The sequence below is a fragment of the Sceloporus occidentalis genome, unplaced genomic scaffold (assembly GCF_023333645.1).
Source record: "Sceloporus occidentalis isolate IW3139 unplaced genomic scaffold, rSceOcc1.0.p SCAF_72, whole genome shotgun sequence".
Classification (NCBI taxonomy): Eukaryota; Metazoa; Chordata; class Lepidosauria; order Squamata; family Phrynosomatidae; genus Sceloporus; species Sceloporus occidentalis.
Window position 1 is genome coordinate 3,481,537 of NW_028317052.1, and position 72,089 is coordinate 3,553,625.

The 72,089-nt window shown below is 41.5% G+C and overlaps 3 protein-coding genes across 5 annotated transcripts in view; all 3 read left to right on the forward strand.

The window, feature by feature from the left end:
* The first annotated feature begins 6,165 nt into the window (after positions 1–6,165).
* Positions 6,166–30,639, forward strand: LOC149286098 (PHD finger protein 12-like). 2 transcript variants are annotated; one of them, XM_089494461.1, is made up of 15 exons: positions 6,166–6,219; positions 7,188–7,369; positions 15,872–15,944; positions 19,598–19,985; positions 20,620–20,740; positions 20,895–21,027; positions 21,480–21,644; positions 21,787–21,945; positions 22,340–23,090; positions 25,329–25,451; positions 25,817–25,960; positions 27,611–27,712; positions 29,201–29,283; positions 29,646–29,784; positions 30,299–30,639. In XM_089494461.1, the coding sequence occupies exons 1-15, from the start codon at positions 6,166–6,168 to the stop codon at positions 30,637–30,639; spliced, it is 2,958 nt and encodes a 985-aa protein (XP_089350587.1). The 2 variants fall into 2 exon arrangements, with proteins under 2 accessions (XP_089350587.1, XP_089350588.1); XM_089494462.1 differs by lacking the exon at positions 27,611–27,712.
* Positions 30,640–42,864: 12,225 nt separating this feature from the next.
* Positions 42,865–50,655, forward strand: LOC149286099 (dehydrogenase/reductase SDR family member 13-like). Its single transcript, XM_089494453.1, has 5 exons — positions 42,865–42,991; positions 45,810–45,928; positions 46,795–46,918; positions 48,065–48,376; positions 50,393–50,655. Exons 1-5 carry the CDS (start codon positions 42,865–42,867, stop codon positions 50,653–50,655), a joined length of 945 nt encoding a protein of 314 aa, XP_089350579.1.
* Positions 50,656–59,712: 9,057 nt separating this feature from the next.
* The window catches only part of LOC149286100 (flotillin-2-like), a 21,882-nt gene continuing 9,505 nt past the window's right edge, over positions 59,713–72,089 (forward strand). Inside the window, exons 1-3 of one of the 2 annotated variants that reach the window (XM_089494479.1) lie at positions 59,713–59,761; positions 65,599–65,680; positions 70,596–70,686. In XM_089494479.1, coding sequence (XP_089350605.1) covers positions 59,713–59,761; positions 65,599–65,680; positions 70,596–70,686 — 222 coding nt within the window. The remainder of the gene's footprint in view (positions 59,762–65,598; positions 65,681–70,595; positions 70,687–72,089) is intronic. The other variant, XM_089494478.1, reaches the window with a different exon arrangement.

Genomic DNA, 72,089 nt, shown 5'->3' on the forward strand with positions numbered 1-72,089 from the left:
CACTACTTAAATGTTTCATAAAATAGATGCATCGATGCTTGGGGCTGAGTTACTGGTAAATCCAGAAGAATGTGCAGTTTCCCATAGAAATAAACCAGATTCTAAAACATCCAAAGAGATGTAAATCTGATTGCCACTAACGTATTTACTTAAGAGAAACCTACGAAAGAAATACACGCTGCTAACACCAGTATAGCAGGTTTTACCATACTTCAAAATTGCACGTGGCTTCTAACAAGTATCAAAGCAAATGCACAGGACTTGGTTTTCCCAGCGGAGTACTATATCAAATTTATGAATGCTTTAGCATTCAGTTTATGGGAAAACCTGCAGCGTCCAAGCACTTCTCATCCAGCTTCTGACTAAAAGTTTATTGCTACAATGCAGTGTTTTCACTCGATGCCTCCGTCCAAAGGGGGAACAGTAACCCTAAACAAAAATCATCATCATCATCATCATCTATTTAGACCAAACCATCAGTCTACAGTACCATTAGTGAGGGACGTTGTTTAGTGAAGACAATCTTACTACGTGTATAAATCTAATGTATAAAAATGATGTGTAATAGGTTTTTACTTATAAAAGGAGGAATATTTGTATATATGTATGAAAATTAGGAATGTGGACATTAATTCTTCATTACTGTCTTGCAATTTGTATGGTTTGATTTATCCTTGTAGTAAGTGTCATGACAAAAGTACATACATACATACATGCATACTTAAAATCACATGGAACCATAGAAAATTCTACGCAACTCAAATATACGCCGACAGAGAGCTAATCTGTGTTTTTTAACTCACTTTGGAAAAATGTGTGATTTCCCATTCTATATTTTGTTGGCATAATGTAATGTTATTACTGCCCCTAGATCGCGTACGCCAGGCAATTGACAGAAGCACAGTGACATGGAGGAAGAGTATATTTCCTTACAAACATCAAATCTTACAAAGCAGACAACAAAGTGTTGTACAAATTGATTTTGTGATGGGTGGCCAATTAAATTATTTTTGTTGATTATGTTTCCCTTGTGAACTTTTATAAGTGTTAACGAGTAAAGATTGTTTGAATGCTTTAACGTTTACATGATTTTGAAACAAATGATCACTAGGCCTTGTATTTCCTAAACTGTATGAATTCGCAGGCATATGGTGCACCAAGACATTTAGAAACATTGAAAGATTAAAAATAAAGCCCCTTGACAAGCGGCCTATCTGTAAAGAATGGGTGCTGGAACATAAGAGACATGCCTGTTCTTGACTCTAAGAAAAAGAACAGTTTGGATGCTCACTGGACCACTCCACTGGTTGCCATGGTAATAACACCACTTTTCAAACTTTTTATAAATAACCTAAATGCATTCTTACAGGTGACTGATTTTGCTAAATATGAACGGCAGAAAAATATCACGATCTCTACAGTGAAGAGCATATAAATGAGGTGGACAAATACATGTTCTGACTGTAATGCTTTAGGGCTGCATAAAGCCAACTAGGCTTTTATTTAACCTAACTTAATCTGAATGCCAGTAACAATAAAAATAACAGCACTTCCAGATCTGTGTACACAATTAGCTATGGGTAGTCCCATAGCCAGTTTAGCAGGATGAAACTTGTGGCATGATGGCTTAGCAGCTAATGGACAGCCCCACTACATCACAGAGAGGATTTTATACCAATTGCTATAAACAGCATTAGGAATGTACATTGTACATGACTGGCGTTCTGAGCCAAATTTGCCAGCTATATAAGGCATCTGTAGCTGGCACTATATGGAATAGGGGTACTGTGCTGTCTGCAACAACAGAGGGAATGGATCTGGAAGTAATTATTTCTGGGAACTTTAAGGGGTTTATTCACTTAAGAGAGAGTTGGAAGGAGAGTTATCAAGACTTCATTACACATTATATAGGTCCAGTAAACTTGTTTGGTTATATCTTCCTGAAAAAAAAAAACCTGCCAGTGTTGATACTTCAAAATTCATAGTGATGTAGGTGGGGAAACTGCAACTTTCCTGCAAAACCTGCTGCCAAGTCAGGATTGGGAGGGCTGGCACTTTCTTATCCAGGGGGCATATAAACCACAGTGGCCCCCTCGGTACCTTGCCGCCAAACCTCCCCCACCATAACCAGCATACACACATTTACATGTACACTCTAATGCACTTACACATATACACTCACACACTCCGGAGAGAGAGGATATTACAGAACAGCCTGCTAGCGGAAGTGGTACAGGTTAATAGAGTGAGGGAATCAAAAGCCTGACCTTGGGAGGGGCACTCATACTAAGACACACCCTGATATAGACATCCAGACACTCACACCAACACAGCTACACAGCTACACACTCAGCTCTAACAGGCACAGACACTCACTACTAACACACACACACCCGCACAAATACACCCAGATACTCAAACCAACGCAACCATACATACCCAAACAAAGACACATGTTCACACACTAACATACCCAGACACACATACATACTAACAAAGCCAAAGATATATGTTCACACAATAGAATACCCACACACAAACATAACCAAAGACACATGTTCACTAACATACCCAGAACAGAACACATGTTCATACACTAAAATACCCACATACACACACTAACATACCCAGACAAAGACACATGTTCACTAACATACCCATAAGACATGTGTTAACATGCTAAAATACCCACACACACACCCAGAAACACTTCCACTAACATACCCAAAGACACATTTACATAATAACATACACTAACATGCCCAGAAACAGTAACATACCCAGGTGTCATGACTTACCTCTTTATTCCTACTTCCGGAGCATGCCTCCGTCTATGTTGGGGGGGGCAATTGCCCACCCGATCTGCTGATGGAGGGAATTTGAAGAAGCTAAACAAGACTAACTTTGAACATAAGACGAGGCCAAGGACCAAATAATGTCTGAGGATTTTCAGCAATACAAACGTGGGCTGACAATAAAAATTGCTATTAATGTCTGTCTTCATATTATCATATGGTATATAGACAAAAGTCGGGGCGCATAGATATGTGGGAAAAAATAGAACAAATATAGTGTAATAAGTTCGAACAAAAAACAAAAATTAAGATATTTGTTGCACTCACAAGTGTACTTGAAAGTGATAGCTCGTCAAAAAGTCCAGACTCTTTTCTGTCTTGGAACTTCTGTGTAGAAAATAGGAAACGAAATAGTGCAATAAAAATTGGTATTGTTTAATAAATATAGATAAAAAACGTACAAACAGATGGGCATAACATATGGGTTATGCGTAAAAGCAGTGTCCTTCACAAAGGTAAAAGGGTAATCAGCAAGTCCTTGTAAAGTCCAAATTCGATAATTATAAAGTTTCTCAACGCGTTTCGCCGATTTTTGTTTCGGCTTCCTCAGGAGAAATTCAAGAATCAAGAATTTCTCCTGAGGAAGCCGAAACAAAAATCGGCGAAACGCGTTGAGAAACTTTATAATTATCGAAGACAGAAAAGAGTCTGGACTTTTTGACGATCTATCACTTTCAAGTACACTTGTGAGTGCAACAAATATCTTAATTTTTGTTTGAACTTATTACACTATATTTGTTCTATTTTTTCCCACATATCTATGCGCCCCGACTTTTGTCTATATACCGTTTGTTGTAACACTTATGAGGAGTGTTTGATCTACGGGAGCAGCAAGATCTGTAGGGTATTGTATATTATTTTTTATATATTTTTAAGACTCACCCACTCGTGAAGGTGTTCCTTTTCCGTTTTATATGTTCATATTATCATATCCCAGTTTTTTTATTTATTAAGGGCTAGGTGTCTAAAGCCATTTAAAATGGTCAAACTCAAAATGTTGGTGAACCATCTGCTCACACTAGATTATTATTATTTATTGTTTTAAATAGCGCCATCATATTCCATAGCGCTGTAGAATGGGAAGACAGGACATAACAAGTAGCATATAGCATAACAATTTGACTTACAGAAACAACAGGTGAGGAGGGTTATAACTGCAACTTTTTACCAGTTTATAAACACTTTGGTTTATATTTACAAATCTGAATAAAAGGCATCTGAAGTCCTGAAAGCTTGTGTTATTGTACATCTTTTTTTCTATGCTGACCCATCATGTTTGATTAAAGACCATCTTCTTATGGTACAGTAGGGCTATATTACCATGTAATTGTTTCAATTATGCAATAGCCACAATTAACCACTGGGTGTCTCTGTAAAGCCCAGTGTGCTTTACTTGAAACTGTAGCTTTTACTACAACATTTGTTTTTGTTACATAGAATCCAAACAGAACATTTGGCAACAATAGCTGTGTATTGTTTCATAGCCATTTGTGAGGGAAGAATCACTGTTCCACTATGAAAAAAAAACAATTGCTTTTTATGAATTATACATGCCAACGTCGCCATTCTTGAAGATTTAATGCCCACAAAAAAGGATTTCTGCAACTTAACACAGGTCATAGAGTGATGCCAGAGAGGCATAACTATAAACACTTCATATTAAAGTAACTATCCCATCTGGCAGAATTGAGTAAACTCAAGGATTACTCCACATTAACATAACAAAGTTGCTTGTCACAGTCCCAGTGTGATGAACGTCAACACAGCAAAACATCATCATTTATAAGACAACGTTTCTATTCTTTTAGTGATGAGATTTAATTTGAGCTGATAAAAAAAAAAGCCTTCTGGCTTTTTGCAGGACCACAAACAGAGCGATCACACTTCTAAGAAATAGATTTTTCATTAATTATACAGCACCAACATATACTGCAGCGCTGTACAATGGTAAGCAGGACATAACAATATAAACAAAATGTAAGGAGGGCACCGTTCAGATCAACTTACAATTTAGATTGCACCTATATAACATTTTTTTTCTACATGTTCAAAGGTACAAAGGTAAACCACAAAGCAAATACAATTTCTCCACAGAAAAACAAATGGTTTAGGCGGAAGTACCAACGCAGGCTTCCGGAGAGGAGAGCCTGAGGCCTTGCACAGAGGAAAAAAAAAATTTCAATCAGCTTTATTGACTAGTCCCCGAGCACGCCACATATCATACGCGCCATAGGTTAAAATTGAAAACAAAAGACTGTAAAACGAAATGCATGATAATGCACCATTTCAAAATATCATAACAATTGACAGTAACACAAAGTAAAAACGCACATTAATAAGACAAAACAGAGTCAGAAAATACTAGGCACACTTTAAAAGCGTGTATAATGATAAGAGGAGAGTGTGTAATGACGTATTGTATACGTACACAAGAGATTGATAAACGGCTCGACCCCCCCCCAAAAAAAGTATTGATGTCTTCTTTGCCACATCCACTATGTCGTCGATATTTTGACAGGTTAAGAATACGCACGCGCAGATATTCTAAAACTCACTTCACTGCATACCCCTAGTAAGAAGATAGGCAGCGCATAGCTTGTGACGTAATCAGCCATTCCAAACTCCCTCCTCCCGTGTAGCGGCTCGATGTCCCTCCTCATCAATGTGCGCATGCGCACAGGGCTGTCTCCCGCGCAGTCACTTTGCGCCAAGTGCGCGGCCGCCGCTGGGGGAGGGGAGACTCACGTAAGCAGCCGCGGAAGGAGCTGGACCTCAACAGCAACCCCCACAATTAGACACCGACATTCCCTCCCACCCCCACGGCCTGTCCTCATTCACGCAAGCAACGGGCCCGACATGGCCGGAGCCTTAATGCTATCCGCCGTCCGAAGCAATCATAGAAGAAGGAACCGGCGGCAGGTTGGCTAGGCCCGTAATAGGCCTCGCCACATACTCGGAGCAGGGAACGTTTCGTCCTTTTATCCCTGCCGAACGTGGATTTCTTCTGTTTGAGTGCGGGAGACCCCGAGGCCGCCAGACAGTGCATCACTAGGACACCATTTCCCTCCTTTCCCCTTCTCTTAGTCTCCGTTACTCGGCCTCCTCTGCTGTTGCCGCTGTCCCTGGACTCCCACGTCCTCTCAGTGGGGGTAAATCCCCAGGAAGGTGAAGTCAACCTCCATTCCCTCGGATTCACTCCCAGGGTCCAGCTGCCCTCCTAGGATCTTTTATTTGTTTTTCTATAACACGTTAAATACCGCGGGCGGGGTGGTTCCTCTGCTCCTGTCTGGATTGTCTGTGGGGCACCATCATGGAGACCAAGACGATCGTGTACGATCTGGACACCTCTGGGGGTTTAATGGAGGTAAGGAGGGGTTTCCGGAATAATACGGGCTCTTTGGAAGATCACTATCGTTGTAATGTGAACTTTAAATGGGTGACAGGCATTGTGTACACAGATCTCTGCCGTTCAGTCTGTGTGAACGGTGCGTTCCTCCCCATGTGAATCACAAAGACCAAGTTTTGTTTTAACCGTTTCTGCGCCAGATGAATGTGTGCAGTGTCATACATACGCCTCCGGAACACTAATGAAAAGCATTCCTCTGCACGTACCCAGCGGGTAACATTTGCTAGTGGTATACAGTATAGAGAATGTGCGGATATATATGTATGTTTTGGTGTGTCTGCATAGTCAGTGTATGGCAAGGTTGTGCAGTCCTCGCCTCCAGGAGATACAATAAAGGTGGGAGGAGGCCACAGCTTTACAGCTCTGGCTTCAATATCGTTTCCTTCCAGCGTCAGTTTATCCTCCACCAAACCTTAAAATACATATTGAGAGTCTTCTGCGTGGAAACCAAGCTTATGCAGGATGGTGTCTTTAAATGTGCTCAGGGTGATTGGGGGGGGGGGGGTCTAGAGATCAGAGTTGTTGCTTAAGTCGTGAATGTAAATGATGCATCTGTCCGATCCTATAATGGATTAATGCTGGGTCGCTTTTGTATTGCTAATGTACACGCATTCCTTCAGTCGGTATTAAGTGTTGGTTACCATCTTATCCCTTTATGCAGACATGGCAAGGATGGGGCTGAACACAGGGTCGGCGCTGACATGCGCAGTAAGACCGTACAGTAACTTGGAGGGGGCGCTTTAGCTCGGTGCATTTCTTTGCATGTCACCCCTGTCTTGTGTCAGTGCTAGTAAGGGAGAAGGGTGCGAGGGCACCGTGTATACAATCTGCCATGCCGTCCATGTCAGGAGGGTATAGAAAGGGATCCGGGGGCAGTGCTTTTCATTATCCTAAATGCTCTCCCCATCCTCCCTTGCCTCATCCAGCAAATCCAAGCCCTGTTGGCACCCCCAAAAAGTGAGGAAGGCGAAAAGAAAAGCAGAAAGCCGGAGAAAGAGCCACGGAGAAGCGGAAGAGCCACCAACCATGACAGCTGTGATAGCTGCAAAGAAGGAGGGGATCTGTTGTGCTGCGACCACTGCCCGGCTGCCTTCCATCTTCAGTGCTGGTGAGTGTAACACACGTAACATGCGGTGGGGGGCGCTGCTGCTCACTGTTGCAGACAGACGTTCTAGGTGCTCCTAGAGCTAGGGTCTCTCCCCCGCCTACCCCTGTGTCTTGATGCATTATGTCGCTGAATCCTCTACGTGTTTTTGGCTATGTTTTCGTAGCATTTCGTATGAGCGGTTATGGTTCTCTGCAGTTCCCTGCACACTGGAGTGCCTACTTCATTCTTTACACCAAGGCCAGTTATGTGAAAAACACTCCTCCTTTACCTCTCCCTTAGTACACGATGTGTAATATAAGCCCCGCGAACACTGCTTGCTCGGTACGATGGGCATTGTTTACGTTAAGAAGCATGTTATCTGTAAACACTGTCAGACGCGCCTGGGCTTTCGATCGGCTGCTGCACGGTGGGAGGGGGCACGGCGGCCCTGTTCATGTCCTGTGATTTGTTCGGGGAAATATGCATCGCCTGTCGCCGCTCCAGTGAATTTGTTTAGCTTGCGGTCACATGATCTGCGTGAATACGCTAAAGGGGTGTTCCCTTATAGCTGCCTAAATGTATATTTAATGCTGTCCAAAATATGATATACAGCAGCGTGATGCCGTCCGACATAGACGACACCTCACTGAGGGTTAATGTAACCGCGGCTTTTATTCTGCCCTTTACCGGCTCATACGTGAATGTAACAATGTATCGGTTCATAATCGCACTTGGCGCGATGATTGTCGTTCTGTTGGGTTACTTTGTTACGCTGTGGAAGTTCACCGGAAGCGGGTTTGTTTCCGATCAGCCAGTGATGGAGGCGCATGTGCTGTTGGTACACAGATCAGGACAAGGCTTGCAGTGTTTTTCTAGCGCTCTTTAAACTGCGCGTCCAGCTGTAGGGGCCTAATTACTAAGCCCAGCTTTCCCTTTCTCTTGGGTTTGGGGTAAAGCTGGTGCTGCTTGCTAAATAAGGCAGGGAGACTTTTACTGCAGTGTAAAAGGCTGATTGTTTGCTACTTGGCTCACTTTGCACATTGAAAGCCTTGTGTTTTCTAGTCCAGATATGTTAATGTTTTCAGTAGGGAGCAACCATTAGTATGAAGATTTAGTGAATATAATCACCTCTTCTCACTGGGGGACAGATTGAGTAGTGGAGGGAAAAGCCAACGTTGTTGGGGGTCCATTATTAGCTTTACTGATGGACCTAGTTTTTGTTTTAAATTCTCCCGTTTTTGTAAATAAAAGCCGCATTTATTTAAATTGTCTTTACGCTCTGGTTGGATGGCCCAATTTAGTCCAGTCATGTAGTTTGTCACTGATCTGTGCTCAATCTGCTAAAATGTGTTGGGAATAGCAGTGTATACAGTGTGTTCTGGATACCGGTTCATATTGTGACTTATCGTGGAGTATATAAGACGGCTTTCATTTTAGGGAAATGTACAATACTATGTGAATTACAACTTTGTTGACCATCTACCATATTATAAATATACTCTGGTGGTTTGTGCAGGAAGAATTGTGGTGAGTCTGCATTTATCTCTGCAGAGAGTGACTCTGGTTACCCCATTTGACCTCTGGAAGCTTCTTGGTTCCAGGGCAGTTATATAGAGATATTATCACAGTCAGCACAGTCACTGTCGGCCAGCAAGAAGGGCATTCGAAGGTTTACTCTTATTATTTGGTTAGGGCTGTCTTTTCTAATTTTGGAATGCTAAGAAGCCAAAGCTTTGAATCCTGATTAGAGTAATTTTCTGTAACCTTACTGTTTTGGAAGCATTATTGCACAGATCTATAGATATCAACAGCCTATTTGGAAGCATGAGCGTTATCAGAGTAACAAGGCTGCTTTTAATGTTCTTAATATGGTTATTTATGCCCTTCGGTAGCATGTGTTAATTTGTACTTCACCGTCAGCTTTTACATGAAGTGGTTTAGTATAGCTTTATTGTTTGACTTTTATGTATTTACGTATAGAAATGTATACACAGAATCCACATTTTACAAAATATGGCTGCACCCTGATGTGCTAACAAGATGTTGTATTTTATATTACATTGTATTCCTTCCTGGGAAACCTACTAATCCACCTCTAAGCAACTTTAAGGCATACATTTTTTTTTAAGTTTTGATTTCTACCCTTTGCTCCTCTATTATACTCTTCCATCACTGTTGAGCTTCTTTTACTTTCTTCCCCAGCCTACATAGTGGCTTCTAATGCGATCATATTCTCTTCTGCTGAAAAGTTCTGTTAAATAAAGAACTGATGAGAGACGCAGCAGGTTCTCGCCTATCCCGAGCACTGTGCCTTCCCCTCCAGATTTACCGGGCCATACCATTCCTTTGAGCAAGGTTAATAGAGGGAGTTTCTCTAGTGGTATTCCTATGATGTTTATCACATCTTTTGTGTACAAGGGATATAGTTCTAAAAATTAAACTGCAAATGTAATTTAATACCAGTAATAACTTGGTATTCCCTTTAAATAGTTTTCTGCTCCTTGCAATTGTTTGCCTCTTTTTTTGCACCCAACTGGGGCAGAAAGCCGCTGTGTACCATAACGTGTCGATAAAGTAGCTTTTGCGTAAAGCTAGGTCACTTGCTACAAATATCACTCAAACATATTTTGTTGTAGCAGTTATGCACATTTTTTTGTAATTACACTATTGTCATGTCTGCAGTACTATCTTGCTGAATTTTCTCTCCTTGTTAGGCACTACAATAATGTGGAATAAAATAAATCCTCACACGTCCTTTCTTACAGGAGACACTGCATACGTCCTCAGACCCCGGTGGCTCTCACTGAAGCTCCTTGGGGGTTATGAATTAAAATTGAGGGCTGCTATCATGAATCCAGAAAGCATAGTGTGCAGGATTTGTGATGGCAGCAAATAGGCAGCGACGTGGCAGGTGAGCAGGGTAGTAGTGTGTGTGTGTGTGTGTGTGTGTATTGTTTGCTACACACTCATGCTAATGCCATACTGTATGTCAGCATATACTGTTTGAGCGTAGAAAGCTAGCGTTCGAGCAAAAGGTGTTTGTGTGTGTCTGTTACTGTATGGTGTTAGAGTGTGTAAATGTATGGGGCTTGACAAATTTGTTGTGAATCTAGGCGCCAGCTAAAAAAGTTAGGAGCCAGGATTTTTTTTTAAACTAACAGTTGGTTAGGAGTGATCGGATCATCATCAGCCCACTTACTAAACTCACAGCATTTGACCTGGAAGCACCCTGGACTTTCAGGTCAGTGCTGGTTTGTTTTTTTAATTATTATTTTTTAACTCTTTCAATGCTGATGTTCCATTGGAGCACAGCATTGACTGATATTTAGTCCCCACAAGCTTTTGGGGGCAAATGTTAACCCCTGCAATGCCATGAATGTCATACACATTTCTGGCATTGAAGGGGTTAACGCTGCACTGTTGCTCTCAGGGAGCGATCAGGCAGCAGGGCGGTGTTGGGGCTGCTCTCCACACTCATGTGGAGACCAAAGAACCCTCTCCCCTGTCCTTGAAGCTGCCTCTGGCAGCTGGGACGCAATTGCGGGTCTAAATCAATACACAACCCCCTTCCCTGAAGCTGTCTGTGGCAGCTGAAAACACGATTGCTGGTTTTCCTGCAACCGCGTTTTCAGCCTACAGGATCACTCCGTGGGAGCGATCACAGGCTTGGGGGCGGGCTCGGAGTGGCCGTGCTGTCTGCCCAGACTCCTGGGCAGACAGCAGCAGCAGTGGTGACGCGGGGGCAATTTTTTGCAGATGTAAGAGGCTGACAAACACCTAGGCGCCAGGACAAAATTCTCTGTCGCCATGGCGACCTGGCGCCTGGGATTTGTCGAGCCCCGTGTTAGTGTATGGCTCGACAAACCCTGGTGCCAGGTTGTAAGATCCAAACCATATTTGTCAACCCCTGGCTTGGTAAATACGTAAAATTAGTGGAGATCCTGCCTCTCTACGAGAGACCAAACTCCCTGACAATGCAGGAGTCACCAGTGAGTCTCTCCTTGGGGTAGAGCCAAGATTACCCTCCATACAGGAAATTGCTGTTCTCCATTATCCAGTCAGTTTACCTATTCACTTGTCTTGTGTATTATTGGCTTTATCAGCCTACTGCTTCATACGCTTCATGTAAACGTGATTTCATTTTGCGGATGGTTTACATATTGTAGCTAGTGCTGCAGACCTTTAACTTTATTCCGTGATCTGCATGTCATCGCCACCACAATAATATGAGATTTCCATAGTGCGTTATCTTCAAAGGCATCTGCAGCAAGTCAAAATGTAGACATATTTATTGCTATTTATGAAAAATCACATGCAGACCTAAATCTCTCGCCATAGTTTGTTTTGTGAGATGTGAGGGAGAATTGTTGCTCTTGTACCGTGATGGCTGGCCCATCAGTGCAGTACGCCGGGAATCTACCTGTTTCTTCTAACAAGCTTTAAACGTTCTGTTCTAATGATGTTCAGTTCAGCGAGTCCCAGATGGCTGTCCTAAGCAATTGATTATTCTAAATCACAACTGGATGATCTTCAGCAGCTCCATAGTAACAATGTCATCTTGTAAGGATGTTGGGGTATGTTACTGTATTAATCATTTGATGGCGTATTGCGGATGAAGCGTGCTTGCTGAACATCTTGAGAAAAAATTCCATGTATTATTTACCTAATGTGCTGGTTTGTCTTAGTCTTACCAATTTAACATCTGAATCTTAAAGTGATAATTTCTATCTTATTTTGTGACACCCTATTGTGTTCTCAGTAACTGCTGTCCACGTCTTCTTTTCCCAGGAAAAAAAACACAAATTATTCCCACTTGGAGTCAAGAAGGGTCTTTCCTCCCTAGTAGCAAAATTCCCCCCGAAAAGCTTTTTTTTTTTTTTTTTCTTCTTGCCTTATTTTGAATTAAAAGCAGGAAGTATATGTACAAAGGTTCAACCTAAATGACTATGTGTAAGCCTGTTGGTGCCCTGTCTCCTCAAAACGCAGACAAAAAATATACTGATTTTCAGGCTTTCTATCTGAAAATGCTTGCTAGTGACACGCAAAGCACCTGTATTGTAGAAGTATCATAGTGATCACTTCAGACACAAATGCGCTAATCCATCTAAACAGGATGGCTCTGTAGGTGGAATGGGGGCCATACGAAAAGCTGAGAACTGCGTGAGAACCACACTATAGCATTACTATAGACATTGCTTGTAACCTCATCTGTTTTTCCTGCATAGGCTTCGATGGATATACAGTTCACTATTCGACAGGTTTTTGGAAATACCTAATAAACATTGGTTGGTATGGTTACAAGGTCTGATGTCACATGGGATCTTGGAAATAATGTTGATTGGCCCTTAGCAACCGTTTACGTAGCAATTGCTTTATAGTGAATGTCAAGGCCCTCGGTTTCTGTTTTCTTTTAATTTGACAGCTGAACATGAGAACATCCGTGTCGGACTGCTTCTGTGCATGAGAACACCCCTGTCTAGGTTGTTCTAGTGGGTATTGGGGCCCGGTCATGTAGTGATGGCTCTGTGTTCAAGCTGATGGCTCTTGCAGGTTATTCCATATTGCAACCTAATGGACATCTTTGTAAACACAAAGCTGCTGCCAAAATTGCTTCACTGTACAAATACGCAGCGAAGGCATGGTGTGATGTCATGCGGGTGGTGAGCAACGCTGCGTTGTCGCATCAGCTCCTCATTCACTGACCTAGTAAGTACCCAACTGATCAGTTTTCTGTGGCATCAAACTAGGTTACTACATTCTACATCGGGAACATTTTGTTAGTACTTTCCAGCACCTTGAGTGCAGACCAGGTTTCCCCCATCCTAACAGAAGCAAAACGTTCTGATGTCTTTGCTGTTTAGGGGTGGATGGGGGTAATTCTCATACACGTTCTGTGCCTTTTATGATCTCTTGTGTTGTGCCTCATGCCACTACTAATTTTGACATGTTTGCCGTTTTTCTTGACGGAAAGTTTGTCACCAAAACAAGTGAGATAGGACTGTGAATGCCAGAATTCAAAATGGAGTTTCTAATACTTAGAGAACAAAACATGCTCTGATGTCATCAAACATGCTCTGATGTCATCAAAACACCTTTTAAAAAGCTTATTTCAGCTGCTGTAAAATGGCCGCTATAAACCTGGCAATGATGGAACATGTTTTTATACAAATTATCGCAAGGAGGTAGTTCAGCTCTATTAAACGTTTACACGATCGTGCACCAAAGCCCGTGTACCATGTGTATCGCTAGCATTTCCAAATATCCGATAGATTTAATGCTTGCAACCCTTGAGGAATGAAAGGGTTAAACTCCGGTACAGAGTCTGGAATTCCATAACTGTTGGCCGGTTCTGCAGGAAATCTTTGGGTTAGTTTAGGCTCTTTACGTGTCTGCGGAATGAAAAGGGACGTATAGGTGGTCCTGCCCAATGCTGGATTTATTTTGTTACTTGCTCGTCGACGTTTCTTGTCCGCGTTCATGTCGTAGCAGACGAAGAAGACAAAATCTTTCATCGAGCTGGGAAACATTTTCTCTGCCTTTTCACGCTTGGCACCGCGCTCAGACCTTCTGTGAGATTAGGATGCGAGTTTTCAAGAGGCTGCCGTTTGTTTTCGCACCGTTGCGCCTGAGGACCCAGCAGCTTGATGAAATGCCGCTTACTGGTGACTGAGGGCCAGAAAGCTGTATTTCTCTTGCTAATGCTGCCACTTCTGATCCAAATTTGGGCAATTTTTTTGGCTTTTTTTAGCTCTGTTGCTGGCTGGTTACTATGCTCAGTCTTTATGCAGGAAAGTTACCTTGTATTTTCATTTTGCTAATTTGCAATTTTAAATGTCCAAATAAGACACTATGCCACTAAATCTGATACTTACATATTCCACCATGCTCTAAAAACGGGGCATAACAAATAGTGCATCCCATACCTAGGCCTTTATATTACCATTAAGTCATGGCAGTGCTTCAAGTTTACAGCTTTAGTAGTCTTCTGGTTATATCGGAATATACGGTTTTGTGTCCACATTGTGTAATCACGATGACCTGGAAATGCTGTGGTCCAAGGAAGTGTTATCGTTGCAGTCAGCTTGTCGTCTGGCTCTACAGGGCAACCATCACGTCCCCATCTACCCGGGTGTGTTCTGTAGACTAAGGAAGCCATTGTCTCCGTCTCATGAATTCTGTTGCATGTATAGACTTGAGTTTGGAGGCCGTGGACTGGCAGTGGGCCATGCGGCTCCGGGGATATTAGTGGGTATGTTAAGCACTTCCAAAATGCTATCCGTGTCTTGAATATTCATGCTGCGTGTATTGGTTACGCTGTAATGAATGGGGTCGATAAGTCCAAAGAAAAACATCAACTAAATTTATTTAGGTGTCAGTAATATCTAGCATTTAGACCGTGTACGATTCCCCTGCTGTTTACTTTTTGATCTGAGAAAAATACTGGGCTTAGAAGGCTTATGAAAAAGGTCATCTGGAAAAGTAACCACTTGGTGGCCAAACTAGTGTGCGTTCTCACACACAACAGACTTAAAAGGCAGGTCCCGTGGAAATATAAATATTTTTCTTCTAACATTAAAAGAAAATGCGAAGAACATTGAAGACAATAAGCCAGGAACGTCTGTCATGTGACAAAAAAAAAACAGGCACTTATGGGTTGCCTTAGAAGCTGGAAAAAAGTTTTGTGAATTAAAACTTAAGAGCCCAGAATGGTTTAAAATGTTTAAAGGTTCATTTTCTGAATATGCTAGATTACCAGTAATGTTTTCTCTGGAACGCCCTTTCATTAAAAAAATAAAAAAATACGTACTTTCACAGCCAATGAAAAGGCTTCTCTGTATTATATATATCGCGCAGCTCCCCCTCTTACATTTGGCGCACATCGTTAAGTAGCCTTTGTGGCCTCTGTTTCCAGTGATAAACAAATTGGCTGGAGGACGCTTGGGCATGGGTTATGGATTTGCAACTTGTATTGGTTTGGGGGAAATGCAAATATTGTGACAGATGTCGGGCCGGTATGGACGCGGCTCAGCTGTGCGGCTTTTGTGCTTCACTGAACGACATGCCAAGTTTGCACCGACAGGTGCAGAACGCGAAAACAGTCATATTTGGGGGGGAAATGGTTTTCTCTAACATGGATAGCAACGTTTTCTACTAAACTTTAAACACTTGCAGGCTTACTTGTTATAATTCTATGGCAATTTATGGTTTTAGGAAGCAATGTTTTTAATGTGTGTTTGCCATCAGGAGTGCCATTTATTTGAAGTGATTAGTCACCTAACAGGATTAGAGTATTAGTCGCCCTACCCTTTTCCCATGTTTAAAATAACAGTGAAAAGTTGATAACCTGAGATCAAATCTGCCAGAAGAACACTAAGCATTTCACTTTTGTTTAGCATGTAATGATTATTATTCGTTCCAATTTTCTGTGTAGTATGTGTCTTCCTTGGTGAAAAGGACAGAAATGTAATGTTACTCCCCTTATCTGTTACGTTGTGTTCACATGTATGTACTTTTCTCTTACAGCAACCCCCCTTTAAGCGAGGAGATGCTGCCCCCGGGGGAGTGGATGTGTCACCGCTGCACCATTCGCAGGAAGGTAAGTCATCGTACTAGCAAAGTTATTAATCCTTTTTATATATATATATATATATATATATATATAGATATATATATATATATATATATATAGATATATATATATATATATAAAATGTACATGCCTTGCATATCTTAGCTTTTTCCCTCTCTGGAATATCCAAAGCATGTGCTTGGAGCTTTTATGAAGAAGGGGAATGAAATGCATTAAGTTACATATTGTGTGCCATGCATGGTGCGCTTAGTTGTTGCCCATCAGCTTGATTATAAGACAAAAAATTTTCTGAAAAAACTATCTTGTCTTTTATTCAAACTTTGGATAGACACTCCGATATAGCGCTTCTGCCATTCTGCCGACACGCATAGTAATAATCTCCCCCAGTCCTGCCCATCACTCTGCTCCTCTTTACAAGTTGTGGAGAGGAGCCACTTTAAATAAGGGCATCTTTCTACTACATATCCCATGATTCTCTTAAGGTTGACTGAGGATCATGGGACATGTTTCCCTCCTCTCTAAGCAACTGACAGGCAGATGTGTATACAAGATTTTGTACACATGTTATATGAGTTCAATTACTACCTCCACACACTACTGTACATAACGTATAAAATGTTTTTCCCCATTCGGTCATCCTATGTTTGGACTTTCTTCCTTTTAATAAGATTCAAAGTAATCGTATATTATTAGGGTCATCTTATAATTGGGCAAATGTGTTATGAGACTGAGTACTTCTGGAATTTTCTGTATGTTGTGGTTATACCATAAGGGAGAATTTCTGATTTATTCTTTAACCCCTTCGAGACAAAGGCTGATTTTACTTTTTGTACCCTTTGTGACAATGGCCTTTTTAACATTTCTGCGCTGCTTGTGTTTAGCTGTAATTTTCTTCTTTCCCGTTTACTGAACCCACACACATTAGATATTGTTTTTTTCAGGACAAGAAGGGCTTTCTTTAGATGACATTGTTTTGATTGTATCATATTATTTACTATTAAAAAAATTATAAAATATGGTGAAAAATTTAGAAAAAAATGACTGTTTCTAACTTTTAGTTGAAAAATCTTTTACTCATCTATAAAAGGTAATGAAAAAACCTGCTAAATAGATTCTACTATTTGTCCTGAGTTTAGAAATACCCAATGTTTTTATGGTTTTTTGCTTTTTTCTACCCATTATGGGGCAATAAGTACAGGTAGCGTTTTGCTATTTCAAAGCCATTTTTTCCAAATCTGGTAATTCTTCCCCCCATGTGCCATTTCGGGTATCTTTGAACCCGGCCAATGCAATTTACCCCATCAAGTCATATATTTTTGAAAACTAGACAGCCCAGGGTATTCCAAATGCTAGTATTTTAACTCTTTCCATGCACCATATCTACCACCAGTCTTTGTCAAACTTTATGGTAGTCATTTTTTTGCATTTGTTTTGTCATACACATTTTACTTCAGGTATGAATTAAAATGTTCTAGTTTATGTCACTATCACAAAACACCCCAATATGTGTTCAGCAACATCTCCTGAGCGCAGCGATACCCCACATGAATGATTTTGCCTGGCTGTTTGGGGGCAAAAGGGCCACATTTGGGGCATGCGCATTTTTCAATGTTGAACTTTGGCATTTGGGGATCCACTGCCCATGCCCTATTTGGTACATCTTTGAGCCGAGCCATTTCAGTGTGCCCAATAAACCCATATATTTTTGAAAACTAGACACCCCAGGGTATTTCAAATGCTAGTATTTTAACTCTTTCCTTGCACCATATCTACCACCAGTCTTTGTCAAACTTTGTGGTAGTCATTTTTTTGCATTTGGTTTTCCACACACATTTTAATTCAGGTATGAATTAAAATGTTCTCGTATATGTCACTATCACAAAACACCCCAATATGTGTTCAGCAACATCTCCTGAGTACAGCGATACCTCACATGAATGATTTTGCCTGGCTGTTTTGGGGCAAAAGGGCCACATTTGGGGCATGCTCTTTTTTCAATGTTGAACTTTGGCATTTGGGATCCACTGCCCATGCCCTATTTGGTACATCTTTGAGCCGGGCCATTTCAGTGTGCCCAACAAAACCATATATTTTTCAAAACTAGACACCACAGGGTATTTTAAATGCTGGTATTTTAACTCTTTGCATGCACATATTTTACCACCAGCATTTTTTCAAAGTTTGCAGTAATATTTTTGTGTGTGTATTTTTCCCCCACACACCTATGTTATGTATGAATTTACAGCTCCTGGTATATGCCGCTGTCACACGACACCCCAATATGTGTTCAGCAACATCTCCTGAGTGCAGTGATACCCCACATGCATGGGTGTGTCATTTTTTGGGGGAACTAAAAGGCCACATTTGGTACGTGTGCATTTTTCTAATTGGAAATTAGATGTGTGGCCATCCTTCCCCCCGTGTTAATTGGGACGTTGTTGAACCTGGCCCATTCAATTTACCCCATCAAATCATACATTTTTTAAAAGTAGACACCCCACGGGCATTTAATATGCCAGTATTTTAACTCTTTCCATGCGAGAATTGTTTTAAGCTAATATGCTAATTTTAGGACTTGCTCACAAAAATATATTTTTTATATATATATATATATTTTTTTTATTTTTTTTTAAAAAAAATTTAACATTTTTTTTCAACTTGGAGGTTCCCCTGATAGTGACATCAGTGGGAAATGATTTTTACATTTTACTGTTTTTTTACTATTTTTTTTCTAATTATTATTAATTTTATTTTATTTTTTAATTTATTTTTACTAATCACACTGTGATTAGAAAGCTGGGCTCCATTGACTTGCATGGTGAATGCAGTACCTGTATTCAACCTGCAAGTGGAGCCAAAGTTCTCTAGATGGTCTGGACCATCTAGCGAACTTTTAAAATTTGTGGTTCCTGTTACAGGACGGCGGCCATCTTCCTTGATGGCGAAGATTGCCGGCAGCAGTGTTTGGTGTCGCTGGATGCCTCCTGATCGAGGCATTCCAGCGACACCATTTAAGTTTAGGAGGCGATCGTCGATCGCCTCCTAAACGCTTTTAAAACGGGCGTCCGCCGCCATACAAAGTATGGCGGATGTTGACGCCCCGTGGAGGGGCCAGAGATGGCCCCTTCGTGCCGATCGCGGCGTTGCTGAATGCCTCGAGGTCGAGGCATTCAGCAACGCTTTTTGGGTGCAGAAAGCGATAGTAGATCGCTTTCTGCACCCGTTTAAAGACGTGCCGGTCCTGGCACGTCAATTGTCGTAAAGCACATGCTTTTCCGTGCCGTGCCAGGACCGGCAATTGTCATTAAGGGGTTAAAGGTCCCAAGCTGTGTTGTTTTTATTTACCCTTTGTGAAACCCCTGCTTGGCTTTAGCGATAAACTTGATATTCCTTTTAGAGTTGCACATTTCAGATATACCAATTATTTCTTATTTTAATTTTCAATTGAAAGCAAGTATCTCATAAGACGTGGTCCTCCAGGGCCGATCAAAAATAATTTCTTTATGTGACAATTAATTGGCCTAAATATTTTGAAGATTTGCAGTCTTCGGTGTTGAAGGTACAATCCTGTTGATGGTAACATATTTGTTAATGCAGTAACCCAGCATACATTTTGATATTTACACAAACACTAAGCGCAGGATTTTTATTTCTTGTAGAAACGAGAGCGTAAGAAGGAGCTGGGCCAAGTAAATGGCCTATTTGATAAGTATGGAAGGAGGACGGTGTCGCCAACCAGTGACTTGGATTTCTCGGAACGTGCTGCTGGCAGCTTCCGGGCTCTTGCACAAGCCAGGATGCTGGAGAGAAGAGTGAGCCGTCCTGGCACCCCTACATCTAGTGCCAGCACCGATACTCCCATTTCCGAGCAGAATGATGTGGATGAAGACATGATCGATGTAGATGATGAGCCCCCTTCTCTGGAAGCAGAGTATGGACATTCTCAGCTCAAAAGACCCTTTCAGCTCCTCATTGCTGCTGCCATGGAGAGGAATCCTACCCAGTTTCAGCTGCCCAACGAACTTACCTGCACCACAGCACTTCCAGGTCAGTCCTGGGAATCTACGTGACGAATATACCTCACAATAGAGGACAGTGCCAGAATTAAGCCAGTCTGCTTTAAATTTTCCTTCTTGACTGGGAAAAGTGTTTAAATGGGTTCTTGGACATGTGGATAGGCTGTTCATATCAGGTTAAGAGTAAAAATGATAACTTTTATACTTATGGCAATCAACCAAATGATCCAGTTGGCAGAAACATTCAATTGGTGGCTATGATAAAACTCAGCTGTGTCCCGTAGACCTTTATTTGGCATTTACAGTTGCTTTGAATACAAATATGTTACTTGTAACTGGGGGAAAAAAGTTAAGGAGCTGTTTGCTTTGAATCTGAACACCAAATGGATAAATAGGGTACTTTTTATATAAGCTTACCTTAACACATTGTGAGATGAATTGTATACGTTTTGTTATCCATTCTAGCATCAGCTTGGCCATATTCTCAATATAAGCTGTTACTGGGTACCCCACTTGCACTCCTCTTACCTCCTCAAACAGGGTAGATTCAAAATGATTGTCATGGCTTCTAAACTACTTTCAAAAAAGATGGATGTTCCTCCTTAAAGTGTCTGCAGAGAAGTTTATAGTTCAAAATCCCTTCGTCTGATGTTTCTTTTCCGCAGGCACCAGCAAACGGCGTAGGAAAGAGGAGATGACCGGAAAGAATGTAAAGAAAGCACAGCACGAGTTGGACCACAATGGCTTGGTACCTTTGCCAGCTAAAGTCTGTTTCACTTGCAGCCGGTACGAACACTCAAATCTGACGCCTTGTTTCGTGTTCATAAAACACATACCAGCTTGACATGAAAACAAATAGCCCCAAATGTTTTACTTTTTACATATATATATATATATAATAGTGTGTGTGAGATTCATTGTGGCCTCTCTTTCTTCCTAGGAGCTGTCGTGTGGCACCTCTTATTCAGTGTGATTACTGTCCTCTCTTATTTCATATGGACTGCTTGGATCCACCCCTCACTGCCATGCCCGCGGGCCGCTGGATGTGTCCCAATCATATTGAGCACATTGTGGTGAGTAGTGTTTCCCTCACTGTCCCTTTTAGAACAGTGCCTAGGCTTTAATTTGTCTGTAAGCAAGGGATTTTGGAGTCAATTCACTGAAGGGACAGTTCGGAGAGTTGTGATTGGCACGGTTCATTATTAAAGGGGCAGGACTTGCAAAAGTCTGCAGTAAGGATGACTCATGAGAACAAATCTTACTGACTTATATATACATTATACAGGGCCTGCAAAGTGATTCCTTCCTGCAAAAGAAGCTCACTGGGATTGGGCCTTCATAATGTAAAGCGAAGTCAAGTAGTTGAACTCTCCCTGTAGTGAATAGAGCCGAAAGTGTGTCAAGTAAAGGCTTTTGGAGTAAACATTTTGTTTTATTGTTTTTTTACATTTGTACAGTTATGTCATGTCGGGTTTGTGTGTGATTGTATATGTCAAAAATAGTATATATATTTCATCCACTGCAGCTGAACCAGAAGAGTATGACCCTGAGTAATCGGTGCCAGGTGTTTGACCGATTTCAGGACAGCATTTCGCAACATGCGGTGAAGCTGGACTTCCTGAACCGCATCCACAAAACGCACCCACCCAACCGAAGGGTGCTTCCGCAGGCCAGAAAACATACGGTTAAGGTATGCAGATAATCCTAACGCCATTAGAAAATATTAGACATTGTTTGTAGTCAGCCCTGTTTCTTGGATCTATTTATTAGATATGTATTATTACATGTATGTTCTCTCTGGAAGTAACTTTTGCCCCTTTAATTCTCTCTAGGTTCCTGATGCTATTAAAGCGCAGTACCAGGCCCCCCCGCAGCTACTGGCTCCTGCAGGAATACGTGATGGGGAATTGATTTGTAATGGTGTCCCAGATGAATCCCAGAAGCACCTATTGCACTCTGAGCACTTAGCTAACCAAGCAGAGCAACAAGAGGTAAGTTGGTGTTTTAAGTAAGCTTCCCGATACGTCAAGTATAGTTTGCTTAACCAAAGTAATGTTAATGGGCAATTACATTTGCATTTATGCACAATATAGAAAAAAATAAGAATGAAATCTGACTAGGAACACGCAACATACTGCAGTTAGAAATCCGTAGTGGGAATACTAAATGCCCACAAAAAAATGGCAATTTGCTAAATTTCATTTATTGTAACCATTGGGTATATATGTATAGATTTTTATATATATATATCTGAGGCATTATCAAACATTTATCTACATCCACCAGACAAGCCAGAAGATCTGCTTTTCCCACAGAAATGTTGTAGTGCTGCGTAGACATACACATAATTACATTTAACTCTAACCAAGTTTTATCTTTTTTCAGTGGCTCCGTAGTGTGGTTGCACTCCAGTGCAGCATATTGAAACATTTGTCTGCTAAGCAGATGCCTCCGTCCTGGAGCTCGGACGACGTTAACACGTTGGATGTCAAACCGATTATTGCACCCGATGGTTCCGTTTCCAATTCTCACCAGCACACTGATGGCAAACCCCTTTTGTCTACATCTTTAGAGCTATGTCATAGCAGTCAGTCAACATCTTTACAGGAAGAAACTACTTATGTGGGAAAACCGCGCCTCTCGACTACAAGTGGCACCTCAAATGGACCTGCTGCCACTGAGTCCAAATCAAATGGCCCTCACACTTACAGTGTTAGCCCTAATGCTACAGAGCAGTTGACTGACCCTCAACGTCTGACAGGAACAGGTAGTGTTATATCGGTACAGACTCAGCGACAAGCACGCCCTCGATCGGGCACTCCTCCAACATCCTCCATACTCCCGAACCATGCGGTGAAGACAGAGAATACATTGGGGTCTACAATATGTACACAGCGGCTACCAGTGCCTGCTGTCACCCCCCCTAGCTCTTGCACCACCCCTGATTTCTCTAGCACTTTGTTACGGAAACCTCCTCAAGCACAATTTGGCCCTTCGCTTAACCAACTTGACGCCAGGCCAGTGGGATCCCCTCTATCCGGTACCAGGGCACTTACACCTCCCCAGGCTGTAGCAGACATAGTGACCTCGGCTGCTTCTTGTACCTCCAGGCTTTGCGCAGCAACGCCACCCGCAGGTTAGTGACGTGACTTGGTAAAATGCTGACGTCAGAGGGTTATTCACTAAATGTATTCTAGTTTCAGGTTTTAGTCACAGAGATCTATGTGTAACAGGAGTAGGACATTTTGGAGTCTTTAAAATTTATGGAGCTTTTAGGGTCTCAGTTTCCTTCAAAACTCACAACAGTTAGTGAATATATCCATAACTGTTGTGAAGAAAGTTAGCTTTTTAACATGGTGGGATTGAAAGAATCAAGGAGAGTCAGCAGATTCTACAGATTTTTATTTTTGCCTAACAATCTCTTAACGACCGGTGACGTAGGGGATATGTCATGAAAAACTGGGATACTGCTGAACATAAAATACTGTTTATTTTCTGCAGTCACATTTTCTGGGCAAGAAATAAAAAGCAACATGCAATATTTGTGTAAAAAAAAAAAGTTATCACAAATTTAGGAAGAGAACGAAGGTAAAATGACTGCCTGAAAAGTGTCAAAATAGCCCTAGTAAAATACCCAGGATTGCCTTCTTTGCACTAACGTATACTTTTTTGGGGGAATACATATACTTTTTATGCTGAAAAAATAGAGGTAAATCCCCGGCATATGAGGTAGTTTCCAAATCAGAGCAATTTCATAGGTCTTGGCTATTTTTGTCCAGTTGGCTGTAGATACGTACATTTTTTTAAAATTTTACTCATACAAAATAATGTCTTGCATTAGTATATATGGTTTCAAAAGAAAGCCCAAAAAACATTTTTGTGGGTACATCTATCAATTCACCATAGCACCATCTTGGAAAATAAAACGTTGAAAACTTTTACTCTACACTTTGGAAGGCATAATATAAAACTTATGGGACTTAAAGTCCAACCTGTTACGTAGTCACAGGCTCGCTTTAAAGGATATCCGACCCACCCTATAAAACACTACAGTCTGTTTATGGAATAGTGGCACGTCTGGCTCTGCTTCAGAGTTTAAAGAGCCATCAATGTTATTACTAGTGTAGATGGATTTATTTCGTACTTGCGTGATCTTTCCCTTCCTTCCCCGTTGGTGTATGAGCAGATTGTCTCTGCAGGCAGATGCTCCGCTGCAATATCTGTGTTTGTATTTAGATACATCTCTTCCACCCGCAGCTTCTGTCATTTGTTTTGACAACTTGTAGTGTTTGTTTGGCATCATAGGACCAACCGGCTTGGAACAGAACCCAGTTCCTACAGACATTTGTATATAATAAAGATTGCACTACCAAAGGGGGAAAACAACTAAACAAGTGTGTTAAAAAGCATCGGCACTTCACAGTCACACAAATTAAGAATTGGCTGTTACATTGGACATCGTTCTGAGATCCACCCTCTGGGAAACTCTGTGTGGTTCATATACGCCCCAGCAGATGGTGCAATTTTAGCTTTGCTCTGTATTAATGTATCCGATAGTATGTTTTTGTTAAGTCAGACTTTCCAGCCATGTGGTGTTTGCAGTGTGTCCCACAATATAATAGTTATAGTCTGCCCTCCATCTTTAGATTATATTGCTAGCAGGACTAAGCTGAGATGCTTATCGTTGGCAACCTGTTAGATCCGAGCGACAGAATTTCTCCCTGCGATCAGCCAGCCTTACGGATGAAGAAAACTAGATTTCAAGAGCAAATTTGTTTCTGTTAACAGTGTCAGGCTCACGTTTCCATTTTAGAGATTAGCCCATGGCGAGAGTCCTTACCGTCTAACTTTCAGAATGAATTCCACAAGTCTTGGCCACATTTCTATTGCTGCCGGTAACTTTATTAACCCATTTGTGTCACGAGATTTCGGACATGTCATCTAAAAAAAAAAACTTGCTCAATGATCAATCTATTCTGTTATTTAATGCTCCCGGCTTTTTTGGGGACATGATGGATACCATATTTATAAATTTGACCCATCATTTAGTATGAAAAATAAAGTAATGGAGTTTTTTTTTCTCTGTTTTTCTGTAATACACTCAACACTACATGTATACAAGTGTTTGTGCTTAAAGTTTGTCCTGTGTGTCAAGTTCTCCTGATGTAACGTGTGTTTAGATTTGATCTGCTGACATCTGCTCGGATTTGGTTCTTCAACCCTATTGAAAACTCTTATGGTCATTTACAGAACTTTCCTAGAATTTAGTTGCTTCTGGACGGAAGAGAGAAATGCCAGCACAGTTTCAGTAGCCTTTCTTCTGCTGCTATGTGAACTAATTTTTGTTTTTATTATGTTTTTGTTTTTTTAATAGATGGTAAAGTCCGGCCTAGCACATTACTAATCGATTGTGCTTCAACTGGTCCTTCAACAGTTAACTCTTCAGCTATGATGGAGCTGACCAACTCACTCAGAACATTGATGGATGGAAATGGAGGTGAGTGATGCTTGTGATCTTTTAATCCATAGGACATTCACCTGTCTCATTTGCTTTGCATATAGGTCTGATACAAGAGCTTTTTTATTTAGGTTGGAACTATATAACAGCATTTCTGATTTGTAAATATTTGCAGATGAAAAGTGCTAATCAATTCAGAACCCACTTTTTTTCTTAGTAACGCCCTTTGAATAAAAAAATGTGAACATCAAGAAAGCAGAGGTTCTGGACAGGGCTCACAGTAACTTTGTGGCTTAAAAAATAGTTTCCAAAAAGTTTCTCCTTGCTTCATTTCAGCGGGTCAGAACAGTGACCATGTGGGTTTGCTTCTTTTTGTTTCCATCAACACTTTGTTCTAATTTCAGAAATCCAAATAAACTTGTTGGATGAGAAGCTGGTAAAGTTCCTGGCCATGCAGAGAATCCAGGAGATCTTTTCAGCCAAAGATCATCCTGTAGCAAGTGCCGCCCGTCCTCAGCCAGCTCCGTCCTTAAGCAATCACTTGGAAGGTGAGTTGGGTAGAAAACTAGATGGTCAGCAGATTAGATGTAATGTAAGGTGGCTTTCCTTCTCTGTGTAGGAGGTAGATAAGAGGAACATCTGGAAAAAAATGGGCATACTTGCATTTCTGCTTTCAAATTTTGTATCTTTGTTGGATACATGTTTGTGCGTCTTCCCACAGTGGATTGTGGCCCCTACTTTCTGTCATCCTCTGTGTTCTGTTGTGCACATTTAGGTTATTGTGTATTCACCTATTACATATTTATTTAAATGCCAACAGCCTGCCAGCTGTAATGGTGGAGGTTAATACGGTAAGGGAGTATGTATATATGGTATAGGCATAAAGCTATTCTGACTCAAGACCAAGGACTGATTATGCTCAGTCTTTACATCAGAAAAAAATGGGCAGACTAGATTAATCGAATGTTTGCAGATAAACTCTTTTATTTGCAAACAACTGTTTTCCACTATACACAGTTTTAACCCCTTCAATCCCTTTTGGTACCTCAAGTCCCAGAGCAATTTTGCTATCTTTGCGCTATGTCGGTTCAGCGATTATTCTCCTGTCCTGTGAATAGTGTACCCATGTAAACTATATATTGTTTTTTCAAGGAGAGATAGAGCTTTCTTTTGATACCATAGTTAGATGATTAGCTGAAAATTTAGAATGAGAAATTTAATAAAAACTAGCGAAAATTAGAAAAAAACATTTAAATTTTGTTTACATTTTCAATCTGAATCCTCACAAAATTAGGTAAAGTGAAGGAAAATCCCCTCCAAGTTTATCAATTCAGGTGTCCTGATTTCAGAAATACATAATTTATATAGAATTTCCATACTTTCCCAGCACCAGGGAACATACTATAAGGTGTACATTTTTTGTAGAATTTTTATGCTTATGGCTTAACGGGTTTGGGGTTTGTGAACGGGGGCAAGAGGGTTATACTGGGTAGATGTTATGCAAGGGCAATGGGATGTAAGGTTTTTTATTTTTTTATATATATTTTTTTTAATTTAAAAAAAAAAAAATGGTTAGAGGTCCTCTTAGGGACCTCCTGAACATGTTAATGCCAGTGATGTCACAATGACATGACTTAGCTCACTTTATTATTTTTTTAAATTTATGTTTTAATGATTTTTTATTTTTTATTTTAAATGACCTTTTTTTTTGTTTGTTTCAGGACAGGGGTGGGGGGTGAGAGACATGGTTTCTCACTCCCCTCTCCGCGATCCCCCTGCACCGATCACACTGTGATCTCTATGCAGGTCCTCACAGACGTGCATAGAGATCGCAGTGTCTGTGCCTCATCGGAGGACAGGATATCCCCTGCAGGGGGTATCCAGTCCCTCGATGAATTTACGGGTTACGTCAACAGTGACGCAACCCGGAAGGGAATGCGCGATCTGGCATTTTAAACTTGTAAAAAGTTTAAAATTTAACAGCTTTCTGGCTTTCAAACGACAGCCTGATCTCCTGTGCAGCGGCAGGGATGTGTCCCTGTTGCTGCAAGAAGGGCTAGACGTACCGGTACGTCCATAGGGGATTCTTGGGAAGCGTTTTTTGGATGTACCGGTACGTCCATAGGGGATTGAAGGGGTTGAAATAGTCTATAATTTCCTGTCATCTATTAACACCTTTCTATTTCATCTTATTACAGCCCAGAAAAAAGAAGTACAGGCCCGGGCTGTTTTCTACCCTCTAATGATGGGTGTGGGGGCGCCTGTCAATATGTGCTACCGGACGCTCTATATTGGCACAGGTTGGTGTTTGTGGTGAGGTTCTTCGAGTGTAAATGGGTTTGCTTCTAGTCTGTACCTAGACCCATGTTATTGGTGTGGGGCTTTAGTTGTGCATCTTGTGTAAAAGATACTATCTTAATACAAATGTGATCCCTTGGAGTCAAGCAAGAACATAATGTTTTGTCGCATAGCAAATATAAATGCAAAGGTTGTATTTCTTATACAATAAGTCACTTAATAGAACTTTATATATATATATATATATATATATATATATATATATATATATATATATATATATATATATATATATATATATGGTTTTAATGAGATTCATGTTTAAAGGAATAGTCATGTACCGTATTTGCCCGATTATAAGACAAGGTTTTTTCCAGAGCAAATGCTCTGAAAAATACCCCTCGTTTTATAATCTGGGTCGTCTTATGAGACTAAGATCCAGATCCCCCGCAGCGATGCAGGGGACCTGGATCTTCCTCCTGTGTAATGCCCCCCCCCAACTTACCGGTGCTTCTGAGTCCCCGGTGCTTAGTCCGGGCAGCGCTTAGAGCTCTATGCGATTCACGTAGACAACTTCAGCTCAAGCGCGTAGAGCTCTACATGCTGCCCGGACTGAGCACCGGGGACTCAGAAGCACTGGTAAGTTTGGAGGAGGGAGAGGGAGGGAGTGTTAAATGGGGGGGGGCATAAGGCATTTCTGGAGGCAGAGTGCTCTCTGAAATGCCTTTTAACCCCCTTAATGCCACTCTGCCTCCAGAAATGCCTTTTAACCCTCTATGCGCCACTCTGCCTCCTGAAATGCCTTATACCTCCCTATATGCCACTCTGCCCCATAATATGCCTTTTAACCCCCTAAATGCCAGAGTGGCATATAGGGGTATAAAGCAATTCTGGAGGCAGAGTGGCACATAGGGGGGTCAAAAGGCATATAATGGGGCACAGTGGCATATAGAGGGTTAAAAGGCGTATCATGGGGTACAGTGGCATTTAGAGGGTATAAGGCATTTCTGGGGCAGAGTGGCAAGCCTGGGGCAGATGTGCATAACTGGGGGAGCAGGTTGAAAAAAAGGAAATAAAAACAAAACATATTTTTCTCAATCATAGCTTTTATTAACAAACAATTGTTCATAGTTTACATGAATTAACATTTACTGGTAAAACTTTTTTCCTATAGGGTCGTCTTATATTCAGGCTTTTTCTTTTTTTCATTAATTAATCAGATTTTGGGGGGTCGTCTTATAATCGAGCAAATACGGTAATTTTAGTTTTCTTTCTGGCCGACGTTAGAAGTCCATCCAGCCCCCTAGGCTCTAAAATGTTTTATGGAATGTTTATTTCCCCGAGCCTTTGCAAAGCTTTGGGAGGACCCGTCATATAAAAAGAACTTCCTAATTTATCTGATGATAGCATTGTACCTGTCAGGATGATGTCTGAAAAGTATAAATAGTAAAGCCTATGCGCTCAGATCTTTCTCCCCTCTTTTTTTGCAGGAGCAGACATGGATGTGTGCCTTACAAACTACGGTCACTGTAACTATGTGTCTGGCAAGCACGCCTGTATTTTTTATGATGAAGTAAGTGTATGTCCACATCGTCCTCACTATACTAAGTGTGAGGCTTTAAGTGTGATGTTAATGTAATATTAAAGGGACACTGTGATGTAAAAATTACCAAGTGGATGAGTACGGTGTCTGGTCACCCCATTGCAGGAAAACCTTGAAGGGCTGCTTCTATACAATGTGTTCTGATACACACCCAGGAATAAGATGCTGCTTTGGATCAGTAATTAATGCCCTTTACCAGACCACATCTCATGAGGTCATCTAATTTGTTCCTCCCTAAAAACACTCCTACTTCTTAAAAATTAAAGGAAGCCGCTTGGACAGTAACAGTGTATTTCATGTTCTATTTATTGTTCTTCTCTCCTCCCTTTTAGAACACAAAGCATTATGAGCTGTTGAATTACAGTGAACATGGAACAACTGTTGACAATGTGCTCTATTCCTGTGACTTTTCAGAGAAGGTCCCCCCTACCCCTCCCAGCAGTATTGTTGCCAAAGTTCAAAGCGTAATAAGTAAGTCATTTGCTTAGTTTTGTTCAAGTTTAATTTCATATTTGTGAAAACATTGTAATTTCTCCGATGGTCCATGGCACCAATAAGAAATTCACAGAAAACATGGCCATCAATTCATGAAATCCTTTCCGTGTTGTTTTCAAATGTACTAGACATTGTGCTGTTGTACCCTGGGGCTAGGGAGGAATGCATTGAGCATAAAAAAGCCTGTGCATGCTTAAGTAGTATTACACATGCTTGTTACACCTAGCAGGGTTGCCAAGGTGAAATGTTTTATTGAGTCAAACTCTGGCTGCCTTACCAACAGCTGCAGGGAAAATGGGCATTGTTGCCTCCATCCCAAGTGCCATAATTGTAGATTATTTCTTTATGCTGGCTATATGTATTTGTCATCAGAAGGACTAGCAGTGTGTTAAAGGAGCATTCCATACATTGATGGGTTGATGCATTTAGTGTTGCGTGTTTACACTCACTACCTTTCTATAACGAAAGTATTTTTTTTTTCTTTCCCTAGAGCGCAGTAAAAGCCAAAACCCAGAGCCAGAGGCTGTCAAGGAAGAGGAGGTTATGCGTTCTAAGGCACAAGGTCCTCATCAGCAACCGTGCAATTGCAAAGCTAGCAGTTCTAGCCTCATTGGGGGAAGTGGAGCAGGCTGGGAGGGAACTGCCCTTCTGCATCATGGCAGCTACATCAAACTGGGGTGCATTCAATTCCTCTTCTCAATCACAGATTTTGCAACAAGGCAACCTAAAGCTGAGAGTGATGCCTTGGCACAAGACCTGGTATTAGAAGACAAGGTGTCTGTGAAGTCACCTCATCAGGTGCCAGTCTTAAGATCTAACTCTGTTCCTTAGGAGCCAAACACTAGAACTCTTACGAGACAAAAAACTCTTCCTGAACTAAAACTTTACTCGTCAGAGCAAACATGTCCAGTGGCCTCCTGGGATCCCTGTTTTGGCCAGAAAGAGTTTGCACATTTGCATGATATGAAGAAACATCACATTTTAATTTCCCCCCCTCTCCTTTGCTCAACTTTTAGGGGCATTTGCACATATATTTCTATCATACATTTCATATATTATAAATATATATAAATATATATTTTTTTTATTGTAAGACTCGCAGTCCTCCCCAGAGCAGATTTACCCGGACACGATCAAAGAGTTGGAAGACTTTCTGCAGACCGTAAAAAGTACATTTAGAACTTTTTTTTCTTCATGCCATTGTAAATGAATAAAGACAACAACAAACTTGTTCTGTTTTGTGCCAGTGACCATTCTATATAGAACTATTTTCCTCAGAATTGTATTTCTTCTTAATTTGTAACATTTAACTGAAAAAAACAGTTTCAATGGAAAAAAAAAAACACCGGTCCCCAAAAACCGTTCTCATTTTAACTATGTTTGCAATAAAATTAGCTTCACCCAGACAGCAGGAACAGCATTGATAATTTTGTACATACACAACAGAAGGCTGCCTTTGTTTTTCTTTCCTAATATTTTTAAATGTGTACAGTGCTGCGTGTGATGCCTTTGGCTCCTGTCTGTTGTAACAACATTTTTTGTCGTACTTGTCTGTCACTGTTATTTTGTTTTCCTTTTTTTATTTTTATATATATATTTTTTTTTTAATTATTGTAACACTGCCACTTCTTGTGGAGGTTGGACAAGCTAGATTTCATTGTAAATAATTGTATTGTTTTAGATTTTACAAAACTTTTTTTCCTGTATTCTGTATATATATAAAAAATGATTCTTTCTGAGATTGTGTGCTATAGCTTTTTGCGTTTTATTTCTACTTTCTCAAGTTCCTACAGATCAAACATTTCTGATATGATACTGTCACATTAGTCACGGAAAAAAGTATTATGTGATACATGTTTAGTGGGCTAACATTTATAAAACAAGAGTGAGTCATCATGTATTGGGACTTTATTAATGAGCTAACCCTCTGTTCCAATATTAACTTGATTCAAATATATATTGCAGTGAAGGCAACCATAGGGTGTAACAGCCTTAGTTGAAAGCAATATTAAATGTTTTAGTAAAGGTGTTATAAGTAAAGTTTAGCAGTACTTGAGCAGTCATTTCAACTGTAGTATACTAGTTAGAGAATTTGAGAAAGGAGGATTCTGATCCAGACTCTGACCAAAGATTAATTCTGAGATTGGAGTAAAATGCTGGGCCAGGTTCTATTGCCGTCTGGAAAAGTGAGAGCTGTTAGAAGCTGCGCTAGTGTATCACTGAAGTAACTGCTATGGGAATCTCAGAGGAGAATCTTGAACTTGGGCTTCACCAGAGCGCTGGCAACAATTCTCTACACAGTGTCATTTGCATCTGTTTCCTTCAAAAAGATTTTGAGCAAAGCTCTGCAGCAACTCTTACTGTCATGAAATAATGTGATCACGCTTCATCTTGGCTTTTTCAGTACTTCAAATAGCTCCTGACCTGTAGCTTACTGTAGTCTTGAAACGTTTTGTCAATGCATCATTTGAACGATTAAGAGATTCTATCCAGAGTTTATGCCAAACGTCTATACACTTCAGGAAGTGGTACTTCCTACCATTGTCCTCATCCTGCCACCAAGAAAGAGAGGGCTGTGTTGTTCAAATATCTGTTAATGTGTTGGGGTTTTTTTTGGGGGGGGGGGTTACCTTTTTGGCCAGAACTACAGATTTTAGAAAGACTGGCATCTTGTTTGTATCATTCTGAAAAGTGGATCAGCTGAATCCTAGAGAACTATCAGATAGATTAAATTGACTAGTTGTAGTACCTATAAATTGGCAAACCTTTACATCCCAGAAGAGATTAACGTACCCGCTACAAAAACTGTGATTACCTCTTGCGATGAATAAACACAGGCCTTCCCAAGCGGATTTCCAAAGCCTCCATGTGGCCCAGTCTGCATGCTCTCTAGGCATTATCTTATATCTAAATGTAACATGAATAGGTAGGGCCACCAGCAAGGCTATCACAAGCTACCCAAACATGTTTCATTTAGCTGTGTGAGTACTTTATTTTCCCCTGTCACTCCCGGTAGCACAGGAGATGGCTCTCCTGAGGATATGGGATTGATCCATTCCAGCCAGTTTGTCTTTCCCTCAGATGGTGGCCTCAGTTGAAAAGACTGAATTCAGGTCTGGTTTGGACCAAACCTGTTTGGACAGTAGTGTCTACGGAGGCCAGCTTATCCAGTTGGGGAGCCACATTGGAAAAATAATTCAGGCAAGGTTTTTGGTCAAACCAGGAAAGTAGTCTTCATATCAATGTGCAGTCTGGAAGGTGCTCCTTACTTGGAAATCCAAGTTACGGGGAAAATCAGTGAGAGTTCTTTCGGACGATCGCACGGTGGTGGCTTTCCTGAACAAGCAAGGCGGCACGAGGAGTCTTCAATTGGGTGCTTTTCTTCAGAAGATCGGGAAGTGAGTGGGCCCAGTTCCATCTCCCCTGCCTTTCGGCCGTTTTCATTCATGGAAAGGAGAACATTACTAAAGATTTTCTCAGCAGAATATCTGTCCTTCAAGAGGCCTCTGGTGCCCTCCTGGGACCTGAATTTGGTTTTATCTAGCCTAACTTTTCCCCCTTTTGAGCCCCTCGAAGACATCCCGATCAAGTTTCTCACCTGGAAATTGGTTCTGTTAATAGCTTTAACTTCAGCTAGAAGAACAGCCGTGATCCAGTCTCTCTCCATTTTAACTCCTTCTCTCCAGATCATTGGGTCATTCTCCATGGAGAAGGTCTTCGAATTTGTTTCCTTTTCCAGAGCAAGAAAGGGTCTTAGCGTTACAAGGTCCTCTATTGCTAGATGGTTGATCTCCGCTATCTCTGAAGCCTACAAAGTTGCTGATAAAGAACCTCCCTCTGGTCTCAAGGCTCATTCCACCCGAGGCAGTCGCGACATCTTGGGCTGAGGTTGGTGAAGTTCATATTGAGCAAATTTGCAAAGCTGTTGTTTGGAAGAGTGTTCATACCTTTGTCAAGCATTATCGTCTGCAGCCTGCCAGTCTAGATGATGCCAAGTTCGGTATCTAAGAGTCTTGGAGTCTGTTGTTTCTTTCCTTCCCTAAGTGTCTTTTTTTTTTTTTTATATCTCCTGTGCTACTGGGAGTGACAGGGGAAACTTTAAATTCCTGCCTTACCTTATGATTTTCCTCTGGCAAAAGGTGATAGTTGTTGATCTTATTTGCATTCGCCTACCCAGAATCCCCTGTGGTTGTGGCAGCACCATTAGATTTCTGAGGGGAAAAACAATACTCCTGGCTTGTCTGGTGTCGGTAGATATGTGTTTAATAATACTTAGGTGTCAAGACTGTAGAGGAAGAAGGAAGCTGAGATCTAGAGAGAAGCAAAAGACCGTTACATAGATTTAGGATGGAGAACAGAGGACTGCATTGGGAGGCAGGTGTTACGGTATCCGCAAAAAAACTTGCAGGCGGTCTTGCTGGTGTTGCGGGCGGGAGCGGGCAGGCAGGCACTGTACCTGCGGGTCCTGGTAATCCCGCGCAGTCCGCAAGGCTGCCTTCTCGCTGCTCCCTTACAGTGTCTCCTCTCTTGCTCCGCCCAGGGACAAAATGGAGTAATGTGATGTGACATCACTTCCTGTGACTCCGCCTTGTTCCTGGGTGGAGCAAGAGAAGAGACGCTGTGAGGGAGCAACTCTCTCTGAAACTTTACTTGTATCAACTACCGTAGCACAACTAGACCAAGCTGGCTTCATCTGTTCCATGTAGGCATATCACACCTGACATTGCATTGATCTGCTGTGGTAGAACTAGCACTCTTGAGTACTCTTTGTCCATTGCATGTACATATACTTAATACACCTTAATAAAGAAACACAAACACTGTATATAATTGGAAATAAATAGCCGTAGCTTTATTAAAGGGTTTAAGAGTCATTAACAAATAACCAATTCAAATAACAACCAACATTTTCTTTGTTTTAACATATAACCAGCTACAATCCGCCAGATTGTATTACCACCAAGCCTCTGTCCACCTCAAACCAGAGGCGACCTTTACCCTTCTAAGGACTACAACAAAATTTAATATATTAAAGGGGGGGGGGATCGTGCAGCACAGCTTTCTTGATTTTAAAAACTGAGGTAAGAAAAGACTTTGCACGCAGCTATTTATTTAAAATTAAAACGTCGCAGCAACGCAAATTTTCCCACCGCAAAGGCGCTCAGGCTGAAGCACAGGTGATTAGCCAATCACCTGAGGCACCTGATTTTCCCTGCCTGACAACACTAAACTGGTTTTAGCTGACCAAGCCCGCCAATATCTTAATTCTCATAGTGAACCTGCGCCTTGCCGTTCTTTGGGTGACAATAAGGCAGTCAATAGGCTCGTGTGGCCATTCCCCCCCCAACTCATGGAGACAGCTTCTCCCCATTCTTCTGCCCTTTTGAAGAGGTGCTCCGGGAGGCCCGTTTAACAGGGCAGATAGTAGAGAAAAGCAGCCGAAGGATGATGGTGGCCAGGCCCGGACTGGCCATCGGGCACACCGGGCCGGATTGACTTAGGGGCTAATGGAGCTGCAGCTCCAGGCCCCTACCTTAAAATAGCCCCAGTCAGGATCGGACTGACTGGGCCTATGCGGCCGTCCTTAACATAGGCTGAGTGAAACCGTCCGTGGAAACCCTCTGGATACGGGTGTCAGTGTGGCAAAGCCTGTCCTGGTGTTTGTGATTGGGTGTCAGTGTGGCACAGCCTGTCCTGTTGTATGTGTGTTTGGGTGTCGGTGTGGCAGAGCCTGTCCTGGTGTGTGTGTGTGTGTGTTTGGGTGTCGGTGTGGCAGAGCCTGTCCTGGTGTGTGTGTGTGTCGGTGTGGCAGAGCCTGTCCTGGTGTGTGTGTGTGGGTGTCAGTGTAGCAGAGCCTGTCCTGGTGTGTGTTTGTGTATGGGTGTTGGTGTGACAGAGCCTGTCCTGGTGTGTGTGTCTTTGGGTGTCGGTGTGCCTGTCCAGAGCCTGTCCTGGTGTGTGTGTCTGGGTGTCAGTGTGGCAGAGCATGTCCTGATGTGTGTGTCTGGGTGTCAGTGTGGCAGAGCCTGTCCTAGTGTGTGTGTTCGGGTGTCAGTGTGGCACAGCCTGTCTTGGGGTGTGTGTTTGTCCTGGGGTGTGTGTTGGTGTGGCAGAGCCTGTCGTGGTGTATGTACGAACACAGAAAAGAACCCCAGCACTCCAATCAGCTTCCAATCCTTAGGTTACTTTATTCAAAGAAAGCAAAACAAAAAAGCAACGTTTCATCCAAACAGGGCCTTTGTCAAGCTCAAAAGGCCCTGTTTGGCCGAAACGTTGCTATTTTTGTTATGCTTTCTGTTTTTGTTTTGCCCTTTTTAGCTGCTAGCTCCCAGCTTCCTGGGAGTTGAGTGCTGAACCATTTCTTCTTTTTTTAACTGTCCTGGTGTGTGTTTGGAGGTCGGTGTGGCAGAGCCTGTCCTGGTGTGTGTGTGTTTGGATGTCGGTGTGGCAGAGCCTGTCCTGGTGTGTGTTTGGGTGTCGGTGTGGCAGAGCCTGTCCTGCATGGTGTGTGTGTCTGGGTGTTGGTGTGGAAAAGCCTGTCCTGGTGTGTGTGTTTGGTTATCTGTTTCCTTAATTTACAGTAGGAACTATTTCATTTTTACTTATCCAGAGATAAAACGCCCTCCTGAATTTGTAGTGACTTCAGGGGACAAAACATTCAAGGCCCTGAAATAATTTAGTGGAAAAGATAAGGTATTGTGTTATTTACTCTATAATATTTATTTCAAGGATTAGTCGCACTAAATTGTGGCTTCAGGCTTCCCATGTTGAATGACCAAGTATTATGTATATGTATGTACATATGTTTTTTCATAAAAATGGGCTGCTCAGTCTGAAATGCCCGGGCCTATTTTTTGTTCCAGTCCGGGCCTGATGGTGGCTGTGGGAAAGGAGATGGGAACATGGAAGGTGTTGGTTGAGAAGGTAGGGAGACATTGAGAGGGATCTTGAGAGATTATAAGTGAGGGAATAAGTGCGAGAGAGCACGAAAAAGAGTGAGAGTAAAAAAATCAACGAAATGCAAACAAAAATTCAGAGCTCTTTACTTCATCTTCGTTAGTTTGTCACATTTGTACGAATTAACAAAATTGGCAAGTTTAATTAAAATAGATACAAATCTGAATTCCGGATACGTACAAATCCGTATAATGTATATGTGGCTTCCCTGTTGTGACAGACCCCCCTTCATTAACTTCCAGAAGTTTTGGGAGAGTATAATGTCTAAATGTAATCTATCCTTTCTCCGATTCCTGATAACTCCTGAGCGATCACATTTATGAAAATTGGAGCCAAGGGAGGGAGGAGTAGGTTACATAAAAGAGAACTAGTCAGGCCTGTCTTTAAGGAAGAGCAAAGACACCAGCATGCCTCCCAAACCTTTAAGTGTGACTCCGTGACCTATTTCATAAAACTCATTTTATTTACACAACAATGTCTATTCCTGCTATACATATTATTATATATTTTAGGATTATAGAAACAGAATTTGACAGCGCATAAGAACCATTAGGTCCATTTAGTCTGTCTGCTTTTCCTACTTTAAAGACTCAGACCTTAATCAGCCCTTGGTCTCCCATGTTTAAATTCCCTGTGTTAACCTCTAACACTTCTGTTGGGAGGCTGTTCCATTCAACTACCACTCTCTCAGGGGACATACTAAAACGAATGACAAAATGGAATGCCCATAGACTTTAATGTGGAGGAATGCCCATAGACTACAATGGGGAGGAATGCCCATAGACTATAATGGAAGGGAAAAGAATAATTGATTTTTAAATAAAAGCTTAAGAATAGCATCTATGCCGGCTTGCCATATTAAAAATAAATAAATAAAGTATTAAAGTAGCTCCGGCCGGCAGCATCAGCACCCAGCGGCCGTTTAGATTCGTTTTCCAACAATCTGATGGCCGCATAGTGATGGGAGCAGCGTGAGGGGTGCATCAGATGGTTTTCTCAAAAAAAAAAGTTTGATTTTTCTCCCATTATATCCTATGGGCATTCACTCAAAACTGTCATTCACCTGTCATTCCATAGAAAACAGCTATAATCCCACATTATATGAGTTTTAGATCCCGTGTGTGTACTAGGGGAGTATATGTGCCAAAGTTCTAAATGATATTTAAGGTGGTTTTCTCCAAAAAAACAAGTTTGATTTTTCTCCCATTATATCCTATGGGCATTCACTCAAAACTGTCATTCACCTGTCATTCCATAGAAAACAGCTATAATTCCACTTAATATGAGGTTTAGAACCTATAACTGTACTAGGGGAGTATACATGACAAAGATCTATATGATATGTCAGAGGGTTTTCTCTAAAAAAACAAGTTTGATTTTTCTCCCATCATATCCTATGGGCATTTACTCAATACTGTCATTCACCTGTCATTCCATAGAACACAACTATAATTCCACTTAATATAAGTTTTAGATCCTGTCTCTGTACTAGGGGAGTATATGTGCCAAAGATCTATATGATATTTCAGAGGGTTTTGTCCAGGCCCGGACTGGGACAAAAAATAGGCCCGGGCATTTAAGACTGAGCAGCCCATTTTTATTTATTTATTGTTAATGCCCACCCTTCATGTACCATCTTTGCATTTCCCCAAATCACTTAAACATTCATGATAGACACAAACACTTACACAGTTACTCACTCATTCACACAAATCATTAACACATATTCATTAATGCAGTCTAACAAATCATTCAAGCAATTCATCCACTCATGAATTCATTCATTCTCATACGCATTCACACAATTCATCCACACATTTATTCATTCATTCTTGTATGCATTCACACTACCCCCTCTCCCCATCCCCTTCTTATCTGCCCCTTCTAACTATGTTCCCCCTTATCACTATGTACCCCCTTCCCAGGGGCGTACCTAGAGTATTTGGCACCTGGGGCGGATCCTGTATGTGGCACCCCCCCACACACACACTTTAAAACTGCATAGCTTCTATCTTTATACGGGCACAGACACTGAAGGTGGTACAGCATAACACCTATCACTATATACTGAGGCAGACATTGACGGTGGTACAGCATAACACCTATCACTATATACTGAGGCAGACATTGACGGTTGTACAGCATAACACCTACCACTATATACTGAGGCAGACAATGATGGTGGTACAGCATAACACCTATCACTATATACAGAGGCAGACACTGACGGTGGTACAGCGTAATCCCTATCACTATACATTGAGCCAGACATTAACAATAGTGCAGTAGGGATGCACCAAAACGAATTCTGGACTGAAACTGAAAATGCAGCATTTACCTGTCCGAAACCGAATATGACTCCTCACCATAAAAAACTTTTATTTAAAGGTAAGTAAAACACCAAAATAGGACAAAAAAATTAAATAATTTTAATATATATATATGATTGTTAACAGCAATCACACTCCTATCATGCCCAGGCATACCCAGATTCCAGCATGTACTAGCTGACTTGGCATGATAGGAGTATGATTGCTAACATTAATGCATTCTCACAAACTCATTAATTATATCCCTCATTCAGACAATTCATCCATTCTCTCACTCATTCTCACAATGCATTCAGACATTCATTTATTCTCACTCATTCTCACTGTTTATTTATTCCAATATACTTTCTACCCCCCTGTCTCACTGTCTACCCCCCTCCCTTCTCACTTTAACTGAATGCTTTCCTACCTTTCCTCTGTTTCTTTTCTCCTTTTAGCAGTCAGCTCTTTTTCCTCTTCTTCGCTCTTCTTCTGTTTTCTTCCGTCTTCTTCAGGTTCAGAGGGTACGGACGGTGGTGGGCGCGGCTTCAGTGTTGTGCGCCGGGATCTGACAACAAACCCCGGCGCACAGCAGCAGTTGCCGCGCACGTCGCAAGGGACCGGTATCGGAGGTCTTTAACAGACCTCCGGCTCCCTTGAGTGATTTGAAGCCGGTTAAAGGGAGATCCTTGATCTCCCCAACCGAGCCTGCTCCTCCAGCGGCGGCCAGATTACTGTCCGTCTCTGGAGGGGTGCCCGGTGCCGGCATGTTGGCACCCCACTGATGAGCGGCACCCAGTGCGGACCGCCCCCCCCCGCTAGGTACGCTACTGCCCCTTCCCCATTTCTCAATATGTACCCCCTCTCACTATCTATCCCCTCTACCCCTTTCTATCTAACCCCTCTCCCCCCTCTGACCTTTCTCACTGCACCCCCCCTCACTTACCCTACTTACCTTGTTGCCGGAGTAAGCAGCAACTGCGACCGGATCCGCCACTCTAGGGGGCCGGGTAGCCCCCACCAGGGCCGGCTTTAGGGGTGAGCGGTCGCACAGGGCTTAAATTAAAGCATCAGGGTTTTTTTGTTGTTTTTTTTTTTTTACTTTATTTAACATCCTCCATGTTAAATAAAGTTAAACAAACTTTATTTAACATGAAGTATGTTAAATAAAGTAAACAAAAAAAAAAAAAACGATCTTTTAATTTAAGCCCTGTGCGGCCGCGCACCCCTAAGGCCGGCTCTGGTGGGGGCTGCCCGGCCCCCTAGCGTGGCGGACCCGATCGCAGTTGCTGCGGCCTTAAGGGGCAGGTGCCCCTTATGCCCTGCGTTAATGCGGCCGCATAGGCCCAGTCAGTCCGGTCCTGACTGAGCCTATTTTAAGGTAGGGGCCTGGAGCTGCAGCTCCATCAGCCCCTACGACAATCCGGTCCTGGGCCGCCCAGCCCACCGGGTGTGCCCGATGGCCAGTCCGGGCCTGGTTTTGTCTGAAAAACAGGTTTGATTTTTCTCCCATTATATCCTATGGGCATTCCCTCAATACTGTCCGTCACCTGTCATTCAGGGGCGGGCTGGGCCGGGGGGCAAGGGGGAAATTGCCCCCCAGGCCGCCCGAAATCTAATCTAAGCGGCCGCTGGGTGCTGATGCTGCCGGCCGGCGCTACTTTAATACTTTTTAAAAAAATGTTATATGGCAAGCCGGAACAGCTATTAAATGAAAAAAAATAGTATTAAAGCAGCACCGGCCGGTGGCATCAGCACCCAGCGGCCGTATGCGATGGCCGCCAAGTGATGGGAGCAGCGTGAGGGGTGAAAGCTCCGCCCCCTCACACTCACCTTTCACCCCTCACGCTGCTCCCATCACTATGCGGCCATCAGGTTGTTGGAAATCGAATCTAAACGGCTGCTGGGTGCTGATGCTGCCGGCCGGCGCTACTTTAATACTTTATTTATTTATTTTTAATATGGCAAGCCGATCCGGCATATTAAATAAATAAAAAAAAGGATTAAAGTAGCTCCGGCCGGTGGCATCAGCACCCAGCGTCCGTTTAGATAAGTTTTCCAGCAGTCTGATGGCCGCATAGTGATGGGAGCAGCGTGAGGGGTGAAAGGTGAGTGCGAGGGGGCGGAGCCACTTCACTTGATTTGCCCCCCAGGGCTTAGGCTGCCAGCCCTCCCCTGCTGTCATTCCATAGAACGCAGCTATAAGTTCACTTAATATGAGGTTTAGAACCTATAACCAGGGCCGGCCCAAGGCAAAATGCCGCCCCCCCCCCCCTTATCTACCCTTCCTCTCCCTCCGTCCCTGCCCCCCCCATTATCTACCCTTCCTCTCCCCCCGTTCCCCCCCCCCACTTGTACTTACCTTTCAGCAGTCCTGCGGCGAGTCTCCCTGTTCGGTCTCGGTGCCGGCTTGTAATGCTGAGCGCTGGAAATCTTCCGGCACTCAGCATTACAAGCCGGCACCGAGACCGAACAGGGAGACTCGCCACAGAGGAGAGAGAGAGGGGCGCCGAGCGGGTACTGACGGCGTGGTAAGCGAAAACCACTCGGCGCCCCTTTCTCTCTTTCGCTTTTTTTTTTAAAAAAAGGGCTCGGGGCGGCAAAGTGCCGCCCCTTCAAAAGTGCAGCCTGGAGCGGTTGCCCCACTTGGCTCCATTGTCGGGCCGGCCCTGCCTATAACTGTACTAGGGGAGTATACATGACAAAGATCTATATGATATGTCAGAGGGTTTTCTCTAAAAAACAAGTTTAATTTTTCTCCCATTATATCCTATGGGCATTCACTCAAAACTGTCCTTCACCTGTCATTCCATAGAAAACAGCTATAATCCCACATAATCTGAGTTTTAGATCCTGTGTCTGTGCTAGGGGAGAATGTGTGCCAAAGATCTAAATGATACGTCTTAAACTTTTATTTCAAAATCAATTATTCTTTTCCCTTCCATTATAGTCTATGGGCATTCCTCCCCATTATAGTCTATGGGCATTCCTCCCCATTAAAGTCTATGGGCATTCCATTTTGTCATTCGTTTTAGTATGTCCCCTCTCTCAGTTAAGCAAAAGAACACTCATACATTTATCCCCTCCGAGTTCTTCCACTTCATCTTGACCCAGTCCCCCATTATGTGATATCTTATTACCCTGTACATCAGCCTCGCCATGTCTCCCTGCAAAAACTGTGCTGGGCCATCTTAATCTTTAATATATAAAGATTAAAATATACTATATGTGTTCGGCTGCCACACACAACCCATATAAAGATGTGTTAGAAATCTTACTTTCCCTTTAACTGCAAACAGTGCTATATGCATAATGAATTACTGAAAGACCTTAATCAGTTATCTGACAAAAAGCAGTTACATAATCGAAACAAGATTACAGAGATCTGGATTACGGAGAACAGATGGGGTTTTAAAAATCCGATTCCAGATCAAAATGAGAAAGCAGCAGTTTTGTCCCCTCCCGGCCGCCGTACATGCTCTTTAGCTGTTCTTACATAATGATTCTCGTGCCTGTAGAAGTAGGAAGAGAGAGTTGCTCTGTGCAGACGGTGACATATCGCTCGGCGCTCAGGAGCTGGAATTGAGTGTGAGTGTGAGTGTGAGTGTGAGTGTGAGTGTGAGAGCTATGTATATATGGCGTTACACTGACATTTAACCCTGCGGAATTTGCCTTTTAGTCTTGCATGCGTATAGGAGCTGCCGTATTTAGATAATGAGTCCCGTTTGCCCCGAACTTGTAGTCACCTTCTGCCTGGGTTTTTGATCACATTTCAGAGGCGGTAGAAGCCATGGCGATTTACCTGCTGGCATTTGGCATCTCGGTAGGGGTGTATGTGTTGGTCTACTACAACTGGATCCGGGGGAGAAGATGCAGGAGTGACACCAGCCTCAAGGGGAAGACTGTCATAGTCACGGGTAAGAGGAGCACTCTGGATTTGGGATGCACATCTTTCTTCTACATACACTCAGTGCAACGAGCTTCACTTTATTTCTTCAGAAGGAGTGTTTTTATTGCTTTGATTCATTTTTTGGAGGTCTTTTGTATAATAGATTGCAAGCTCCAGAAGACTTGCAATCTATCTAATACTAAATCACAATACCTTCCACCCGTCTGTGTCATTCTGTGTCAGTCATTTGGCCCTTTGGCCCCTGAGAACATTAGAAGTAAGATGACCTGCCTTTTTACCCAGTGGAGATAAACCGGAACAATTATGTTGAACTTGCTTCAAGATATTTGCAAGATATTCTGCTCGCCATTGAGGTTGGGATTAGTAACTAAAATAATATAGACTGTAACTCCTAGGATATTGAGATTAGACGATAAAATGTTATGGACTATGACAAGTATTCTAGTAGCAGTTGCCTCATGCATGCGCAATTACGAAATGTCTAGAATCTGTATTGTATTAGAAAAGTAATTTATATTATAATTAATTATATATTATAATGTTTTATTTATATAGCACCAACAATCTACGCTGCGCTTAATATAATACATATATTCAAGGGGTATGACAAAACGAGAATTGATATGTCCGTAAACAAGAACTGTACTTTATTTTGCATACAGATGTAGTTCATTCTGTTAAAATATAATATCTTCTTTCACTAAAAACGTTGCCTGAATCAAAAGACCTTAAAATTGTTTTGTAAGTTGAAAAATCTTATTTTTTATTAATTTATTTTTTAGATATTTTTTTGCCGTAGATTAAAACAATCTAATCACCGGCAATTTTAATCAATGCATAGTTTATGCAAATATTTACGACATTTCGTATTTCATTTAATCTCCAAGAATAGTAAAATTTATAAAAGTGCCTTTGTTTGTAATGGTACCGTATACCAGTACCAGCAATGCATAGAAGTATTTAATACACACCTTTAACAGTCACATTTTACACATATTTATTTTAGATAATATTATTATATTATTCTTTAAATTAGATTTGATCAATGCATTGTAGTAGTCAAATGCCAAAAAGGTAATTCTTTTAAAAAACATTGTCATTGTCATAGATGATGACTGCTGCCCTCCACGTATACTCACCACCAACAGTATATAGATAAAGTGGACAATGGGCAGCAATATGTGTGTATGTACATAATGCAAGATGGGCTATTGGAACAATGGCAACAAGCAGACGTAAAGAAGCATACATTTTTCATAAAGGAGGCTTGTGTCTTTGCACTTTATTAAGATGAGTATGGTATAAAAAAAAAACACATTAGTCCATTGAAAAAGTATATTCTCCCCATAGCTAGTTAGTAGGGAGTTCCTTGGTTAAAATATAGCATTTAACCTGGTATCTTGTACCATATTACCGTATTTGCTCGATTATAAGACGAGGTTTTTTTCAGAGCAAATGCTCTGAAAAATACCCCTCGTCTTCTAATCGGGGTCGTCTTCTAATCAGACCTCAAATAGAGTCTGATTAGGAGACTAAGATCCAGATCCCCCGCACCGCTGCAGGGGACCTGGATCCTCCTGTCTCACCCCCCCCCCCCATCATACACACTTACCGGTGCTTCCTGCTGTATTGCCGGGGCAGCGGGTTGACGTCTACGCGATCCGCGTAGACAACGTCTGCTGCAGCCGGAAGGAGGTGTGGCTAGCAGCGGGGGTTGTCTGCGTCCGTCGCGCAAACCTTCCCCGACTGTCAGAGATCAGAGTTCCCCGCACCGGTGCGGGGAACTCTGATCTCTGACAGCCGGGGAAAGTATACGCGACGGACGGATACAAACCCCCGCTGCCAACTCCACCTCCTTCCGGCTGCAGCAGAAGGCGACGTCAACCCGCTGCCCCGGCTGGAAGCACCGGTAAGAGAGGGCTGAGAGGGGAGGGGAGAGTGTGTGTGTGTGTGTGTGTGTTAGTTAAATGGGGGTATAGGGTGTGTGTGTGTGTGTGTGTGTGTTAAATGGGGGCATAGGGCATTTCTGGAGTGGCGTTAAGGGGGCATTTCATAGAGCACTCTGCCTCCTGAAATGCCTTATACACCTATATGCCACTCTGCCCCATAATATGCATTTTAACCCCCTAAATGCCAGAGTGGCATATAGGGGTATAAGGCATTTCTGGAGGCAGAGTGCTCTATACAATGCCTTTTAACTCCCTTAATGCCACTCTGCCTCCTGAAATGCCTTATACCTCCCTATATGCCACTCTGCCCCATAATATGCATTTTAACCCCCTAAATGCCAGAATGGGATATAGGGGTATAAGGCATTTCTGGAGGCAGAGTGGCATATAGGGGTATAAGGCATTTCTGGAGGCAGAGTGGCACATAGGGGGTCAAAAGGCATACCATGGGGCACAGTGGCATATAGAGGGTTAAAAGGCATATCATGGGCCACAGTGCCATATTGGAGTGGCAAGCCTGGGGGCAGATGTGCGTAACTGGGGGACAGGTTGGAAAATACAAGAAATAAAAACAAAAAAAATATTTTTCTCAATCATAGCTTTTATTAAAAAAAATAGTTTACATGAATTAACATTTACTGGTAAAACTTTTTTCCTTTAGGGTCGTCTTATATTCAGGCTTTTTCTTTTTTTCCTAAGTTAATATTCAGATTTTGGGGGGTCGTCTTATAATCAGGGTCGTCTTATAATCGAGCAAATACGGTATAATTTTGTTACCCAGATAAGTAACATTTATTAGGCTTTGAGCTTGTGCTGTGCCTTCTAATGTGAGAAAGACTATGGCCTAATTCCCCCTATGCCATTTGTGTGTTACAGGAGCCAATGTAGGAATTGGAAAAATGACAGCTCTGGACATGGCCAAACGCGGAGCCCGTGTCATCTTGGCTTGTCGCGTTAAGGAAACCGCAGAGGCAGCCGTATACGATATAAGAAGGGCAAGTTTATATGGTCTCTATGGTTTTCAGATATTTGGATGTCTATCATTGTGTCATGCATATAAAGTCCATATCCTTATAAAGCACTAAAAGAGCTAGCAATTTTCTTAATTTTGTAATAAATCGCTGCAGTTTACATATATGATCACTCTCGGAGAAGATTTTTAAAAGGGACATTCCGGTATCCGATGCAGCCTCCCCAACGACATACTTAAATATGCATTCTGCAACCTGTTATAAATATTTGCCTTTAGGAGAAGCTGCAGCTCTATCTACCAATTTTTTGGGGTTATAGCAGGCAAGCATTGGCAGGAAGGCGCTCCATTTGAAATAAGTGGGAGTGCTTTTTGAGCATGAACATGGGGGTGTCATTAGACCCTTGCTGGGCCAATGCTGGAGGTAGTTGGCGGTAGATATAGCACATTGATGTCAACAGGAGATGTGTTCCATCCGAAGCCTACGAGCTCTGGGCATGGAAAGGGGCGAATACTCCAGAATCCCTCCATGCATTTGGAAGGAGAGGGCACATGAAAATCTAAAGGGACCTCTCCGCTATTGGATGAATTTAACAAGCAGTGGTGTGGTTAACCATTTAATATCCAAATATTTTTATCTGCATATCTGTCAAACAGTGCAATCTGTCAATGTGTGTGTGTGTGCTTAAGCAGGAGGTAGTTAAAAGATCATACATAGCTTGTACATGTTTATGGGAAGATAACATTTGTAACTGAAATGTGACACCAGCATGTGTTTACACTCATACCTCTCCTGTTTGGAATCTCTTTGATATGTGGCTGTGTCATGGAATATATACCAGCAGGGAGATTTATGAAACTATGTTAAGCTGGATTATGTTTTTGATTTAGATATCTGGGAACAATGAGGTGCTCTTTATGAAACTTGACCTGGCCAGTCTTGAGTCGGTTAGAGCATTCTGCAAAAACTTCCTCAGTTCTGAACCCCGACTAGATATTCTTATCAACAATGCAGGTAAGGCACAATGATTGCTTGCAGTTAAAGGTCAATCCACTAGGTTTCCACAAGGCTAGGTTTCCACTTGGTTTTTTTTTTGCAAAAACGCCCATAATAACGCCAATTCAGCCACACGGCGTTTTTTTAGTGAAAAAACGCTGCGGCCAGATGTTAGCTGTTCTTCAATAGGAAATCGCACAATGCCATTTCCACTTGGCGTTTTTCTGTTTGGCGTTTTTTCAGTCCTCTTTGGCGTTTTTCTGCTTTTTTGGGCTCTGTGGCAGTTTTTCAAAATCGCAGCATGTTGACACTCTGGCGTTTTTTGCAAGGAAGTCTTGGCGTTTTTCTCCAATAGAAGTCTATGGGAGAGAAAAAACGCCATGAAAAAGCCATGTGGGTTTTGCCTTGGCGTTTTTTATGGCGTTTTTTTCCACAGTTACAATGCAGAGGATGGACCCAGTATCTGTGTGAACTACGAGAAATAGGCTGGAAACAAACAGTTTCACACAAAACAAAGTTCATATTAAATTTTACACCATTTGGAACAAACATGCCATTACAAACAAACCAACTGGATCCTGCAAACGGCAAACAATTTGCACCATCATTTGGGGCCAATCTTCCTAGAGGAGCTGACATTCGGAATAAAGCCTGCCTTACAAACCACAGAAAAGAGACAAAAGGGTCCGCCGGGGGGTGTTTAAGTAGAACTCTACCAAGAAAATGACATCAGGAGGGGGGAGATACTTGCCATTTATCCGAATCCCTTTTAGCTGGGTGAAAATTCTAACGTGTAAAGGCTGGAAAAACTGCCAAAGGTCAAAAAAAGCAATTTCCACAGAAAAAAAAAAAAAACCCCAGAAAAAACTCCAGAAAAAACGCCAAAACCCAGGAGAATGCAGTGGCAGTTTTCTTGGCGTTTTTCATCTAGAAAATAACGCAGGACAAAACCCCAAGTGGAAACTTAGCCTAAAACTTGACTTTTCACCGCAGGATACAATGGTGGAGTAGGACAATCTATTAAATTCTTAGCAGCTAACAATTGTTTGACCTGCCTAACCAGTCAATGCAATAATAAATTAAAAGAAGCACTGCCTGCATGAAACCTTTAGTTTGCTTGAAATACCTATTTGTTATAACACAACATTGGCTTATTTTTTATAGGTATCGAAGGCAAAGGAAAAACTAAAGATGGATTCAACTTGATGATTGGGGTCAATCACTTGGGCCACTTCCTCCTGACCAACTTGCTTCTGGACCGTCTCAAGCAAAGCAGCCCCAGTCGGATTGTCGTCTTGGCATCAGAAGCGTATAAGTACGGAAAAATTGATTTCAAGAACCTGAACCCACCTGCAGAAAGCTGGAAAGAAACACTACAATCGTACTGCGACAGCAAGCTGGCTAACGTTCTGTTTGCCCGGGAGCTAGCTAACAAATTACTGGGGACCGATGTCACGTGCTATTCCGTCCATCCAGGTAAACCTTCCAATACACTGAATGAACGTGCGATTTGCTCATTGCCTGTTTTGTGTGTTTTCAAAAAAGTCTAGTAGAAGATTATCAGATCAAGTCCTGTAATGCATTGTCCTGTACAAGGAAGAACCCCCACCCCACTTTTGGAATACAGATGGGCAGGAATTTCTCCCCAGATGATTTCATGAGACACACACTTAGCCTAACTCATGGAAATGCATGTGGATTTAAGCTATTTACCCCTACACAAAGGTGTGTCGGCACATGGAATCCCCCTTTCCCAAATATATCCCATTTCTGACAACCACTACTTACAATGCTGATGCACCTTGGTACCTTTCATAGTTCGGCTAGCAATAGGTTGTCACTATTCCCATTGATTTCAGTGGCAGCCCAGCTCCAAGTAACTTCAACTGGAGCACTAAAGCACGTGTGCAGGACCACACTTATTGGGACATTAGTGTCCCATGCAACCTCACCAACAAATAATGTAAATTTAAGTGCATTGTAATTAAAATAAAATAAATTACCTGCAATCAGAAGAAGCTACAGCTCCAGAGATACACTGCAACACCAATTGTCCTGTTTTTGCACCACCGAGTAGCAAATCAATAACAGGAAAGCCCTCCACTGAAATGGAGAATGTCCATTGAAAATGTCCCATCGTTCACATTGTCTACACTTAAGTCCCACTGAGGCATACTGAGAGTGACTTCTTTTCATCACATTGATCACGACTGGTGGGCTGGAGTGGACATTGTTGGGGATAATGCAAGTGCAAACCCGTTGCCACCCTTGGCTGTGCTGCGCTCCCTCTGTCCCTGCACGCCGAGTCTGATATATAGGGATATAATGTAATTTCTCAGACATAGGCATCGTGTGACAACCTCAAGGGAGCAGAAGAGCTCCCACTGGCTGCATAGTTAGTAACAGAGACACAGAAAGTAACATGTACATGCACACATGCTAACATACTTACACACATACTAACACCTACACTAACACACACACACAGTGTGTATGTATGTTAGTATAAGTATGTTATGTAAACCTAGTCAGCCACCAGTTTTGTAAGTTTTATATAGTTAGTAGTATATAGTTAAATATAACATTTAAACATGTAACTTTGGAACATATGCAGATTTTCTCAGTTTAAGAAATATTGCTTGTTGCATTGTCTCAACATGTATTTCTTCAATTATATTTTAACATTATGGTTGACGCATAAAACTAATATTATTCAACATTAACACTTTGGGTACTAGTACAAAATATCACGTCGGTTCCTAAATTCTGTGTAAAATGTCCAATATTTTGTTGTGTTATTTCCACTTTGTGCCAGTTAGACAAATGAGGCACCCTCTTGAACTTCTGAACTTGATTCTGTCCCGATCACTCCATTTCATTTCAGAAATTGCCATTAAACTTTAACACTAAATGAATTCAGGATTTATTCACTACTAGTAAAATAATTTCTAATGAGCTAAAAGGAACACTTGTCTTTTCAGTTGTATAGATCAATCTAATATTTAAGTGCATTCCCTAGCCATCTGCAGTACGTATAATATAAAATAATATAATTTCTCTTTCACTTCAAATAATCATTGGGTATTTCGATCATGTTCATCTAACTTTACATATTTTTTTTATTAATCCTAGCCCATGTTTAGGAATAATATTATACATATGTGGACATATGTGCTTCATGTTGGATTGGACTAGGGATGGCGAGGTGGCCCTGGCACGGCTATTGAAGTAGGTGCAGCTGGAAATGAGAGGTTGTTATGCTCACGCAGCTTGCGGGCAGACATTTATATAGAGTATAGAGTGATGTCTGGCAGCAGCCCAGTGTTTGCCCGGCCTGCCAGATGGCCAGTCTAAGCCTATGCTTCCGTGTTATTCCAGTCATATCCAGTGTATTGCTTTATACTTATACCCTACTTGTGACTAGATTTCATAAGTGTAAGAGTGAATGCTGGCTTTCAATGAATCTCCTTTTCTGAATATGTCATTTTGCAGGAGTGGTACTCACTAATCTGGGACGCAATCTTCCACATTGGTTAAAAGTATTGCTGTTTCCAGTAGCCTGGCTCTTCCTCAGAACACCTACGGATGGAGCACAGACGTCCATCTATTGTGCTGTGCAAGAAGAGATAGAAATGTACAGTGGCCGCTACTTTAACAACTGCAGGGTGCAGAAGGTGCTGCCTCATGCTCGAGATGATGCCAGAGCCAAGAAGCTGTGGGAAGTCAGTGAAGAACTGACCGGATTAGCCAACTGAGAGTTAGACCGCACATGACTTCATCCAACGACGTTACTGAGAAGTCTTTGTGTTGCAGTCCATCAATTCAGCACGATTCATTGAAGATCAAGGGCTAATTCAACTTCTTATATCACTTTATTTGTCAGTATATCAATTTTTTACCAAGGCTAATAGTTTTCTGGGGTGAGAATTTATGCTCCTCATAGTAAGGGCTGTACAGTGATACAACTTCCTATGCAATCGCATTCTTTCAGAGAACTGCAGTAGAGCCCTGCGCGGGACTGCTTTTTCGATCCCGCTCCCGCTGATTTTTTTGCCCAATCCTGCCCGCTCCCGCAATGTGGGTGTTCCACTCCCGCCAATCAAGCCCACCTCCTTACCTGAACTGCAGATTTCCCGCGCAGCCCCGCAAGGCTGCCCTCGATTTGCTCCCTCACAGCGTCTCTTCTCTTGCTTCACCCAGGAACAAGGCGGAGTCACGGGAAGTGACGTCACATCACGTGACTCCGTTTTGTTCCTGGGCGGAGCATAAGGATTCGGTGCTTTGGATTTACTCTTAAATATTCCTCATTAGATTCACAGTAAGCATAATCGGTGGGTATAATGAGTTAAAACCGTAATGAACATCGCACTATACATGCGGTAGGAACTAAGTGTGCCCCTGTACTAGGTGAAGGAGATCAGGTTATAATGTGTCTGTATATCACCTTCACCAACTGTATGGTCATCTCAGCCATTAGTTTTGGGTGTGCCGGTAGAACAGGATGCTTAGCACATACTACTTTTAAATTACCATAGAACCAGAACCAGTATTTTTTAGTGTTGGGTCAGTACAAATGTTTCTCTGCAGTCTATCCAAGCAAGAACCTAGCTGGTTCTGTTTTCGAAAAGATACCAACCGCCAGGACACGTAGAAATGTGTTTCAGTTTATGGCTGTGTTGGCCTACATGTTTTTACCTTTGTTTTCAGTTGATGCTAAACCATTTTGTTGATGGAGAGGACCTTTCATTTTAAACGGTATAACAGCATTGGTATTGGTCCAAGAAAAGTGGTATTTAGTCGAAGGTGACACTTTTAATGGGCCAACGCACAAAACATATGTAAAGTCACATATGCCGCAGTGGACTGTTCTGTGACACTGCGTCCAATAAAATATTTCTCCTTTGACTAAACACTCCACGTTTTATCATCCAAACGCCTAATCTTATTATGCCCTTCCTAAAGTTGGAAATTCTCCAAAGTTCAGGCATCATTTTTAGACTACTTATAAGGTACTAGTGAAGTAAATGCATTGCCAAAAACATTACTGTTTTCTAGAACCTACCTTAATAGTCACGGCTATTTGCACCTACACCAAAATACACTACCTTTCTGCTTTCTACTATTCGTCAGGAAATGTAAAGCATATTCAGGAACCTTTCTATCCAGGGGAACAAGTTAAAATATGTTTTTTTTTCACATGCTTACCAAATCATTCCAGTTTTGGGTGGATAAAAAAAATCACGGGTGTACTGTAAATATAAAGATAGGCAGCTGGGTATGTAGTGGGATTTTGCTGTGTAAGTATGGTGGATGTTTCCATTCTTGAAATACAAAAAAAGTACTGTACAATGGTTATTTGGCTTTAGGTAACCAGGAATCTTGGAAACAGAATCCATTACACAAATCTAGGCTAAAGAGAGCCATGTGATCAAATTATTAGAGTATGTTTCAGGGTATACAATCATTAAAAGGACTCATTTTAAAGTGACTAGCTATTGTGCGTTGCATATGTTTTAAATTGTTTCCAGTTATTATACAGTTGGGCTTTGCCCCCTAAAAATGATCTATCGTTGCTACCACTAATACAGGTTGAGGGTGCATCCAGACCATATTTTTCACATCCCTAACCTTGGGGTGTTTTACTCCCTGTGGTTACATGCTGCCTCTCTCTCCCACCTCTGTGTTTGTAATATTTAGTAACGATTGGGAATGAATGCTTGCGTTGATATTTGAATGCGTCAAAAAGGAACACACAAAGATGGTAAACGTGCAGTGTTATACAGGTGCTTTCCATTGTGTCCCTTTAAAGAGGAAAGTATGATTTATCTTACACTTTAAACTGGCAATGTTAACTTGATTAAAGGCTAACTGATGCCTGTGCGTTCTCTCCAAACCCACCACATTAAACAAGTAACCATACTCCCTCGCTCCATGTTTAATGTACATTTGAAGAGTAGGTTTGGAAGTTTACAAAACTTTTTTTTTTTTTTTTTTTTTTTTTTACTGTTTTCCCTACGTAAAAATGAATCACACCATTTCTTATGCATAGTCCCTACCTATCAAAATCATCTTCTTGTTAATATGACTGTTAATATGTGGGTTTTTTTGTCTCTGCCATACTTAAAGTTAAAGGTTAAAGATTGGTTGGATTTTAGAAAACTTGCCGATGCATTTGCTGGAGACCTTGCTGGTATGGGTGACACTGAACATTAAGAGGAGTCTTGTAAAATAGCAAAGTTAATTAACTTAGTAGACTGATAATACACTTTAATAGTCAATGAGTGTACCAGTCTTAACACTTAGCCCAACTTTATTATATATATGTAGAATAATTGCAATACTCGAAGTGTGGCCACCTTATTAGCAGGCAATGTGAATGTAAGGACAAGGCTGCAACATTCTTGACTGTTAGTGAAACCCAGAGCTGCTCAGGTGTAGGCCAACAGCTGCTTCAAACTTTTTCTTCCATGATTTTCCTTGAGCCTTTACAGCATCTTAGATTGATATGTAGTTGAGAAACAGCTGATACCGTTAGTTTCCTTGGGGCTGGATAACATGTGCCCCTCTAGCTGTTCATAGTAACAACCTTACATTGCTTAGCCTAGGTTCAATCTATGTACTAGTGCTACACAAAAAAATATACCTTTTGGGGCTTACATATAAAAAGTGATTATGGTACAAAACGATCACCCTAGTGTGACAGGCACAACCTGTACCCCGACTGGGTACACCTGCCAAACGTTGCTTCCTCCTCCCCATGGCCACCGGGACACCAGCGATTAACCCCTTCGCCGCCAGACAGAACCAGCGTTACAGCGAGAAGAGAGGACGCACTGCAACAGAGCTGCTCTGCCTCTGTGGCTAGCCGAAGCTGAGCTACACAGGGTGGCTATTGTCCTGAAAAGGACAAGAAGTGATGATAGCAGAAGCCACAGATCTTCGGGAACCTTGGTGGCACTGTAGTATACGGAAGTATAGCAATACAGCGATCTACCACCCTGATAAGGGCAGCACAGAGGCTTACCTCAATAACAAGACGAGACTCGTATTGAGGTGAAACAGCAACTCTTTATTTGGGAAACACACTGGATTATATATAGGTTAGGTGAGAAACAAACCACAAATCATGTCCACATCTTCCCGCCCTGCTCAGACAGTCCGGCGCCACGCTTAGGCCACCGAGCCCCCGCAATGCCAGTATAACTTTAGCTGTCGTTCTCAGGGTGATCCCGAGGGTGCGGCGGCGGCGGTGATCCTGGTGTACCAATGGATAGCTCGGGATTCTGAGGGTATCTTGTCCAAAAAGAGACGCGATTGGCCGAAGGGACCCTGAGCTCCAACGGTTCAAAGTTTCCCCGGGACGGACCTTGAGGTAGCTGGCGTGCGTACAACAACCACGCTGGCTGATCTCCGCTCTCCTGGGGGTCCCAGCGACCGGGGATCCGTAGGAGGCTCCCTCTCCGAACCAACCCTGGTTCGTACCCCAACCCCCTGTGGGTTAACTCCATGAAAGGAGTGCTCCGGTGGGGTTGATGGTGTCCAGGCTATACAGGGTTAAAGTCCGTGGGCAGGGCATGTGGAATATGGAAAGGGCAGTACATGAGAGGGAAAAAAACACAACAATAAACACAGATGGCACTTATTAACCCTGGGCCGTCACACCTAGCAACCAGTGGAAAGGTCCAATTTCATTCATTGCTATTGATCAGATCATTTTTCATGTGGTCATTTTATATGCGCACGGGCATAGTACAATGTATGTTATTTCGGCACCATGCTGCCAGAGTATAAAAACATAATGTGGCCTGCATGTAATTTAGTGGCCACCACCCTTAAGCTGCTGCTTTTTCTCCGAGCCCGGCCATGGCTTGCAATCAGAGACTGAGAATTCTAAAAGGAGTTTTTAGAAATAGGAAGTAGTTCCTGCTGATCCGAGAGAATCTGAGTGGGTTACTGTATGAACGAAAACACTACATTGGACAAGGCAGCAACAAATCTTGGCTGTGAGACAGAGTGGCTGAGGATGTGTGCTGTTGGATAGGATTGTTGTTTATTGATTTATATAGTGCCATCATATTCTGCAGCACTATACAATGAGATCTTTGAAACCGATGCAAATAACTAAACTGTAAAGATCTGAAACCAAAGTGGCTGTCAGTTTATGATGAGTGCCGGCATTAGAGTTAAGTAATTAAAGGTAAAGAGCACAGTCAGAGACATCATCGACTGATAGCTGTAAAGAAAGAAGCACCTGTAGGCTTAGTATTTGGGTGGATAATCAAGCGCAATAGAGCATGGCCTTAAACTAATCGATAATGTAAACGGCAAGATGCATCTTCACACGTTTTCAGGAAGAAAAAGGCACAAAAAAAACATTTACAACCAGCAAAAGTTGGCTTGAGGTTTTAGAAAAGCACACAATCCTTCACCTAATGTATTGGCTTGTCTTAGTCCGTTAGTTCTAGTTCTGTCATGAATACATGTATTGTAAGAAGCGCTGTGTAAATTGTTGGTGCTATAAAAATAAAAGATAATAATAGCACACATATTTTTGGTGAAGCAGCTATTGTTGATATAGACAACCCAGGAATTTCCTGCAACTCTGAAAACCATCATTGGATGAGGCAGCTATCTTCCCAAAGTTGTCTTTAATGTGGGTGAAAGAGGCCTTTCTTTTGGAAAATGATGTTTTCTCCCACTTTTATCTCCTGCGAAGAAAAACGTGCATCTGGGTTCAAAGCTGAGAATTTCCGGTTATTCCAACCAAATGAAAAGAACTGTGAAATCAAGTCTTCCCGTGATTTAGGAAGCAAGCAAGAAAGCTTGGGTGACAATTTATGTTTGTTCAAAATTGTTTGGTTTTACCTTTTTGCCAATTTGTGAAGTGCCATTATAAGGAGGGCAACATTAAACCTAAAGCATCGTGGTTGCTCTTTAATGTTCCAGGCCCCCCTGACAACCCAGGCATACTTCGAACCTTCCTAACATGCATCATGGCCTGATGTAGTGTCTCAGATCTCCGTAGTGCAAATAGGTTGTGTACAAGGGAGGTCTTTGATCTCTCATCAGCCCACGGTGGAGTCCTGTAGCTCAACGGGGCAGGTTGTGGCACAGGATCCCCTACTCCATCTGAACTTATCTGAGGGGGTGCTACAAGTTCATAATGACTAAGCAGCCCCCCCATTCTCATGACACCAGTTGCACTCCCATAAAACCTGGTCATAACTGATAATGATACACTAAACTTGTAACAGGGAGCTTTCCCACCACAGTTTATTCTATATTTCCTCCATCTAATTGCATTTCATTGCAGGTATTGTAAAATAAAAATCGTAAACGGATCTTGCACAATCAGTGAATGCTTTATAACTGTAAAATTCAGAAACGTTTCAGAATAACATGCATCCTATAATCTTGTAAACTAGTCGGTGTTGCAATAGGAAGCTTACACTCATTTTATTCACTCGGATTACTGTCTTTTTTTTTCTTCAATCACCAGAAATTGAATCTGTCCAGATCTGTTACAGAAAAGAATGGACAGGGCAGGAAATTAGTGACAGACACTGCAGAGGCTGGGGGTATCTTATATCTATGCTAGGAGTGTGGCTGTTCGACCTAAGAGGAATGCTTACAATATACAGCAAATGGGATGATGTTTCAAAAATACAAAAAAGGATGCACTTAACAAACTAGCGTAAGGGAAAAGGGATAAGTGGAAATCAAAACTCTAACAGAAAGGTGGTAGCCAGGTATTTGCAAGCTGTCTATACGGGACAAACTCCCTGGAATAACTTGACAAGGGTCACAGGGGAAATACATCATCATCATCATCTTTTCTTGTAATACAGGCAGAGATTTTTGAGTGTACCTAAGCATCAGTCCTTAACGTGAGAAAAGAGTGAGCAAGCAGGCAACCAAAGCCTACCCAAAGTTGAATGACCAAGATCAAGTGACCTGGCATCGTGTAGTTTACAAAACCTGCATGTTAGAGCAAGAAGGTTTATGCAAAGCATGTTTATATAAGACTAACAGCAGCAGCCATGTACTTGTGGCAAAAACCTGCAAAGAGAAGGTGTGAATTCCTATTTTTTTCAGCTAGGTATGACATCACACACATCCACTGACCTTCAGGGACAAAGCAGCATGGGGGAAGCAACCCTAAAGAGATATCCATCTTTAGACTTTTTTTCCCTTATTTTCTCAGTTGTATTTGCGACCTGCAATCCAGCACTGAGATAATTAAATCTACAAGTGGTCTTTTTGAACTATTACTAATCAACTTGTATGCATTTTTTTTTAATTAGTTGCCGTTGCCAATTATAAGGCAACCTCAAACAAGTCAAGATATTCCTGACAAAAGAAACCAAGGTTTATAAAATTCCTGGTTGCCAAGCAAATGTCCTTTTAGTGTAATATTGTGCTTTCGGAACAGATTCACAATTTAAATTGCCATCTCTTTAAAGGAACAGTAATCTGTTTTTTTTTTCTTATTCATTTATTTCTTGGCCATTTCCCAGCCACTTCATTGAAAGTTGCGAGTCACGTGACCATCAAATAGATTTCAGTATATTTCAAAGGATTACCATAATTAAGCCTCAAGACACCATCAAGTTTAGATAGTGTGTCCAAAACTCACTGGGCAAGTGGCTTTGTTTGTGAGCTCAAAAAAACTAGGAAAACCAGTTTGAGACACAATAGTACAGAGAAAATAACATTCCAGCGACGATAAAAAAAAATGTGTTTGTTTTCTAATTTTCGCTAGTTTTTACTCAATTTCTCATTCAAAATTTTCAGCTAATCATCTAACTATGGTATCAAAAGAAAGCTCTATCTCTCCTTGAAAAAACAATATATAGTTTTGACACTATTCACAGGAAAAGGGAATAATCGCTGAACCGACATAGCACAAATATGGCAAAATTGCTCCGGGCTTTGAGATACCAAATATCCCTGGGACTGAAGGGGTTAAACTATATAGTAATTACAGATATGTCAAAATAAATAACAAATCAGAATTTTCCTATAGGAATTAATATCAGAAGGCAAATTAGGATTTGAAATTTAAAGAAACAAGGACCAATGGAATGCAAGGAATGAGTGCTATTTTAATCTGTATAGCTATGGTTATTCCAGAGCCATTTATTTCCTAAAGTGAAAATACCAGTTAATTCTAAACCTTTATAACAGATTTGGCGTCTCCTGAGCCAGGGACATCTCGTCATGCAGAGCAATGCAGTCATTTTGCCCTATTTATTTTTTTTCTTTACAATTTTACAAACATTACCAAGGGACAACCGTTAAAAATACAATTAGCAGCCTACATTCTTCATTCTGTATCCGGTCCTGTCCAACACACATTTACTGACAAGGACAACAAACTCACAAAAAGCTTTAGGCACTGGGCCAAACACTTCAAATCAGAGCATTATTATTATCATTATCTTTTATTTATATAGTGCCAGCAATTTAAGCAGCACTTCTTACAATATATAAGGGGTATAACAAGACGAGAATTGACAGACTAAGACAAACCGATAGATTAGGTGGAGAGAGCCCTGCTCGCAAGCTTTCAATCTTGAGGGAGCATCACAACAACACTCCCTTCCTTAGATGACCTTCGCAGAAGTAAATATGGCTCCTTGGAGAAGAGCATAAACCTACCCCATCAACTGTGGAAACTGGTGAAATACAGTATTTACATAATCTGAGGACATTTATACTGTGCTAAAGATGATGATGACTACCCTTGGGAAAACACAAAATATGGAAATATTTTTGCATATTGAAGGATAATGTACATCATGCTGTAAACTGGCATTGATCGGTGAGACCAATTAATAATCAGTGACTCAACGCATCACAAATAAGTGATCAGGTTGTAATATTTAAAAAAAGTGAAATGTTGTATTGATAGTTTAAACTCCTCCCTTATGGGAGGGTGACATCAAATGATGGTATGGTCCCCACATCTCAACATCTCATGTTTAGAACAGACCTGCTGTTCTGAAGGCAAATGGTGGACACCAAATACGGATTTAGATTTTTCACTCACTTTGCATTTTGTGAAATGCTATAAACTATTAACATATCCATTTTTCACACTTGCCTAAAACTTTTGCACAGTCCTTTTGCAACGTTAAATTTTTTTCATGGCGCAATAAAAAGTATCAAAATCAACTAAAGGCTCCAATAGGCCCCCAGAGTTCGTATTCTATTAGGCAAAGAGATGGCAACGTCAGTGATGACGTGAGATGTACTCAATGACATGGCTGGCCCCAGGCATCTCCTCCCAGTGGTTGTTGATAGATAACCACAACATAATTGCTCCCGAACTCGACCCCGTACCTAAACCTCACGTTTCCGCCTAAACACAAGCTCGCTTACTACCGTGTGGAGCTTCCCGTTCCCGTTTGCTGGGACCTTTATCTGGTCATGGTACCCCCAGCAAGGAAATGGTTAATCTCTCCAACGACACATTGGTACAGTGAGAGAAACTGAAGCGCGTCAGTCCTTTTTTATTCTATTGGTTAATCCTGGAAACCACGCCCACACTGAACTTCATCTTTGCATGGCGCTCATTATCCCTTCCCCGTTAGCCAGCCAGTAGTAACTGATATCAAGGACACGCCCCGTTTGTGGAGACCGTTGGGGGGAAGGAGGTCGGTTATTGAGGATTCGGACTCCGCCTGGCGCTGGTTGTATCTACGTTGTCTCCGGATTGCTTGTTATTGTTTTTTGGGGGAAGGGGAGCTGGAGGGTGGTGGCGGACTTATTACGGCAAGCAAGCACTCAAGCAGGCCACGACAACGAGCATGGGCAACTGTCATACAGTAGGGCCCAACGAAGCCCTGGTAGTGTCAGGTGAGGAGTGGTAACCGGGGGCTCCGGGCCATTGCCCACCATGAGGGGATGTGAGGGTTCCCGGAAACGGTTATTGTGTTTCCCGCAAACACTTACATACTGAAACTTTTAATTCTATATGCCTGCAGGCAGAATATGGCTCGTTTAACTCATTGAGGGCCTATAGGTCCGTGCCTTGCGCAGTGTTATCTATTAACCTTCCCTATTCTACATGGAGGGTTAATGGTTATTTATGTATTGTAATCATGGTTGTTTACATACTCATATGTGTGTGTTTGCCATCCTTGTGGGATGTGTTTGTGTTTCATGGTGTTGCTTTCTGCAAATGAGAATATATAACGTATGTGTGTATATATATATATATATATGTATGTATGTAATATATAAATGTGTGCGCGCATCGGTTATTTTTGGGAGCTCCCTAGCAGCTGGCTGTGCAGGCTGAGCAGTGAGGATCTGCAGGGAGTGGCAGGGCTCAGTGTTCACTAATCATATTTATTATCTGGAAAATATACTTGAAGACCCTTTAAGTGCCGCTTTGCAACAGCTGTAATACAGCATTGTGGTAGCACCGATAGATGACAGCCTTCTGATGTGTGTTAGGTGTGGTCCAATGGACAGTGGATACAAAATTCATGCACTGGCAGGTTTGTGTACACAACATGGCATATAGATTTAACATTTTCTCATACTAAATTAAAGCAAAAAGGGTGAGCCTTGGACAATGTAAGTGTGTGTGTGTGTATATATATATATATATATATATATATATATATATATATATATATATGTATGTATGTGAGTAGGGCCCTCCTTACCTAATGTACAGTTTGTCAGTTCTAGTTTTGTCATACCGTTTCACTGTGGGTATTGTAAGATGCGCTGCATAATTGGCCTTTAATAGATCAAAGATAGTAAAATGTCTATATATATATATATATATATATATATATATATATATAAACACACACAAGCTGCTCATCATCCTCAAATTGAAAACCCTATAGAGACATCTAAATACACATACTGATTTAGATATATTCATAGTGTATGTATGTAGGAAACCTGTAACCCACTTATCATAAAAAAATATATTTTAGGTCCCAATCCTTCACAAGAGGGAAGGTGATTGCTGGGACTGCAGTTTGTTAATAGTATTGGTTTGTGGGCTGGTTGTAGGGAGACCTCTGGTTTCAGTCTGCTGCAAGCCACCTAGTGACCCTGGGCGTGATGCACCATGATCATCCGCCTCAGTACTCTTTTTATGAAGCTTGTGCCCTCCAAGAAACCTATAGATGTGTGCGTGTGATGAGTCTAAGGAGAGAGGTTGGTCTGTGCTTGGATAACACATTATGGTTTTGACAGCTGTCATTTTCGTTTTAATGTAGTTTTACCACAGTACCGTGTGTAGAACTGCAGAGCTACTGTCTGCTTTAGCCTCACCCTTCATCATAAGCTTAAAAGATACAGGCACAAAAAAAAAACACAAATGTAGGAGAATCAAAGTTGTGGAAATAACGATGATTGTGTTACCTGTGTTGGAGCATCTGGGAGGTGATGGTGAAGGGTTGTAGGATGTCCTCACGTACGATCTTTTATACCTGACTAACATGTTATGCTCTCTATGCCTTCCTTTTAACAGATTTGTATGTAAATGAAGGTACCACCTGATGTCTTTGTGAAGATGTCATATGAATAGATATTTCACGGACTTTATTTAGCACTGCTCTATTTTTTTGTCTTGCTGAAAGAAGACATTTTATAAAGCACTTTAGAGACGTTCAAATGGGTGAGATTATATGTTCATAAAGTTAGAGAAAGTCCGTTACTCCAATTCCAAGTAAAACCTTAGTTTATAAAATTTCTATCCTTGTACCCGCTCAGCATTGCATTATTGTTATTCAAACACGTTACAAGAATTCTGTTTCCGTTTATCTGTTGATGGTATTAACATTTAAAACCTGTGCTGCTGATGATGTTCGTAATGGATTGCCCCAGTGAGAAATGTGTTGGAGGGAAATCGTGTGGAAAGGCATTGTAGTAGCCAGGACAGAATACCGTATTTGCTCGATTATAAGACGAGGTTTTTTTCAGAGCAAATGCTCTGAAAAATATCCCTCGTCTTCTAATCGGGGTCGTCTTCTAATCAGACCTCAAATAGAGGTCTGATTATGAGACTAAGATCCAGATTCCCCGCACCGCTGCAGGGCACCTGGATCCTCCTGTCTCCCCCCCCACCCCCGCACACCTACTGCTACAACTTGCTGCTGTATTGCCGGGGCAGTGGGTTGGGTTGACGTCTACGCGATCCGCGTAGACAACGTCCGCTGCAGCCGGAAGGAGGTGTGGCTAGCAGCGGGGGTTGTCTGCGTCCGTCGCGAATACCTTCCCCGACTGTCAGGAACTCTGATCTCTGACAGCCGGGGAAGGTATCCGCGACGGACGCAGACAAACCCCCGCTGCCAACTCCACCTCCTTCCGGCTGCAGCGGAAGGAGACATCAACCCGCTGCCCCGGCAATACAGCAGGAAAGCACCGGTAAGTGTGTGTGTGTGTGTGTGTGTTAAATGGGGGCATAGGGCATTTCTGGAATGCCTTATACCCCTATATGCCACTCTGGCACTTAGGGGGTTAAAATGCACATTATGGGGCAGAGTGGCATATAGGGAGGTGTAAGGCATTTCAGGAGGCAGAGTGGCGTTAAGGGGGCATTTAATAGAACACTCTGCCTCCTGAAATGCCTTACACCTCCCTATATATGCCACTCTGCCCCATAATATGCCTTTTAACCCCCTAAATGGCAGAGTGGCATATAGGGGTATAAGGCATTTCTGGAGGCAGAGTGCTCTATACAATGCCTTTTAACTCCCTTAATGCCACTCTGCCTCCTGGAATGCCTTATACCTCCCTATATGCCACTCTGCCCCATAATATGCATTTTAACCCCCTAAATGCCAGAATGGGATATATGGGTATAAGGCATTTCTGGAGGCAGAGTGGCACATAGGGGGTCAAAAGGCATACCATGGGGCACAGTGGCATATAGAGGGTTAAAAGGCATATCATGGGCCACAGTGCCATATTGGTGTGGCAAGCATGGGGGCAGATGTGCGTAACTGGGGGACAGGTTGGAAAATACAAGGAAATAAAAACAAAAAAAATATTTTTCTCAATCATAACTTTTATTTAAAAAAATAGTTTACATGAATTAACATTTACTGGTAAAACTTTTTTCCTTTAGGGTCGTCTTATATTCAGGCTTTTTCTTTTTTTCCTAAGTTAATATTCAGATTTTGGGGGGTCGTCTTATAATCAGGGTCGTCTTATAATCGAGCAAATACGGTATGTGTCAACTCGGTGTGTCGGCAGACTTGTTGAGTTTATAGAAGTCAAAGGGGAACTCCCACCATTTTCATATTACTGATATCAAAATAAAAATGTCTTAAAAAAAGTTGTAGTCTTAGCCCGATTTACACCCTAACTCTGTATCGCACTGCCTATGGTAAAGAGTTAGAAGGGCTCGGTTTTAACCACGCAATGAGACATTTTGAGTAATGAGAGTTTGTGGATGAACAGACCTCATTGGCAATGCCAAAAAAGAACCTGCTCAGTGTGTGGAAACTGACAACAAGGGCCGTCTGCAGGTAAAATAAGTTTATTGGAACAAAATGTCACTACTAACTTGACAATGAGGAATGCAGTTGCATAACTGTTGGTGAACTAAATGTCATATGTGATAAACCTGTACTCTTTGGAAAATCCCCCTTGTTTATCTGGTCGTACTTCCCTATTGTGAACTGGTATAATGGAACCAAGACATTTTTTAAATATTTTACATTTGACCTTGGATAATTAATGAAATAATGGATATTGGTAACAGAATATATATGTGCTGATACTCGACCACAATTAGACATCCATAAAATAAACAGGAGCGCTTGCAGGACTTCATATTAAAGTACAAAAATGTTTATTAATTTGTGTCATACCGACTTTTGGGTCTCCTACCTCATGGTATGTCCTGGTGAAGGCTCCGTGTAGGAGACCGAAACGTTGATATGACCAAAATTAATATTTTTTTATGTTAATATGAAGTCCTGCGAGTGGTCTTATTGTTTACATGAATGTCTATATATACCCACCGCTTAATTATGCTTTCAGGTGTCTTAAGCAGGCTCGTTGCCACAGGTGCCACACCTAGCCAAGCAGTCTGGTTTTACAAACATTTGTGAAAAAAAGTGGGTCTTCTTGAAGAGCTCCGTGAATTCAGGCATGGTACTGCGATATGATGCCACCTTTACAATAAGTCACAGAGTGGGGTCACTGAGTGTTGAGGTGCATGGTGTGTAAAAGACGCCAACGCACTGCTGATTCCATAGCTGGGACTTTCCAAACTTCCACTAGCATTTTATATCAGCACAAAAACAGTGCAGCGGAAGCTTCATGGAATGGGTTTCCACGGCTGAGCAGCAGCATACAAGCCTCACATCACCAAGTACAATGCCAGGCGTCGGGGTGGAGTGCCGCCACCACTGCACTCTGGAGCAGGGGAAACGTGTTCTGTGGAGTGAGGAGTCGCGCTTCTCTGTTTGGCAGTCTGAAAGGAGAATCAGAGTTTGGTGGATTGCAGGAGAATGTTACCTGCCTGACTGTAAAGGACAGATAATGGTATGGGGCTGTTTTTCAGGGGTTGGACCCCTTACTTCCAGCGAAGGTATTCTGAAGCATTAAGATTTCACAAGACGTTTTGGACAATGCTACGCTTCCCACAGAACCTTACATGGAAAGAGTTAAAATAACAGCATTTCAAATACCCGAGGAATGGTTTGATGGGGTAAATTGGAGTGGCCGGGTCCAAACATAGGGCATAGGCACAGACTGACCAAAATTGAGAAAAGCGCACGCCCCAAATGTGGCGTTATAGCCCCCAAACATATGCATGGGTGAGATCTCTGTACTCAAGTGATGTTGCCGAACACATGTTGGGGTAAATCCATACCTATTGTACAGCGCTACGGAGTTTGATGGCGCTATATAAAACAATAAATAATAATACCTGAAGTTCACTAAATTACTACCACAAATTTTGGCAAAGGCTTGTGGTAGAAACTCATGCATGGAAATACTAGCATTTGAAATACTTTGGGGTGTCTAGTTTAAAAAGAAAAATACATGTTTTGATGGGGTAAATTTAATTGGCCAGCTTCAAAGGTGGCCTGCATAGGACATGAGGGCAGTAGGATCAGATGTCAAAGTTCCAAAGTAAAAAGTGCACACTTCCCAAATGTGGCATTTTACCTCCCGAACAACCCGACAAACCCATATGTTGGGGTATTCCTGTACTCGGGAGATATTGCTGAACACATATTGGGGTCTTGTTTGATAGTGATGTATACCAGGAGCTATAAATCCATACCATAAAAATGGTAAAAATACCATCATTTGAAATACCTTGGGGTGTCTGGTTTCCAAAAATGCAATACATAAACTGCATTGGCTGGATTCAAAGATACCCGAAATAACACATGGGGCAGAATGACAAGATTTGGAGAAGAAAAAAGATTTTGAAATTGCAAAACGCTATTTGTACTTATTGCCCAATAACTCGCAGAAAAAGCAAAAAAAAAAATTGGGTATTTCTAAACTCAGGACAAATAGTAGAATCTATTTAGCAGTTTTTTTTTAAAAAAAAATTAGTTTTGTAGGTAAGTAAAAGGTTTTTCAAATAAAATGAGTTTTTATTTTTTCATTTTTGTGATTTCAGGTACATTGTACTGTAGGTTTAGGGAAGTATTTCTGTAAAGTACGAATAGTCTATTTTTTCTTTCCACTTTTAGGTGGCTGCTGTGGCTCTGATACAAAGCAATATGTGTACGGCGGATGGGCTTGGGCATGGTGGTGCATTTCAGACACCCAGAGGTAAGTAAAATGTATGAAATAGTCACCTTTTAGTTTTAGAACTAGGTATAGTGTACATTCCTTTTGCATGTTTGACCTATAAATCTCTTTAAAGCTACAATCCAACACAAAACATAAGCGTATTATGAGTTTTAACACAAATACATAGCATTGCAATTTCATAATTGTTTTATATACAGATCATACCAGTCAAAGTGGTAATATAAGTATCTCTATAACCAGGAAGCAGATTTGTCCATATTGTCACCTTTTAATTTGTTTAGGCTGTTTCAGTACAGCTTCCACTTCTACTTCATTTAGGGTCTTGTCTATTGTCTTCTGTTCATTACACACCTTGATTTCACAGTGCAAGGTAGCACCTTGAAATAAATGGGGTGTATAACCGAGTCATTGATTCCTTTCTGTTTAACCCTTACACATCAGCGCACCATATGTGCTGGTCATAAATACGCACCTGACCTGTGGTGGGCATGGTAAGGCGTTGGGTGGACAGGGCCAGTGAACACACAGTGTGTAAATAATTATACCTAAACATGGGTTCTATTGGATTTAATCACTACAAGTAAACTACATTTCCATCTAATGCAGCAGATGTTTGCTTTCCTGCATTTTATATACCTGCCACCTGTAGTGCCATTTTACAGCCAATGGCCTGTTCCACATATTGCTTTGGGACGAAAGGTGGATAATAAAACCAAGAGTAAAGCCAAGGTCTGCTGAGGAGTCATGATACATAACTTTGCATGCTCAGCATATTGCTTCACTTCTAATAGTTTACTTCTCTTCTAAGCTTTATAATCTGCTCAGTTTTGTCACAACCCACTTGTCACTGGTGAACATTCTTCCACTGCAGAATTCAATTTTAAATGCATACGATAACATTTAAAAACGGGGAACGTTAGTTGTTAAAAGGGAATACTAATTTTTGTTTTCGGAATTTTAATGTCTTTCAACTCTGCCAATAAATGTGTTATTTGCAAAATTTGCTTAATTTCAAGTTGGTATCCCTTAACAACGCTATATCAGCAAATAATGCATGCTAAAGTAATTCAGTATGAATTCTTTACCGGTTATAAAACTGCAGCATGCCACAGTGTCCCAAGAAATAAATGGGATTGGTTTATTTGCGAGCTGGTGGTCTCATTCCCCTGAAACTCTCATGAAAGCTAGCATCGCCTGTAATGCTGAAAGTTGGGAGTTTGGGATGTTGGCGAATTTCCAAGTACCTTGGGGTTCCAAATTATATAGATATCTTTATCGAGCGGCTAGAGAGAAATCACACAGACAGGAGTGTATGTATAATAAGATCTCTGATTTTATTGCGTACAAGCACATATTTATACCCATCTGAAAAGGGGTTGAGACATAACAAACATTTCTTAAAGCAGTTATTGTTATAGGGGCGTATTTAACATATCCCTTATTGAAGCATAAACAGGTTAAACCATGAGTTCTGTCTTACATCATAGGTTCCTGTTTTGCTATATGGAAACTCGCACATAGACAGTCCATACTTTATTTATAAACATCTATATCCGATAGTAGCGTAAGGACCTAAGGTCAATAACATGACTCGTATATAGAACACCAGTATTCTTCCACACGCCGGAGGGCAAATGCATAGAGGGAATTCTGGGGAGGAAAAAAGTCAGATGCATTCACCCGACCTCTACCAAAAAGATGTCTGTAGATAATCAATGATGTACCTGATACGTGATCAAAAAACAGACTTGCTTCGCTGTAGTCATAGTTACTGCAGTAGCAGACAGCTCCGTGACCAAAGCGGTCAACCTACAGCAGATCCCCTGCGCTTCTGTGCATGTGATCGATGCCACAGCCAATCGTATCCACAGCTACAGTCAGATGACAAAGGTAGTGCATATGTGTCTCTGCACTCTTCTCTGAGATCGTTTTGTTTTTTTAAATTTAGATTTGTTTGCTTCGTTTAAAAAAACAAAACAAAAAAAACCTATCTGTCCTGGAAAAAAATAAAATATATACACACACTGGCCACTTTATTCGGTACACCTTGCTAGTACCGGGTTGGACCCCCCTTTTGCCTTCAGAACTGCCTTCATTGTTTGTGGCATACTTTCTACAAGCTGCTGGAGACATTCCTCAGAGATTTTGGTCCATATGGACATGATGGCACCACCCATCTGCTGCACACCCATGATGTGAATCTCCCGTTCCACCACATCCCAAAGGTACTCTATTTAATTGAGATCAGGTGACTGTGGAGCCCATTGGTGTAAAGTGAACTCATTGTCATGTTCAAGAAACCAGTTTTGAGATCCCGCTGGAAGTAGCCATCAGAAGATGGCTACCCGGTGGTCATACATAGGGGTGGACATGGTCAGCAACAATAGGCGGCATTTTCTTCCACACAACTGCCGCTCACAGGATATTTTCTTTAGACCATTCTGTGTAAACCCTAGAGATGAAAATCCCAGTAGATCAGCAGTTTCTGAAATACTCAGACCAGCCTGTCTGGCACCAACAACCATGCCACGTTTAAAGTTGCAGCCATGTGATTGGCTGATTAGCTATTTGTGTTAACAAGCAATTGAACATGTGTACCTAATAAAGTGGCCAGAGAGTGTATGTGCGTGTGTACACTAAATGAGAGAGGGAATAGCAGTTAAAGAAAGAGACCACAAAGACAAAAAATTGCCCTGGTACCATAGCTTAAAAGCACTGGTCTTGATGGGATTAAAGTACATATGATGGATGGATATTTTTTCTCCAATTTTTTTCCCCTAGAGGCCAGAGATTTTATGGCCATTGCTGTGTTCTCTTAATTAAATAAAAGGAGTCTTCACAATGAACTTAGTTTTGTTTTTTTTCTGTCTTTATCTCTGATATCCGTACTTTAAATTTTTCTGTCATTCTTGATATCCCTGACTTAATCCTGTCTGTTACATGTGAGGAAATAAGGAATCAACATTAAGTAAGTAGTGTGATCTATCTCCCTTCCCTAGTAAACTGTATTGAGCAAAGTTTGGGGGGGGAATCATAAAATTACCCCCCCCCCTGGGAATTTTATTTCATAGCATGTTATGCAAGCTGGCACCTATATGAAACATTGCACTTCATGTCTGTTAAGTATCGAATTATTTAGAATCTGTCAGATTAAGCTCCAGTATGTTTTAGCGTTAAAGGAACTGTTGGTATAGTAGAAAATTATTTACTAACGTTTAAACCTTTCCTTAGCTAAGCTTAGCATTTTTACAAGGGATATTGTTATTTACCTTGACCTTACCCCTTGCTCCTCCTGACATCCCTAACTTTCTCATAGGGTTAGAGTGCCAGGAGTAGCCTAATGAGTATATGATTGGGATGTGGATGCTAGGTGCTGCGGTCTCATAGCTGTCAGGAGGTAAACAACGTGCTTTGCCTGGAGACAAAAGGACAGTGCAGCCAATCCCTGGAAAATAAGTAGATTAATAAGTAGTTTACCTGGTAAATCTGTATAATACTTTCATTTTCCTGGCATAGTTAATGGAGTACACAAGAAGACCCTCAGGCAAAAAGCCCCTTTGACTCCCCACACATTTACATACCTCATCTTTCTTTATACATTTGGCAGGCCAGTGTCTATTTTGCCAATCTGTCACACACTGGAGGCTTCTATTGAAACCTGTCGGGTACCAGATCCACTTCTACACATTTGGGCATTTCTATATTGACTGCAGGCACCTCAGGCGACACAAAGACTGGCCTTGACTACTTCGAACCACTGTCCTACTTGTTCTAACATTATGGTTTCATGGTTGTTATAGCAATGTTTGATCCCTTTAATAATCTATAGCAATCTGAATAGAGTAGCAATTTATTGTTTTAGTATTGTTCTGTTATCTAGTCTAATCTGTCATTGTACTCCTTTCAAGTCTGATAGTAGAGGTTCTGCAATGATATTGTATTTTTTTTCCCCCTTTCTCTTTACAGAGCACTTAACTTTGATGCATAGTGTGGCATCCTCTTCACAACATTACACATGCCTGCCTCTTTACTTTTAAACTTTTTTTTGCAATCTGATTTTTATTATGATTTTATTTAATTTTGTTGAACCCAATTGGAAATGAGACCCTGTAAATAATCCCCTTGTCGGCTGTCTCCTGATCTTGTGTGCATTTACCTGGGAGCTCATAATTATACCTCTTTTAATTATACCTTGCTTGGTTCGCAAAGTGATCCCGCTTGGCCAACGGCATCCAATCCTGTGAAACAAGCTTAGGACGCCAGCGTACTAGATAAGCTTTATTATTATATTTTATTTATATAGCGCCAACAATTTACGCAGCGCTTAATACAATACATATATTCAAGGGGTCTGACAAGACTAGAATTGACAGACTAAGACAAACCGATACATTAGGTGTAGAGAGCCCTCCTCGCAAACTTACAACCTTGAGGCTTTAATCAATATGTCGATTTAACATTGAATACAGTTCATGAAGTTTATCCCTGCAGTGGAAGAAATTTCTTTTCACGTTTTCTGTGAATGGTTTAGCATCACATGTAACTTCACATATAACTGGTAAATGTAAAAAGACACATTTTCCCTATCTCTGCTTTATTATTCTTTGAACTCTATTTAACCACAATACAGTTTTCAGCTTGGATTTGAACATTTGACAGAAATATATGCAAAATGTCAAAAGAATACACCTTTCAATAATCTCTTAAATATGCAAAACAAATGCATCCTTCCAGCTTTATGCCTATGCTAGGGATCATCTAAGCATATTTGAGCAGTTCACCCGGTTGCTGTACCTATCCTTCTCTGTTTGTGAATATCCTGCACGTCTAACACTCTAAAATGTGAATCTTTACACACATGGCTATTTTCCATGGTGATTCTGTTTAACTTTGTGTGTTTGATGTCCCCCTTCCCCTTTCTAACGCTGCTCAGCCTGTCACTTGAGATTATGACCATCCTCTGTCGCTGCGAGAATATTGAGACGGCGGAGGGCGTACCTCTGTACGTGACGGGGGTTGCACAGGTAATAAACTACCAGCTTCCTAACACCGCTCCTCTTCCCATTCCTTCTTCCCTTGTTCTGGTATCTACAGCTAGAGTGGCAAGAAGAATCTTCACTAACGCTTTTTTCTTTAACAATCTTTGACCCAATGTTTAACTCGTTTCAGCTTTCTTCCATTTTACTCCTTCTCTTCAGTTCAACCAGGAGTCACATTTGAATGTAACGTGAAGCTTTTATAAATCAGTAATACACATGAGCTCTCTGAGTAGCGACCCATGGACGCTCTTTCCTGATGGCAATGGTAGATTTGTAATCATGTGTATCTTTACAAAAATGTAACAAAGTCATTTTTAAGCAATGATTGTTTCATATTGGTGCCAGTTTGCATATGATGGTGTATTTTCATCTGCTGTGTTCTCCCAAAACATAAATCTCTGGTATTTTTACATATTTACCCCCTTAGTTGTATTAAAACATTGTGGAAAAACATGATCTGACTCCTTTTTAACGATTGCATTATTACAGTTAGGGGATAAGAAAATTACTTTAAAGGCATTTTTGAATTAAATTTTTTCCCTGGCTAACACAGTACAACTATATACCAGCTTTTCCCAAATACACTTCTGGTGTGCCCTGGATTTATTTTCCTTGTATTATTTATTTGTTTTTTTTCCCTTTTTGATTAATGCAACCTTTGTAAACAATAAAAAAAAGTTGTTGTAATATACATAGAATTCATAATCTCTTTTCATTGGAGTCCTGGTTAGTATTTTTGTTGTGCCATTTTAATTGTTTGAATTGTTAGAATTTAGTTCCAATTACATCCATTCCTCTTCAGTTATGACTTCTTTGTATTTTGTTTTACCTGTAAACTTTATAGATACATAGACATCTTATTTTATGCAGCAGTAAATTTATTTTATGATGCACATTAATTACACATTAATGTAGAACTACAGTTGGAGGGAAGAAGTGATATAGCTCATGTTTGTGCAACAACTTTCTGTGCTTCTCTAATGAATCTTAACTACCCAGGCCGCGCTGAAAAATGCTTTTTCCTGACCACTCTCAGACTCGCTGGCATACATTTAAACACAAAAATATGCCTGCACTCAACATGCTGCTTTTAGTCCAGAATGTGTAAGATGAATGAATGTGTTTTAACAGCAGGGAATGTAAACAAGAACGCAAGCAATGTAAACTTTTAGGTCCCTTATGTTTACACATGCCTGCTGCTATACTTTCAGCGCATTACATTATAATGTGCATCTTTACTGCATGATGCACATTTATATAATCCTGGACGCTGGTTAAATACACACACTTGTTGAAAGGTTTGGGGTAACTTACAAATTTCCTTGTTTTTGAAAGAAAAGCAAACGGCTAAGTGACCCCAAACATTTAAATGGTAGTGTGTGTGTGTG

What these genes read in the sequence shown, in the direction of transcription:
- LOC149286098 (XM_089494461.1), top strand. Translation starts at nt 6,166, where the DNA reads ATGGAGACCAAGACGATCGTGTACGATCTGGACACCTCTGGGGGTTTA. An exon ending in GCCTTCCATCTTCAGTGCTG is followed by an intron (nt 7,370 to 15,871) that starts GTGAGTGTAACA and finishes TTTCTCTTACAG; the next exon opens with CAACCCCCCTTTAAGCGAGG. An exon ending in CCTGTATTTTTTATGATGAA is followed by an intron (nt 29,284 to 29,645) that starts GTAAGTGTATGT and finishes CCTCCCTTTTAG; the next exon opens with AACACAAAGCATTATGAGCT.
- LOC149286099 (XM_089494453.1), top strand. Translation starts at nt 42,865, where the DNA reads ATGGCGATTTACCTGCTGGCATTTGGCATCTCGGTAGGGGTGTATGTG. An exon ending in GAAGACTGTCATAGTCACGG is followed by an intron (nt 42,992 to 45,809) that starts GTAAGAGGAGCA and finishes TGTGTGTTACAG; the next exon opens with GAGCCAATGTAGGAATTGGA. An exon ending in TATTCTTATCAACAATGCAG is followed by an intron (nt 46,919 to 48,064) that starts GTAAGGCACAAT and finishes TATTTTTTATAG; the next exon opens with GTATCGAAGGCAAAGGAAAA.